The sequence below is a fragment of the Myiozetetes cayanensis genome, unplaced genomic scaffold (assembly GCF_022539395.1).
Source record: "Myiozetetes cayanensis isolate MyiCay16 unplaced genomic scaffold, myiCay2020 scf31, whole genome shotgun sequence".
NCBI lineage: Eukaryota > Metazoa > Chordata > Aves > Passeriformes > Tyrannidae > Myiozetetes > Myiozetetes cayanensis.
In genome coordinates this window covers 3,685,314-3,736,060 of record NW_026087533.1, presented here as the reverse complement: position 1 = coordinate 3,736,060, position 50,747 = coordinate 3,685,314, and the positions used below count along the sequence as shown (strand labels likewise).

The window sequence follows — 50,747 nt, the reverse complement described above, 5'->3', positions numbered from 1 at the left end:
TGGCATCCCACATCTGCAAATGCCTCTGCCTGTGCTCCCAGACATCCCCTGAAATCTCCAGGGCAGGGGGATTAGTCAGAGCCATCAAGTTAAGCGTGCCTGTGTATAGCAGGAGTCAAGATTTATTCCAAGGATCAGCTTTGTTCCAAGGCCTGGCCCTGATCCATAAGCGGGATGTTTCTGTCCTACGGCAAGGCAGGCAACAGAAATGTTTGTCCTGCTGGTGTCTTGAGAAGCTTCTGCCCTTCCCTTCCTCGAGCCTTGGCTGGAGGCTCCTGCTCAAGCAGAACTTGGGAGCCCTGTGTGGGATTTATCCCCCCATTCCTCCTGCCAGCTGGGTGGATGTGATTTCTGTCCACCCTCACTTTCCAATAAATGGGGTGTCACATTTTTACCAGAGGTTTGGCTTTAAATGTCTGATGGGAGGATCTGGGAAGATGTGTGTCTTTTGAGCTGCTTCCCTGCCTTTCAGTCCCAGGCACGTGGGACATCAGTGGGAATTCTGTTGTCTGTTGTTGCTTTTTTAGTGTTTTTTCCCCACTTTGAGCCACCAGGCCATTTGATCAGCCTGGGTTATTGCCCATTTCCCCTGTTCCATTCAAATTCAGAAGCCGTGATTACCATCTTAATTTTCGCCACCAGAGCGTGTGATATTTTATATCAGGAGGAATTTCCTGTAAACTGAAGTTCTGATAGCAGAAAGTTGCATTAGTGGTGGAGATGAAAACTAATCCCTATCGCTGAGGCTGCTGTCGCCCGGCCTACACGGAGATAAGACAAAACCATCCAGAAAACAAATGCATCCTTTTGTAACCCACACTTCATTTTTACGGCGTTATTAAATTCCCTTGGAAGGCTTTCAGCAGAATTGGTTATTGAATTCAAAAGCCTGGCAGCCAGAGTATTTTTCCACATACGTTTTGATCTGATCTATTTATCTGATTGTTTCAGATGTGAAGCACGAGCGCTGGCTCCCGGTGCCAGCAGAGCTCCAGCAGCTCCTCCTGATCACGTTTGGCCCTCTGGCTTCGCTCCCTGTGGAGCCTCCAGCAGGTACCGTGCTGGAGTTGGGAATCCTCTCAATAAAACACCTGCTTTGGGAATGGTTTCGCTCAGGGAGAGCCACAGTGTGCGGACTGTGAGTGACCCACAGGTTGGATTGCTTCCTTCTCAGGAGGAGGAGTTAGGAATGCAAGAAGTGGGAATTGGCCCTTGCCCTTCAGATGAATGGTTTGCTTTGAAATGCCTCAAACTTCATTTCCCTCCACAGCCTTCGCTGGGATGAACTCTCAGATTTCCATGGCTGTGAAGTTTTGTCACCTCTGGTTTTCTTGCCCCCTCCAAAAAGCCCCTTGTGAAACCAGACTGGGACACTCCTTGTTCCTTACAGTTTCCAGAGGATTAATGCTTTTGAGCCTCAGTCTGGTCAGGACTTGCTTCCCCCGTGGGGGGGTTCTGTTTCCAGGTGCTTTTTCCATTCGTGCTCAGGTTTTACAGCCTCATTCCATTGCTCTGTGATGGGTTTGGATTTTGATCCAGGGTTTCAGGCAATGGGAACAGGGCCATGGATTGAAACAAGGACAGGGTTCCTCTGCTCTCCCAGCGTGCTGCCCTGGAATGTGGAGTGACTGCCTGTACTCTGACACATGGAAAACCCATCCATCTCCTGCAAAAAAGGGTTGCTCCAAGTTTTTTCATCCCTGCCACCAATTCCTCACTGTTTTTCTTAATCTTCTCCCTCCTGACAAAGGAAAAATCTGGGATAGTTTTTCCTGTTGGGTGAATTCTCTTGGTGGAAGTCTTCCCTGTTATTCTTCTAGGGTTCCCTTTGAAAGTCTGGATATTTAACATTCTTCCTGAGTGCTGTAATCTCAGGACCCGGCAGTGCAGAGCCAGGAGCTGCTGGGTTTGTTCTCTCTTGAGGAGGATCAGCTCCCCGCAGACACCCTGAATTATTTCACCTTTTGTCTTTTCATCCTTTTTCCTATCAAATAATTCGTCCGTTCGTCATCTTTATGTGGTGGCTGATGACACTGGAAATGGTTCAGCTGTAAAATGAGCCTCTCATTTAAACAGGATCACCTCGGCTCTGCCAACCAACCTTGTCAGGTCTCCTCCACCGAGGAGGCTGCAGGCGTTGTCATCTCATATCACCTCTTGCTCTTGCTCATTTCCCAGACAGCCAAGTCTATTTGTCCTGTTCCAAAGCTATCTGGTCCTGTTACATTTTGTGCTCTAAAGGCAAGTGCTGGGTTATTTGAGGTAAGCAACAGCTCTCCGCACCTTAATGAGCCTGTGAAGTTTTAAAGCACAGCTTAAAGTGCTGGAGAGTTCACCTCATTCACACCTGTCTCTGCTCCCAGACACCATTTCAGTGCTCTGCTAATCCAGTTCCTCCCATCTCCTTCCCCTGGCCCAACCACTGGTTCTGTGATGGATGGGGAGGTGCAGAGTGAAGAACAGTGGTAGAGTTTCATGGAAGTTTTCCTCTATGGTGGAGCCGGCAGAAGGAACCTTCTCCTTTCTCCCTTGGCTGTGCAGGTGAAACCACACTGATCTGAATCACAACCTGACTCAGCTCTCAGTTGATTCTGGTTTTTGGGATCCTCTATCTGGTCCCAAGCTTTCACCTTCACTGCCAGAGAAACATCAAGGGCTGTGTGGGGATCTGTGGCAGAGAGAGGAACAGTCCCAAGTCCCAGTCCTGGCCCCAAACCAACACCCAAGTTTTGCTTGCTGGTGGAAACCACCCACGCCCATCCTGTGCAGCACAGGGTGACCATCCTCATCCTCCCTCCTCCGTGCAGTCACCACTGCTCTCTTAATGGCTTGGTCGTGCTCTCCTCATCTCCATCTGAAATGCTCTTTAAACCTAAAACAAAAATGATTAGGCAGGCTTAGGAAACGGCAAAAGCTTCAAAGGATTAAATGCTAACACTTCCTGCTACCCTTGGAGAGATCAAACACTCTGTGCTGTTCGCCCTGCAGCGGCAGAAAACGGCACTAAATCTTCCCCTGCAATCAGGGGATTTCGGGATGCGTGTACGGAGGAGCAGGAGGCTGAGTTATGAGGAAAGATTAAAATGACAAAATATATATATATCTTGGCCGAGCCACTGCGAAGAGACGGTGTGACGACAACGTGACACCCGTGGGGATGGACCTGAAGGGCACAGAGAACGCGGTCAGGTGGAAAAGTTTGGGGTGAAAATGGTCCAGAATGTGGGGTGATGGTAGAAAGGACCTGAAATGTGGGGGTGATGTTGGGGGCAGAGGGCCTGAGCACCATCACCCCAGGGTGACAAGTCATTCCCATCCACTGCTTCCCATCCCTGCCATCCTGGGGCTTAAAAATAGTGGAATCACTGCAAGTGAAACCACTGCTGTTTTGTTAAAATACACCCATTCTGGTGAACTAAAACCGAGTAGAAGTTCAGGATACGGTTCTTTTTGGGAAGTGCTGAATTAAGGGCGAGAGACCACTCTGGAAATTTGGGGATAAAGGCACACCCCGCTCCCCCACTGGTAATAAAGGAAGCATGAAAGTAACTACGAGTTCAGGATATGGTTATTTTTGGGAAATGCTGAATTAAGGACCAAAGACCACTCTGGAAATTTGGGGATGGAGACACACACACCCCGCTCTCCCACAAAGAGCACTGAAGAGGAGCGGGTCCGTCCCCTCCGAGGGCCCCGCCAGCAGAGCCATTTAAAGCCAAAAAATGAATTCTTTTCCCTGAGCGACCGAGACGGTCGTTTAACACTAAAAAGATGTTTGGGGTTTCTTTTCCCAGACCGAGCAACGCTCTTTCACCACTAAAAAAAAAAAAAAAGTGGTTTTTTTTCCCCTGCCCGAGCTCCGGCCGGCGGGGCCCGGCCCCTCCTCGGCGCCTGACGCCTCCCCCGGCCGGGCGGCCATGGCGGCTCGGCGGCGCTGAGCGGGGCGATGGCCATGGCGGGGCCCGCCGCGGCCCCTCCGCGCCTGGCGCTGGCCCTCGCCGCCCTGGCCGCGCTGGTCGCCGTCAAGTACTACCGGGACGCGGAGGCGGCGCGGCGGCAGGTACCGGGCACGGGGCGGCGCCGGGGCCGGGAGGGGACGCGGAGGGATGGGGGGATGGATGGGCTTGGAGGGGAGGGAGGGGGAAATGGCGGGCGCGATCGCGCCGCCGCCCCGCCGAGCGTGAGGGCAGGCGGCGGCCGCGGGGCTGAGGGGACCGAGCACCGCACTTCGGTGGCCAGCGGGGCTGAGGGGGCCACCAGCGGGCTCGGGGGACCACCAGGAGTTGGTGGCCACCGGCGGGGAGGCGGCCGTGGCCAGGCTGGGGTGACCACCAGCCATCAGTGGGGGCTGAGGGGGCTGCCGCCAGGCTGAGGGGACCACCAGGAGTTGGTGGCCACTGGGGGTTGAGGTGGCCGCCACCAGGCTGAGGGGACCACCAGGCATCAGTGGCCACGGGGGTTAAGGTGGCCACTGCCACTGGGGTGACTCCCACACATGGGTGGCCACCAGGGCTGGGGTGGCCACCGTGGGGCTGAGAGGGGCAGCAGGCACGGTGGCTGCTGGGGTTGAAGAGGCTGTGGCCAGGCTGAGGTGACCACCAGGCATTGGGGTGGCCACAGGGGCTGAGATGCTGCCACTGGGTTGAGGTGACTGCCACACATCAGTGGCTGCTGGGTGAAGCGACCACGGAGCTGAGGAGGCTGCCGGGGTTGTGGCTACTGGGCACTGGTGGCTGCCAGGCTTGAGGTGGCCACTGCCAGGCCGTGGTGACCACGAAACCATGGCAGGCACTGCTCAGTTTCGTGGGGACAAACAGGTATCAGCAGCTGCAGAGCTTTAGGGTGGCCACTGCCAGGCTGAGGTGGCCACCACTTTGCTGTGGTACCAACTTCAGGGTGGCCACTCCCAGGCTTGAGGTGGCCACTGCCAGGTTTCTGCAGAGCTGTGGTGGCCACCAGGCTCCAGCAGTGGCCAGTGAGAGCAGCTGCCCCCTGGGAGGAGGAGGAGGAAGAGCAGGAGCACCAGCACCTCCTCTGCTGAGGGCTCTGAAGGTCACTGCAGAAGCTGCAAAAAAACGGGACGAAAACAGGAATAGGTTTTTTATGGGTTTTTGGGGGGTTGGTTTGGGGTTTTTTTTTATTTGAAATTAGGCTGATTGGCTGGTTTTGATTGTAATCCCCGTAATTCCAACGGCTGTGCCGTACTTTGGAGAACACCTTTGTTGGAGATGGAGCTCCTCTGGCTCTGCGCTTTGTCCGTGGACATCTGAGAATGTTCTGGGAAAAGGGCAGGCTTCCCCTTCTTGATATTTCTGCAGGACAGAGAGAAGTGGTTTTAAAGGATGTTTTTTAAAGGATGCCTCTTTTCTTTGTGTCTCCTTGCATTGCAAGAAGGGAAAAGTGGTTCAAACCGGTTAATTAGAAGAATTTGTCCTTCAAGGACAGAAGGGTGAGGACAGTCCTCACAGCCTGACACAAGGCGGGTCTTCTGGAGGTTTGGTTTTTTCCAGAGGACAGGCAGGCAGCTGTCACTGGGTCCTGCTGGAGAGGAGAACAAAATGTGAACAGCCCAAGGGTTTAATTTTTCCTTCCTCTTGCTTCAAACATATGTCTCGTCTCTTTCTATGGAAATGTTTATTTAGCTAAACAACCCACAAGCAGGTGGGAGAGGAAAACTCTTTGTGAAAAACCACAACTCTTCCTCTATAGAAAGAGTCAGAAAGCTCACTCTGGCTCAAACAGGGGAACTTTGTGTTTCTTGTAATCCCAGATTAGAAAGAAAAAGGAAAAGAACCCACAAGCTGTGAGAGCTTTCTTTAATGTCGGTGTTATCAGAAAGCAGAAGGCCAAGCCCTGACATCTCTCTCCCCTTTTAAACATCATTTTTCTCGTCCCTCATGGCCCAGTGCAGCAGGACTGGTGTGTTCTCCGTGGAAACCTCTGTTCCTCCCTGGTTGGGGTCTTATCTCCAGCCAGGTGGGCACTCCTGGGGTCCTGCTGATGGTTTGTCACCTCTTAACCCGCGTGTCAGCGCAGCTGAGGGAGGTAACCGTGCTTTCAGCTCTGTCTGTACACTGATTTTTGGATGCTCTTATCCAACCCCCGTGTTCCCAGTTCATGTCCTGCTGTCTGATGTTCGTGTGGGGCTCAGCTGGTTCTCCTCCTGCCTCCAGCCCTGCTCAGTAAGGGATGGTGATTTTTCCCCGCGCTCCAGCAGCAGGCAGAGTCCAACCAGATGAAAGCTGGAGCCTGGCACAAGGCTCAGTGGTGTAATCCTGGCACCTGGCTGACAGGGCAGGTGCTCAGGAAAACATTCCCTATTTACAGGGCCAAGGATGCACATCCCCATTCATTCTGGGAACAGAAGCACAGTTTTAGAACCCAGGAGCGTGGGCAGCCCCCAGAGGATTGTTCTGTGTGCAAATAACCCTCTTGTTCCTTCATTTTTTCACCTGTGCAGCCCCTGCACTCTCCCCTCCAGGGCTTTCCTCAGCCATACCCACATCCAGATCTCCAGTTTGTATTCCAGGGTCTTTATTTCTCTCTGTCTCAGGCCTGGAACTGCCCTGGAAGGCTCATAAGTGCTTTTGTTGCTGCAGTTGATGGGAGCAAAGCCTTCCAGGCTGCATTAGTGCTGCTTCAGGCTGGCAGGCAACAGATGGAAAATAAACTCGTTCAGGAGCTCTGGGGATGGTGGTGGTGCTGCAGGCAGTGGAGAACAGCAGAATACAGAGGATTTGTGCTCACAGCTCCAGGTCTTTCCAGGGGGGTGTCAGGGGAAGCTGCCCCAAGGGATGGGGTTCCAGGGGATGTGCCAAGGGCTGGCAGTGAGGGGCTTGTCTCCCCAGCTCCACATCTCTCCCTTCTCTCACACCAACGTGGAGCTCTTCTGTTGTGCCTCCAGGTTCTCCCTTTCCCTGCAGGGCTGAGGCACAAATAACAAAGAGAAGTGTGGAAATAACTGGAAGCATCCAGAGCCTTTCTGGGGCTGCTCCAAGGGAGACATCACCTTTCTGTGGTGCTTCCCACTGGGTCTCCATGTGGGCTTTGCAGAGGGAGAAACTGAGGCACAGGGTGGCTGGAATTCTGTGGAGCTTTCTGGAGGGGACCAGAGCAGGGTGGTTGTGGGCAGCGATGCTGGCTTGGATCTCACGAGTTCCAAGGGCTCAGCTCATTCCCTTTGTGATCCTGTGATGTGGATACTCATGAATTTGACTGCCTTTGTTTCACTGCCCATCAGTTCATTCCAGCAATCACCATCTCCAGGTGCTCTGAATATCCACAGGTTTAGGGCTCACTGGCTGGAAAAAGTGGGAAATGTGTCTGACAAAAGACTTTTAATCTGACTCTGAGCAAATGGTTCAGTTTGAATTACTCGACCAGATGCAGTTTTAATATTCTCGTGCCAACAGTTCCTGGACACTGATCTCAACTGTAAATAGCACAAAATCCTGCCAAGGGGTGTTAATCTTTCCCCTGGATGGTGTTTGTGTGCTGGGAAGAATGCAGATTAACTCTGGGGCTGAGAGGGGCCAGAGCGGATTTCTGCAAGAGGTTGGGATGAAATCTCACTTTCCTCTTCTTCCCAAACTAGGAGCTGGCTCTGAAGTCCTTGGGAAATGAGGGGCTGTTCCTCTTTTCCTCTCTGGACACAAACAATGACCTGTACCTGAGCCCAGAGGAGTTCAAGCCAATAGCTGAGAAGCTGACAGGTAGGTACCTGTGTGCCTTCCAGAGCTCTCCCTGCACAGACCAAGCAAAAACCAAAGATAATGCATCCCACAGGTTTTATTCACATTGTTATTTTCTGGGCGCTGTTTTGGGTCTTATTTACACGAAGAGAGGCTGCGAAGCTTTACATGTTTTTGGAAAGGCTTAAGCACCAGACGTCACTTTCACAAAGTAGAGTTTTTATAAGATGGAGGATCCCGTTGCTGGACTAGCAAAGTACATAAGTTACTTTGTGTGGAGCTTAAAGGGGATTTGGGATGGGTGAATGCAACAAATACAGCTCAGCCCAGGCCAGGCCAGGACTATTGGTGGGTCACGGCGTTCCATTCATTCGCTCCCCCGGCTGGGGCGGCCTCTCTTGGATGGCAGTTGTGGGAGGTCGTGTTTGGAGACCGTATCAGCGCAGAGCAAATGTCTCTGCTGGTGCCAGGCAGGGAGGAGTGTGGGGGTGATGATGTGCAGTGGAGCTCCCAGTGCAGTGGAGCACAGGCAGTGTTTGTTTGTGCTGCCGTGGATTGGCTCGAGCGTGTGTTGGGATCGCTCCGAGGGGTGGGGAACCTTCCTGACTGAGCTGTGGGGTTTGGAGTCATGGAAACATGGATTCCCAGGATGGTTTGGGTTGGAAGGGACCTTAAAGACCATCCAGTTACAACCCCAACACCTTCCACTAGCCCAGGTTGCTCCAAGCCCCGTCCAACCTGGCCTTGGACACTTCCAGGGGTGGGGCAGCCACAGCTTCTCTGGACAACCTGTGCCAGGGCCTCCCCACCCTCACAGGAGAGAATTTCTTCCCAATATCCAATCTAAACCCACTCTCAGTTTAAAGCCACCGAGTTGGCTGCTAAAAGGAGGGCTCCCCTTTAATTCACGCAGCCAGAGCTGGTCTCCAGGGTGGGTCTGAGTTCTGCCTCGTGGGGACAGCTGGGAAACTCCCAGTGCTCCTGGATTTGCTGGGATAAATGTGTAATCACTTCACAATTGCTTAAAAGGGGAGGGAGGGGAAACAGCTGCTTAAATTCCTGTCCTTTTGTCTAGGGGTTGCTCCCATCTCCGAATTTGAAGAGGAGGAGACACCTGATCCAAGCGGGGAGACTCTGTCCCTTGTGGCTAAATTCCAGCCTTTGGTCATGGAAACAATGACGAAGAGCAAGGACGGTTTCCTAGGGGTAGGTGTCATGCAGGATGTGTATGGCCACAAATTGTGGAATAAACACGTCCAGAGGGCTGGTAGCATCACCAGGAATGTGTGCTGGAGCGTTAGGAGGGGGACACAGCCCTGCTGAAGCCTGTGGGATTTGCTGTGATGAGGAAACTCGCTGCTTCCTGCAGCATTTCAGTGTTTTCAGCACACTCAGCATCACTGTGCCCCAGTTAAGACACCCTTCCTGGGAAGCTGGAAGCAGGAATTACACATGGCTCTCCTGGAGCTGAGTCCAGGAGCTGTGGTGTTGGGTGGCACCTTCCCCTCTCCTCTATTACTCACATTCTTGAAAGCTGACAGAACTGTTCGGGTTGGTCAGAAGAATTTAGAATGTGATATATATACTTTTCCCCCTTTTCCAAAGCCTCCTTACATCCATGAGCATGCCTGCATGTTTGAAGGGTCCAGTCTGGGCTCTGACAGTGCCTTTTGTTCACAGATCTCTCACGTTGCTCTCTCTGGGCTGAGGAACTGGACGGCCCCAGCAGCCCCTATGAGTGTGCTGCTTGCCAGGCAGTTCAAAGCCTTCCTTCCTCCAAAGAATAAACTGGATCTCGGGGATCCGTGGTGGATAATTCCTAGTGAATTGAACATCTTCACTGGGTATCTTTCCAACAACAGATTTTACCCTCCGCCTCCCAAGGGCAAAGAGGTGAGATATGAAACTCAGTTTCTGTTTACCCGAGGTGTTGTTGGTGAAATGTTCTGCTTCATAGCCCAGATGAATTTCAGGAATCCCCAGAGGGACAGGGCTGTTGTTATATGTCTCCCTGGGTTTTCTAAGGAAGTAAAAATCCAGGGCACCGTCTCCTAAGCTGGCGGTAAAACCGAGAGCAGGCCAAGATGAGGCTGACTTGAGTGACTTCATCTTGTTAATCGTGTGGGATTTTAGGATGGTTTTTCCCGGAGAGGGTTATCCAGAAAGCAGCTGTGTGAAGTGATCACGATCCTTGTGGAACCGTGGCCAAGCGCTGCCCCAGAGGGGAACACTTTTGTTGACAAGTGAAAAACACTGTGTGTACACAGCAGGCAAAGCCAGGCGTGAGCATCACCCTCCCCTGGGTGCCCAGGCAGGTGTCAGTGATCACTGAGCTGATGCACCTCCACAGCCTGCTCTGATTATCGATTGCACACCCACTCCTTCAAAATCTGAAGCCCTATTGATGGAGGCAGCCTCGTAGATCAGTTTACTGTCCTGACTGGGGTGATGGAAACTTGCAAACAACGGGAATAGCGTAGAAGCCCTGGAAGATGGATTTATTTTTGAAAGCAATCCCTTGCTTTATCTCCTTGGTTTGGGATTAGGTTGGTCTCTGAGCTAGTTTCGAAGTCACAGCCATTCTCTCGCCTTCCTGCTCTGGTGGGGAGTTGCTTTGGAGCTGCAGAGCTGCGTGGAGGAGCTGTCCTCATTCTTGCTCTCCTGCAATTCCTTCTCTAGGTCATAATCCACAAGCTTCTGAGCATGTTCCACCCCCGGCCCTTCGTGAAGACCCGCTTTGCCCCCCAGGGGGCCGTGGCCTGTATCCAAGCCATCAGCAGCTTCTACTACACCATAGCATTCCGGTGGGTCCAGGGGGCTCCAGGGGGGCTTGGGGGCACTCCTGGGTTTGTCCCATATCCCAGGGGAGTGGAGGAGGCTGCTGTGAGCCCGTGGCAGACAGCACACATGCTGCCTGTGCAAGGCCAGGGAAGTGTCAAGGCAGAGGGAGGTTCTCAGCCAGCTCTTGCTCCCAGTGTCACTGTGTCCCTGGTGAGGCAGGGACTGTGCCCACATGAAGGACAGCAGCCGTTCTCCATCACCCTTGGAGCCGTTCTGGCTGAAAGGGGAGAGTCTGATTAGCAAGAAATTTGATTGGTTTTGGTAAATCAGGGGGTGGGGTGTCTTTGCAAGGGGGAGAGTCTGGGGAATTATTCTCTTGTTTTATTGGGAGTGTTACAGCTTTTATTTGCCTGATCAAGCTGGAAGGGAGGCTGAAGGGGTCTTGTGCTGTCCCTGTGTTTCAAGAAATGATGATATAATTTGTCCTCCTGGATGGACACTTAGTGCCCAATTCCAAAAGGCATCAATACTGGAGATGTTCCTGCCCCCCGGGATCTTCTCCAGTCTTTTACTCGCTTAATTGTGCGACATGAAAAGCTTTTTGAACTCCACCTCTCTGCCCCAGTTTAGGTTCATAATTTCTGGTGCCTGGAGACAGCTTTTCCCTGCTGTCATGTGCAGCACATGATGCTTTCCCTCCCCCAAGAACTGCAGCTGATGGCTCCTTTCTCTTTTCAGGATCCACGCCGAGTTCCAGCTGAACGAGCCACCGGACTTCCCCTTCTGGTTTTCCCCAGGCCAGTTCACAGGTCACATCATCCTCTCCAAGGACTCCTCCCATGTCCGAGAGTTTAAGCTCTTTGTCCCTAACAACAGGTACAGCCATTTCTGCCTCCTCCTGGGTGCTGAGCAGACTTGAGGATTGTTACAGACAAGGCCTGGTTGGAATCCAGGGCGCTCTGCGTGCCTGGGGAGGCTGGTGGGCTCTCTTTAGGTGAAGGTACAAGTGCAGTGACAGCCCTGTCCCCTGTGGCACCCTGGGAAGTGCAGGGGGCAGAGCTGCAGCCTGAGCTTTGGCCAGGCTGGTCCTGCTGTTTCCTCGTCTGCTTTCCCCACACGTCCTTCCCTGCCAGCAGCCGGCACGACCGTCGTGTCCTCGATTCTCCAGTTGCTCCCTAAACCGGTTCTGATGCAATTTTTCAGGAATAGCTTTGTTTATCAACAGGTCCAGGGGCCGTCTGGCTTGGGAGAGGCAGGGAAGGACAAGGGCAGAGGAGGGACAGGAGAGAAGCAGGGCAGAGGCTGCTGGGGACGTGGAGCACAGGGTTGGGAGTAGTTGTACTTGCACAGCCTGAATGCAGCTGGCACCTGCTGCAGCTGAGTGTCCAAACCCCAGCTGTCCTGTGCCAAACCACTTTGGAAGGAGGTACCTGCAGGCACGTGGGAAGACACACATTGAAGTTGTCCTGCTGTTGCCCTGGACAGGCAGCAGCCTCCTCATTAGTAGCACTGCTGCAAGCACTGCTCCTGTCCCAGCACTCCCTGGCTGTGGCAGGGACTCCCACAGCTGTCAGGTACCTGTTGGAAGCTGCAGAAGCTCCCTGTGTGTCTGTGATCACAGAATCATGGAATGGTTTGGTTGGGAGGGACCTTAAAATCACCACCTTAAGTTCCACCCCCCTGCCGTGGGCAGGGACACCTTCCACTAGACCAGGCTGCTCCAAAGCCCATCCAGCCTCGGTCCTGAACACTTCCAGGGATGGGGCAACCGCATCTGTCTGTGATGGATGAGCTCATGCTGTTTTGGGCCAAGTTCCTGGAAAAGGAGTGATTTGAGCTCTGCAGTTGCCTGTAAATGCATCTCCACTAATCACTGAGGATCCCTGACACGTTCCAGAGTCTGATTCACTCACCAGTAACTGTCCCTTGGTACTTGGGGGATGAGGAGGGTGTGGAAAGCAGCCCCAGGCACGGTCCCAGTGCCTGGCTTCAAGCACTGAAGTTCAGCAAGGCCTAATGCTCCTGCTACAACATATTTTTTTGCTTGGAGTCTCACAGGTTAAGGTTTTGTGTGCATAGCTTTGCACTAGCTCATTCCTGCTCTCCTGGCAAGGAGCTGGAAGTGTTTCAGGGGAGAAAAGCTTCAAATCTCTTTGCCCATGACGTGTGGAGTGAAAATTCTATTATAACATTACCCTGGCGACTCAACCCCAGTGGCTCTGTCAGCACATTTCTTACTGCAGGCAGACACTCAGGGCTCTGCCAGCAGCTCCTTACAAGAGCCTTTCGCTTCCAAGAAAACACTTTAAAAAGTTCAGCAGGATCAGAATGTGCGAGTCAAGTGCAGGGAAGGAAGAGGGAGCAAAGGCATCTCTCTCTTCCGTAATTTGACAGAGCTCAGAGGTGTGAGGGCGTTTTCCCAGAGTGCTGAGTGGGTGCCTGGGCCCTGATCCAGCAGGGAATCTGGTGTTGCTGGTCTGGTGGAGGGAGCACGGTGAATCTCCAAGGAGCCAGGGCCTCCAGACTCCTTCAGTGCTGACCCTGCAAGAGGAGCAGGGATGTTGGAGTAGGAGTAGGATGTTGCCTTTTTTTGGGGGGGTAGGGGGGGTTTCCCACATGCATCTTTAGCCGTGGGTGACTCTGGCCGTGCTGGGTTCACCTTGCAGGTCCCTGAACGTGGACATGGAGTGGCTGTACGGGGCGAGCGAGAGCAGCAACATGGAAGTGGACATCGGATACCTGCCTCAGGTGTGTGCTCACTCCCAGTCCTCCATCTGCAGGCAGCAGCTCCGCAGGGATCTGTGCTGTGGTGGCCCCAAGCTGTGTCACACCCATCAGCCTTGATCTTTAGAGCCCTCTCTCGAGTACTGCAATATAATTCCCACTGGTCTGTGTATGGCTCCCTATTGCCAGCTCTTGGGATGGTTTCCTTTTTCCCTCCGTGTGGGTTGAATCCTAGGCTCCTGGAGTCATGTGACTTTTTCCTTCTTTAAAAACATCATCTGGCAGGCAGGAGGGGAAGATGAGGAGGTGAAGCCAGGCCCTGAGCCTGTGAACAACAGTGGGTCTGAATTTAGGAACTGCATGAGGTTATTCCTCTTGTTTTGTGGTAATCCTGGCTCTTGGGGCAGGAAACATAAGTCAGGGTTTTGAATGCCTGAGTTTAACAGCCCCATTTTCTCCTAAACTAGGTCCATGTTTATTTTTAATTGCCAAAAGACAGGAAAACAGACTTAAAATCATTTCAGCTGTACCAGAACAGAGCCAGAGGGAAGCTCCTGAGCAGCTTTCCCTGTTGCACCCTCTTGTGGCTTCCCAGGGCTCTGTAGGGGCTGAGCTGGTGATGGAAGCAAGAGCTTCCAGTTAGCCCTGCAGGTCCTGATGATTTTAAGGATCTGGTGTCCCACAGTTTAAAATCTCCACTGGGAAGGTGGGTACATGGAGTCTCACACATTTCCAGTCTGGCAAGCAAAAGGTGAAGGAAGTGAAGTTGCTTTCTTGGTATATCCCCCACATCTGCAACTGGTAAAGTGCAGCTCCAGGAGACAGGAGATCAATTGTACCTTCATTAGAAGCTGCCCAGTCTTATTTTGGATCTTCATCCTGTCCTGGAGTACAGAAAAAGCAGAAGTGGGGTGTGTGCAGTGTCCAGCTCAGCCTGTTCTCCTGCAGATGGAGCTGGAATCGACAGGGCCTTCAATCCCCTCCGTGATCCATGATGAGAATGGAAACATCATCGACGGCAGGGATCCCTCAGGGGAGCCCATCCAGTTTGTGTTTGAGGAGATAACCTGGCAGCAGGAAATCCCTTGGGAAGAGGCAGCCCAGAAGCTGGAGGTGGCCATGTACCCATTTAAGAAGGTGAGGAAGGGGCCGGGCTCTTCCTTGGCACATTTATTTGGGGCAGGTTGTCCTCAATGAGACATCCAGTCACCTGGGGAGCAAGCAGAAAGCAGAGCCCACAGACATGAGCAGCGTTCAGAGCAGTGTGAGACTCTCCCAGCTCAACATGTGCCTCCAGGCACTGCCTGTGTGGCTTGATGGGCTTCAGCTTCCAGATGAAGGAGTGCAGCATCTCGGAAAGGGCACTTGGGGTCGCAGGGCAGCACAGGCAGGAGCAAAGCCTTCATGTCAGGTGTCCCAGGCTTGTCTTGTAAGCAGAGGCTCATCCTTCCTGCCTCTTATCAGCAGCTGCTGCCGTGATGCCGGAGGAGGCTCGTGCTCCTTACAAATGATTTTCCTCTGGCATTGCTTTTGCAGCATTCAGGTACCTTTGGACCAAGCTTTCCTTATCAGCAGAGAACACACAATCTGCCTGTGCCTCTGCATCCCGCAGCGAGACACAGATTTATGGCTCTGGGTGACCCAAACTATTTAACATGCCAGCAGCCTGTGGAGCAGATGGCTACTGCCTGTCACCACTTCCTTGGCTGAAGGGACACGTTTCAGTGGCTGCCTCCTTGTGCCTGAGCTTACAAATGTCCCTTCGTGCTGCCAGGGTGTTAATATCAGTTCCTTTCGTTTGAGTGAGTGGAACAATCTCTGTGCAGGGTCAGTTTTGAGGCTGTTTCAGTGAGGTTTTGTAAATAAATTTATCTCAAGGCCAGATTTCCCGGGCAGCTGAGGTTGGGGTTGCAGATGCTTTGTGCAGTGAGTAAAATCAGGGCTCTGCAGGTGCCAGTGACAGCCCACAGGCTGTGAGGGATCACTGTCTGGTTCCTTCAGACCTGCTCCTCTTTGGGCTGGGCAGTTCTGTGTCTGTTCCTCACGCTGTCTCTCTGCCTCCAGATCTCCTACCTGCCCTTCACAGAAGCTTTCGAGAGAGCAAAAGCAGAGAAGAAGCTGGTGCACTCCATCCTGCTCTGGGGGCCCTGGATGACCAGTCCTGCTGAGGTGAGGACATTCCCAGCCTGGCTGGCAGGGATGATGGGCCTTGTTTGGGCTTTGAGGAGAGCTGGGGGTCAGGGAGCTGGTCACGAGCCAGCAGTAAATGTTCTGTTACTCTTTTTGGCACTGAAGATGCTGAACAGACAAAGGCTGGAAATGGGGAGTTACTGATATGAGCTTAGTTCCCCAGTGGCAGGATCAGATCTGTCTGAGACAAGCCCTAGACCAGTGTGTGAGTCAAGTGCCTTTGTCGAGGTGGAGACATGGATCTTCCCCCTTTCTCTTCCCCTCTCAATCTGCTTGGGAAGAGGCAGCACTGGCAAGGTGAAAGGGACACTGCTCTCTGCTTCATCCCTGGCACCTGCACAGGACAAGCCAGAGCCAGATGTGAGCTTGGCATTGTCCTGATGTGCAGCTTTCCCCCCCACAGCGCCTAAGAACTTCCAATGCCATGTTGGGCAGGAGGGATGGATGGGAGAGGATGGGTATCTTTAGTTCTGTCTGCCCTTAAAAGCTCTCCAGCACTTGGCATGAGGAGCGAGTGGCACTCAGGGGGGATCTGCAGGGATCTGTGGCAGACTTTGACTTGGGGTCTCCTCTGGTGAATCTTTCCTTCCAGCAGCGCCTGCAGGAAACAAAAACCGTGGAAAACTGCCAACAAGGGAGGGAAAAAAGACAATGGGAAGGGCTGGGGGGGGAGCCAGAGTCAGCTGCCACACCATGTGCCATCAAACATGGTGACAGTCACCTCAGGAAACTCATCAAACCCCTGTCCCTCTTCCTGTGCCAGGTTCGGGGCGAACTCTCCGGGAGACCGTCCTGGAAAGTTCGCCCATCCTCGCCCTGCTCAACGAGAGCTTCATCAGCAGCTGGTCCCTGGTGAAGGAGCTGGAGGAGCTGCAGGTGAGGCTCACCCCACACCTGCCACCTTTGCCGGTGCTGGGGAGCACGGATGGGGCTTGGCACAGGGGTGCCAGGGGAGGGGGAGCTCACACCTCTGCCAGGGGGTGGATTTGGGTTTCGAGCCCTCCGTGTCTGAGCCCCTGCAGGGGCCAAGCAGACACCAGATGGAGGCAGCCTAAGAAATGGCACAGTGAACCCCCCTTGATTCTGTCCTGGTGCCAGTTTTGAAAGCTAAACCAGATGCTTCACTGGGAGACAGCCCTGCCCAAGGCCACTGGTGCCATCAACCAGCTGACTTCTCTGCAACCCAGGGAGCAACCAAATAACTGCTCTGAACCCTGAGTCTCCTGATTGCACCATTCCCCGCTTCTGAGCCCATCTCTGGGCCTGTGCTGTCAGCTGGCGTCAGTCACAGAGCTGGAGGCTCTGGAAAAGGCTGGGATCAGGCTGCTGGTGTGCCTGGAAACTGCCAGCAATGGGGTGATTTTATTCTTTAAGGATAAAACCCACAGCTGAAAGGTGAGAGGGAGACTGAGAGGGTGAAGCAGGTTGTGAGAATGGTACCAGTGACCACCACACTGCAGAGCAGCTCTTCAGTCCCTCCCTCACATGCTCGGTGTACTCATGTGCTGTTCTGCCAGTTCTGGAGTGTTCAGACATGTTTCTTTTCTCCCTGCAGAGCAACAGAGAGAATGAGTTCTACAGCAAACTGGCTGACCTGCACCTGGAGAAGTACAACTTCCCTGTGGAGATGATCATCTGCCTGCCCAACGGCACCGTGGTACAGTCAATAAATACCCTTCAGCTGGGCTGGGCTCTTCCCGCTAGAAACTGTTCTGTGCAGGGTCTCCCAGACCCTGGAGCGAGTGTCCACTGCCCCAGCCGTTCCCTGGCCCTTCATGGTGTGGTGCTCCCAGGGGTGCTGTGGCAGACAGGCAGCAGCTCCACCCAGAAATCTGAAACAAATGTGTTTTTATTCAGAGACAGAGCAGCAGCAGGGCTGGAGCAGAACAGTCTGCCTGCGATTCCTCATTGTCCCTGGTTGGAGTCAGCAACCTCTGTGAGGCCACTGTAGCTTGTTTCCTGTGCCCATTGTCCTGTGTGCTCATCCTTTGGAGAAAATCTCCTTATCAGCACCTTCTAGCACGTTTATCTTTCTCTTGATTCCCAGAATTTGTCATGGCAGATGAGCCATTAGCAGGTCCACATGCTCTGGCTCTGCTGTGCTCCCCAGCAGCCCCCCCAGAGCCCCCCCGGCTTGGATTTGATGAGCAGCAGTTCCAGACACTTGGCAGCACGGTGCTGTCTGTGTCAGCTGCTGGGCTGGGCTCTCTGCAGGGGAGGATCCTGCCAGGGCTGGTCCAACTGTGCCCCTCACTGGCCAGACACCAGCTGGCCACACCTGCAGGGTCCCCTCACTGTCTCTTCGTGGCTCCCCTGCAGCGAGGCCAGGGGCTGGTGACAAACCTCAGCTCAGCCTCCTTGTGCTCAGTGGCCACGTGCCCCCTTTCCCAGCTCCCTGGGAAGTGTTTGAAGCTCAGGTGCTGGTTTTGCAGCTGTGTGGGCTGAGGGCTCACACCAGCATGGTCAGGCTCTGTCTCCCCAGCCTTTACTCACAGCCCAGTGATCTGAGCCTCCATGATTTTTCCCAAATCACCTTCATCATCTTCTTAACCTAAGCCAGGGGGTCAGCACTGAGGGGAAGGCAGAGACCGTTGTCTTTCACACATCTTTGTCTGATTTTAAAATGCAAACCTGGATCCTGGTTCCTGAATTAGCATCTGCAAAGCATTAGAGATTCTGTAAGAGTTGTTACAGCCTTGTTACCTCTGTCCTGGCCAGAGGCCAAGGCAGTGGATGGGGAATTGTTCTGGTCCTTAAAGTCCCCTCTCATCTCTTTCCTTTCCCAGATTCACCATATCAATGCCAACTACTTCCTGGACATTACTTCTATGAAGCCTGAAGATGTTGAAAGCAGCATCTTCAGTTTCTCAACCAATTTTGAAGACCCCTCAACTGCAACTTACCTCCAGTTCCTGAAGGAAGGACTGCAAAGAGCAAAACCATACCTGCAGACCTAAAAACAAAGGCACCTGAATGCCCCACAGAGACGGCCAAAGACTTCAGAGATCTATTTTGGTTACAGCAACTCCTCCTCATCTTCATGCCAGACACAGATGTTAGGCTGCAAACAGTCCCAGGGCGGGGCTTTGCTCTGGATGTTGGTTTGAGGCTGAGTTTCAAGTGGTGCCAGTTTACACAACCTGCCCTTTTGAGTTCAGGCCAATTTTACAGGAGTTAAAATACTTGAATACATTCTCAGTGCATATGCCTTGGTCTGCCACCCACCCTCATTTTTATTTTTTTTTTTCCCAACTCCTGTTCAGACTCAGGAGCATCACCCAGCTGTAACAGCATCACTCAGAGACCCTGATCTGCAGGACTGGACTGTTGCAGAATTGCCATTATGACCAAACACTCGTGGTGAGAACAGAATCCAGCGCCGGTGGGAAGCTCCCTCCTCCCTCCTCCGTGCCAGTGCCATGGAGGCAGCTCCTGACAACAGCATTTATTGACAGTGACAACCAGTGTGTGATGGGACTGTAGCTGGGAATGTGCAGACAGGGAGGTTTGAACTGGAGGATGAGCTCTGGAGTGGCCTCCCAGGGCCTTATGTGACCTGGGTGGTCACACACACACTCCCTGCCTTGGTGGCAGAGGAGTCTCACTCATCCAGGCTCTGTGCTCCTGAGGGAGGTGCTGAGCTTGACACAGGAACATTAGGAGTGGAGACCAGGGCACTGGAGGTTTGGTGCAGCTCAGAGGTGTCAGGTGAGAATCAGACTGGGGGGGCTGAGGGCCCAGAGCCCCTGTGAGCCCCACCAGTGCAGTCCATGCACTCCAGGCCATGGGACACAGCAGTGAGCAGTGCCCCCAGTTCATCCCAGGGTTCCCACCCCGCTGGCTTTGGGAGCTTGGTTCTCCCAGTGGCCCCCCAGCAATGCCCTGTGTTTGCTTTGAGCTTCCAGGTCACCCTGGATGATGAACCATGAAGTTCCCTTCGGGAACTGCCCTGAGAACATTACCTGGTTGAGAACTGAGCAGTTCTAAAAGCCAGCAGTACTAAAAATATTTTCAGGAGATTTTTCCAAAGATGTTGTTCAGACATAAAGCCTTTATCCCTTATCTGAAACCACCCTGAGCAGTTGCTCCTACTCTCTGCCAATGCCTGGCTACAGAGTGAGCGCAATTTTGTAATTTGGAGAAGGAAAAGTTAAATGAAACGGGTTTTAGACATATTCCTACAGATATGTGAGGAGACAAAGCATCTTCAGTAGCTGCCTGCAGCCAGCTGGTGATGCTTTTTCTGCTCTCTGAAGCACAATTTTGTCGGACCAAATCAAAAGAGGTGTTTTCGTTCCTGGGCTCCAGGTCCTGGGAAGAGCCTGGGGGTGGTGATATCCTGACCCCACCCTGCCCCAGCCCTCCTGTCTGTGTCCGAGCCTGGAGACTGAGCTGAGCTGGACCTCTGGGCTGAACCAGTGTCACTTCACTAATTGCTCTAGTGAGATTAATTACCCCGGGGAAGTTTCTCAGTATTGGCTTTGTAACTATGCATTAGCTCTGCACTTTGCCCACACTCCGAGGGGCTGCAGCGGGGACAGGCTGTGTTGGGACACCGAGCTCCTGCTGCACCGACAGTCTCATCCCTTCGGGGGACTTCGATCCCTTCAGGGCTCCGAGGAAGCCTTTGGGATCCCACAAAGAACCTTGTTTTTTATTCCCGCGAACCCCTGGGCTCCTGCAGCCACCTCCGGGCGCTCCCGGGAGAGCTCAGGAGAAGGGGGTCGGGTCGGTCTGAACAGCGGCAGAGGGAGCCCAAAACAGCCACCCCCAGCCTGGGGGGTCCAGGGGGTCTTTGGATCCTGTCAGCCTGCCGATCTGCTCTGTCGCTGCCCTTGTCTCCTCTTTGTAAACCTCGCATTTACTTTGTGAATTCTCCGCAGGGTCAGCGATACCTCGTGGGGAGTGGGGGGGTGGGTTGGAGGTGGGAAGCTGGTGCTGCTTCTCCCCTTCCTTCCCTGCGCCTTGTGACGCCCTGGTCTGAAACCCACGGCGGGCCAGGGCCGATGTGGGCCAGGGAGGGCTCGGGGGGGAGCAGCCCCTGCGAGGGGCGGTGCCGGTGGGCGCGGGGGGGCCCTCGGGCCCGGCTGTAGCTGCATCGGTAAAGCCATCCATCCCACCAGCCTCGCCTCCTGCAGTCCGTCCTTCTGTCCGTCCCTCGGGGGGGGTGTGGGGTTGGGGAGCGGGCCGGGGGTCGGGCCGAGCCCGCACCGGGGTGTCCCAGCGCTGCCGCCCCGCACCGGGACCCCCCTCCCGGACACCCCCCCGGTCCCGGCGCCTGCGCTGCGGCCCCGGAAGGGCGAGGGGCGGGTTCTGGTTCCGGGGATGGCGGCGGAGGGCCCGGCAGCGGCGCTGGGAGCGGGGCCGCGCCGCGACCACCGCCAGGTACGGCGGGAGCGGGGCCGGGAGCGGCGGGGACAGCCGGGCTCGGGCAGTCCCGCAGCCCCCGCTGTGTGTGTTGCAGTGAGACGCGGCGGGGGAGCGGGGTACGATGAGCCCCGGCGGCCGCGGGAGACAGCGCTGAGCCCGCCCCGGCCGCGGACATGGACGCGGAGGCCGTAAGTGGAACGAGAGCCGGGACACCGGGAATTGGCCCCGGGAACTGCCCCTCGGGAACTGCCCCTCGGGAACTGCCCCTCGGCAGCCACCGCCGGCATCTGCCGCTGGCGCCTTTCCCTGGCACCGGCCCCCGGCGGCTGTTCTGGCCACTGCCCCGACAGCTGCCCCAGTGCCTGCCCCGGCACCTTCCCCGAGCCCCCGGCAACTGCCCCGGGAAATGCCCCCAGCTCGGGCCACCAGCCCCGGCGTTCGCCCTGGCCACTGCCCCAGCAACTGCCCCAACACCCTCCTCAGCCCCCTGCCAGAGACCCCTGTCACAGGAGCCTGTGACAGCGTGAAATGGGCAGGGGGGGAGAGAACTTCACCTTTTGGGTCCAGTTCAGTGTCCAGAGATCACTAAAACATTTGCTGTCTCTGAAAAACACCCACCAAGGGCCCTTGGTTGGGACAGGTGTGGAATAGACTTGTCGCCTTGCTGTCAGCACAGAAATGGTCAGTCTTATCCCAGAGTCCCAGAATGGGTCAGGTTGGAAGAGACCACTGGAGGTCACCTGGTCCAAGCCCACCTGCTCAGGAAGGGTCTCCTTCAGCAAGTTCATGCAGGATCATGTCGAGGTGAATCTCTCCAGGGAAGGAGACAACCACTCTGGGCAACTTATCACTGCTGCTTGTAGATTATGTGAAGGCAAGAGTATCCCTTTAAAAAAGCCTTTATTTGGTCTCATTTTCCTTCTGGGCCCTTGGTGTGCCACTGTTTTCCTCCTTTTGCCAAGTTTTCATTTGTCACTCAGTGCCTGTCACTGAGTGGTTTTAGTTTGAAAGTGCTACACCCATGTTCAAAATGCTCCTGTATCATATGACTTCATGTATGTGAGGCTGAAACACATTTTTATGGAATGGGGCCCTTAGTTATCAGCAGGTTCCCAGTTAAAGGAATCACTGAGCAGATAAGTCAGAGATCAGACTCTTGATATTTCAGGAGAATTTCCAATTTAATAAATTTCAAGATGGGCAGCAGACTCGAGATGCTAATGCTGTCACGTGGATCCCTGCAGACAATCCCCATCTGGCAGAACAAGCCCCATGGCTCAGCGCGCAGCGTGGTCAGGATGATCGGGTCAAACCTCCCTCTGAAACCCTGTCCCAGAGCCACCTTCGAGGTAAGTGGCTCGTGGGGCTTGGGGGTGGCTGTGGGAGCTGCTGTTCTGGGCCAGGACAAGGCAGTGCCTCAGAATTCCTTTTTATCCTTAATTCTGTTCCTGGAAAGAGATCATTGGCAACTTGAGGAAATCCCTCCTCAGACAGTGCCTGAGGAGCGGGTTTAACAAGCTGGAGGGACTGGAAACTCTGGAGTTGCTGACTCAGTGCTTTGTTGTGTGACCTCCAACAAGCCTCGTGCCCTCTGGGCCTGTTTCCTAAACAGCCAGACGGGGTTTATGGAGGCACTGACGTCACTGCTGGAGCTTGGGGACAGCGCTGGGACTTGTAGTGGCAAAGTGTTGCACGTGGCCTTGGCAGTGTCTGGGGCTGGATCAGGTGTCCCCTCCTGCCTCAGACACACACCAGCACCCCAGGACCACGTGCAGGAGCCAAGCCAGGGAAGCACAGCACTTCCCAAAGCACAGCACTTCCCAAACCCGATGGTGTTGCCGTTGTACATCTGCCAGACGCAGCTGCTGCTCTGTTGCTGAGGGGATGGGCTCTGCCAGCCAGTGCAGCTTCAGGAGTGGTGGCTTCAGGAGGCAGAAACACCATCTCCTTAATGGTATTTTCTTCTTTCTAGGTGCTACCTAGTGTTTCAGATCTGTATTTAAATGATGTGCCCCCAGTCCCCACCTTGGCTGACATTGTGTGGATCGCAGCAGACGATGAGGAAACATATGCCAGAGTCAGGTTGGTTCCTCTCCCTGTCTGCAGATCCCTGTTTTCACCCCCTGGTTTATTTTGCACAGCTCAGGCCAGACATTGATCAAAGGGTCCCAAGTGCCAGTCCTCACAGGCTCTGATGAAAGACATTTTTCCCAAGAGAAGGGGACCACATTTGTTCCAAGGCCTGTCCGAGCTGGCCTTGAGCACTTTCAGGGATGGGGCAGCCACAGCTTCTTCTGTCCCTTGTTAATTCAGTGCGTTAAAAGCTCCTCAGTGGAAGCCCAGCATTGTTGTCACAGAGGGAGGGAGCTGGACCTTGTAAATGCCTAGCAGGTTTGTGTCCCCCAGGAGCGACACCCGCCCGCTGAAGCACAAGTGGAAGCCGAGTCCCTTCACCGTGATCCAGCGAAACGCCTCAGTCCCCAACCTGAGGAAGCAGGAGGAGAAGCTGCTCGCCCTGAAGAAGCCTGGCTTGCCAGCCCTGAGCAGAACCACGGAGCTCCAGGATGAGCTGAGTCACCTCCGGAGCCAGATCGCCAAAATAGTCGCTGCAGACTCAGGTAGGGCCATCATGAGCTTTTATTCCTGGTGAAGGCTGAGTTGCTGAGCTCTGTTGTTTCCTCTGTGCACTCCAGACTCAGCTCAGCCAAGCTGGAAAAAAATTGAAATTAAAAAAAAGAAAGTCTGTGATTTTTTTTTTCGTTCTTGGTGTTGTTTCAGCTCTACAGCTGGTTAGAAAAGTCTGTTTAAATTCAAGGAGAGTAATAACGAGGGAAAATTAGAGATCCAGGCGGGAGAAAAACGATGTAATCATTTAATACCTTTGTCTTCCCCCTGCCCAGTGCTGGTGTGTGAGAACAGCTCAGATCGACTCTCAGTCAATAGCAGGAGCAGTGATTTAGGGCCTTTGCTGCAGCTCCTCATCTGATGCAGGAGATAAGCACTTAGGAGGCTTATTTTGGAAAGATTGATGTCAAAAAAAGAAATACTGTGCACTCTGCTTTATTACCTGCTGTTAGAGACATCCCTTAATTGGGAATTGATGACTGTCTCGAGGCCAAGGGCATCAGTGCTTGGAGGTACAGTTTGTTTCCAGCGCCTGAAGGTTCTTCCAAGGAGTTCTTCCACTGTGCAGATGAGAAGCAGAACAGCTGCAGGCCCAGGGTGAATGGCTGTGACCACCTTGTGTGAAATCCTGGAGCTCCTGGGCAGGCTCTGCCCATTCCCAGTGGGCATCGTGGATGTGGGGAAGGAGCCCGGCAGGAAAAGAAAGGCCAGGGGTTCTCAAAGCAGTGGAGGAAAAGAGAAAAAAAATTAACAGTTAAGACCTGAATCCTGACACAAGCTCAGAGTGACCCTGAGCAGCAGCAAAAATCTCTGTTCCTCCTTTTTACATCTGTAAATAAACCCCAGGACCAGTAAACATCACCTGGCCTGTGCTGGGTTTGGGCAGGAGGGGTGATGGGCACGGCAGGAGATACATCAGGGGCTTGGTGGGATAAAAGGTGCTGGAGAAGGAAGCAGAGTGGACGTGGAGGGCAGCAGAGGACCCTGAGGGGTTTGTTTTCTTGCAGGGGCCGACGGTGCCTCTTGATTTACGTTCTGTCGGTTTGGGGGAAAACTGTCCCGCCTGGTTCGGTGTGAGTTTGTTTACCCACCCTCTGTTGTTTTCTTTTCCAGCTTCTGCTCAGTTAACACCAGATTTATTATCTCCAGGGAGTTCAAATGCATCTTCTCCTTTACATTGTTTTGGACCCTCTTTCCAATCCACCACTTCCTTTGTCATTAGCGATATCACGGAGGAGGAGGCAGAGCTGGAAAGCCCCGAGCTCCCGTCGGTCTCCCTGCTCTGCTCTGCAGCCTCTGAGAGCTGCAAGCCAGACCCAAAGGATCCTGATGAGGAAGACTCCGTGTCCCTTTCCAAGGCCAGCAGTTTTGCAGACATGATGGGAATTCTCAAAGACATTCACAGGATGAAGCAGAGCAAAGACTTGTAAGTGCTGCCTGAACTACTTTTGATTTTGTCTCTTGTTTTGTTTTGCTGTTAAATCATTGTTTCCTGGACACTGGACATTGCACTTGCTGCTGGTGCTGCTCCTTTATTCGTGATTCACAGGGAAATAGCTGTTTAGAGCAGAACTTGATAACACATTCCTGTTTTTTTGTTTCAACTCTGGCTTACCCACCCAGAGGGGAAACAGTGGAGGGGGATTTAAACAGTTTAGCCCAGTGTTTGGCTGTTCCAGCTTGCTCACCTGGCAGAAAGCTGTGTTTGCCCAGATGCCAACCAGGACTGTGTGTGTTGGCAGCTTTCAGAGCGAGGAAGGGTCACACCACCGGTGTTCCAGGTGCTGGTGTCAGCCCAACCTCGCATTCCCAGGCAGCTGGGAAGCTCAGCAGCCTTTCCAGCACAGGAATTAAACACGTGGAGCTTCTCAGCTTCTCTGTTTGTGCATCTGGCCCAGCTCTGAGCGTGGGCAGGGTGAGTTTGCACCTTGTCTCATGACAGGTTGACACATTGATCATGAGAACTCCTGAAGCTGCTCCGTGGCTGGGACGAGATTCTGCCCAGCTGAGAAAGTTCCCTTCTCCAGTGCTGGCTGAAATCACAGTGATGAAGTTCAGTCTCCACGTTTTTCAGCCCAGCCGTTGTGTTGTGTGAGATCCCTGGCCAAAAATAACACCTGTTGTGTGGTGGCTCTTCACAATTCCTGTGCCTGGTTCGGCCTGAAAGAAATTAAATCCTCGGCTCTGAAAAACTCGTGGAGTCACATGAGAGGAGCATGTTCAGCTTCCACCCAGAGCATCATGGGGGGGTTACACCTCCAGCACTCACCCCTTTCCCGAGTGTTAAATATGACTCAAAAGCTTAAACACTTGATTGATTTATTTAAATGCCTGTCATGTGTCTTGGGGGGGAGGATTCAGGGACCACAGGTGGAACTGCTCCTCTTCTTCCTTCCTGGCTGTTGCACAGTTATTGATTTATGAGGCAAATTGAGAGAGGATTAAGAAAAATCTTGTGTTTTGTGTGGCTCAGGCTGTTGCAGGGCAGAATTATTGAATTTTTAGGCAAATGGAGGGAAAATGAAGAAAAATCCTGGGTTTTGTGGCTCTCAGCCACGTTGACTCAACAGGGGATTTGGGTTTGGCTTTTGGGAACTGTAACTGCCCCGTTCTGATGGTCACTCTGGTATTGCAGGTGGTTGATGCTGTGCCATGCAGTGTTTTACCTGTACCAAAAGCTGTGCATTCACCTAAAACAATGCAATTATCACTCTTGCCATCAGTGCAGGCTGCTGTGTCAGCCCCAGGCTCTCAGGGCAGGGAAACTGCTGCTGCCTGTGCCAGGGGAACAGAGAGAAAGGTGCATTATTTAGGGGGAAAGAAAAAAAAAGTCTGTTCAAATCCAGATTATGGCAAGGAAAACCGAGGCATTTCTCATCCACGCCTGGAGGTGCCAACAAAGCTCCTGCAGAGTCCAAGATTCCATCACTGCCCGAGTCACAAGGGGCTGGGGGGGGAAGGCTGTGGCAAAACAGCATGTGGGTGACAGGGAATGCTGCAGCATAATGGGCCACAATTTGAATTTCCTGGATGGAATGTGTGAGGAAAGTCCCGAGGGGTGAAGGTGTTTGGTCCTGCTGTTCCCTGGGAGAGGCAGTGGGGGAGGACGGGATGGTTTGTGCTGGAGGAAAGGCTTTAATTCTGTTTAAAGTCATGGGAGATGGGATGAGAGCAGAGATTTGGTACTGAGAGGAGGGGAGAGGCTGAGCAGAAGGACTTGGGTCACCAGGACCCTTCTCCCTTTATCCTTGACTGATTATCCAGGGAATGCTGACAGAAAGGCTGCTTCCTGCTGGAGCCAAACCGTTTTCCCCTCATCCCTTTCTCTGTCTCAGCCTCTGACTCTCCTGAATCCAGCAGTGACATTTTGGGGTTATTACAGCTCAATTAAAGCTGTCTGAAGAGTGGCAGGGAGTTGAGAAAATTCAGTTTAATCACTGATGTTCACGACTTGATGAGATTTAATTCCTCACACGCCCCCCAGTGCAGTTGTGGAGCAGCTCCCCCCAACTCTGCTGGGCAGCACTGGGAACCCTGAGCAGGGTCAGGTGCTCTTTAAGTGGATGAAAGTACCAGAAGATGCTTAAAGATATAATTACACTGATGCTTCTCTGCTGCTCCTGTGTGTGGGATTTGGTGCTTAAACTCAGCCTTGGTGTTTAAACACAGCCTTGGAAGCTTCAGGAATAAGGGAGAAACTTGCAGAAATGTGCCTGTTTCAGCAAATCTGAATTGCAGCCTGTTCCAGTGTCTGTGGTGGAAATACTCCAGGGGGATTTTTATTTTTTATTTTTTTCATTTAGGGATGTTTAAAGCACATTTTCTGAGCGAGGGAGGGCTTCGGCTATGAAAAAAAATAAAGCTCTGAAGTTGTCGTTACAGGTTGGGAACAAAACTGCAGTGAGCAATTCATGAGACCTGAGGGAAAAGAGCTGGGGTTTGGCTTCCTGTAAAAATAATCTGCTTCTAAAACGAGCTGCTTGTGTGGACTTGTTGAAGGAGGAAAACTGCTCTTAGAATGCTGCAGAAAAACCTCGTGTAGTGGAAGGAAATGTGTAGCAGCCCTGCTTTTGAAGTATCTGTAATCACCCATGTTTAGATAGGAAATAATATATCCACTGTGTGGCAGAATTCATGAAAAAAATATATATACTCCCAGGAGTTCACCTCCAACACCTCACTGCTTGCTGATCTGTGCTGAGGGGATGTAGGCTGTAAATAATTGATGAAGTTTTGGGTTGCTTACTCGTTATTAGCACAGTTGAATAAAAATTTATCCAGAGCTTTGATGGTGGGATTTTTCAGGGTCCCCCCTTGAGCCACAAGGCGGGCTCCAGGTTCTCTAAGCCGACATGAAAGGGCTGAATTTTGTTTCTTGGCTTTTTGTTGCTTTGTGATGTTGTTCTTGCACCCTCCTTCACTTGTGACAACAGCTGATGGTAAAGGCTGCAGGAAAAAAACCCACTTGGAAGACTCTGCCCAGAGCTGTTAATCATTAATTTTGGACCTTGCCTGTACTAATGCACAGTGATTTTTGTCTCCCATGTAGAAACCGACCTTCCATGAAGGAGGAAGACCCGGCTGTTCTCATTGCAGAAGTCCTGAGAAGGAAATTTGCCCTGAAGGATGAAGACCTGGCCCTGAAGGAGAAATGATGTTACTGTCATTCAGCTCTGTAAGCAAAAGTGTTAATGCTCCCAGAATTTTTCTCCACAGTAGCTGCCTTCCTGAGGATTGAGCCTTTTGCCTCTTTTATTAATTAGACCTGGTTTCTGGACACTGGACACTTAGGAAAGACCCTACGGATTTGATGTGTTTTCCATGTATTGTTATATTTAAGGAATAAACAAAACAAAACAAAAACAAACAAAAAACCTTTTTAAGAAGATGGAAATTCTTTTCCACCTGTGTTTTGATGTTGATTATTGATAAGGATCTCCTGGAGTGCTGCTGGATGAGGTTCTTTCTTACCTACACTTCTCCTTAGGTTCCAATTAAGCATTAACCTCCAACAACCTCGTTACGATAGAACTGGTTTCCTCTTCCAGTCCAAACGGGACAAAGCCTCCAGTCCTTTGTTCTGAGTGTGGTACAGAGCTGCTGAGAATAAGCTCATTAATGCTTCCAGGTCTCCAGGCTGTTGGATCAGAGTGGTAAAAGACGTTTTTTCCCAGTGATAGGACCCCTCGGTGGGGTCTGAGTGGATTTAGTGTGCCCTGGGTATTTCACTCACAGATTAGCCCACAGTTGCATGACAGAATGGCCTTAATTTCTTGCCAGTAATTCAGTGTTTCATTACTAGTCCTTGTATTCCAAACCTGTATTTTATTTAGCATTCAGAAGGTCTATTTATTGGTGCACCGATGCAAAGGGCCGAGCACCCCTCCAAGAGCAGGGGAGGAGTTTGGCTTTGGCTGTGGCTGCAGCTCTCACCCACTGAAGAGTTCTCCTTCAGCTCCACCTTTGCTGCAATGTTCCTCATGGCTGTATTTAAAGTATGATTTTTTTTTCCTTTATATAAAATGGAGCCTTAATAAGACAGTGATGGTCCCTGAGGTGATTTAATGCGCTCGTGTTTGGGGGGGGGGTGGAATTTCGGCTGCTGCAGCTGAACATGCTCAGGGGGCAAGGATTTTTTTCTTAATCCACCTTAATTTTTGCAATCAAGGGCCCCTGGGCCTTAAAAAAATCATCATCCCCACCTTAAAAAAGGAGAGGAGGCTTTTATGGCAGAGCATTGAAGGCTTAATCAGTTTTACAGGGAGTTGAGGCAGCTCCTCCCCTCCTGGATGCACCCCAAGAGCCCCTGAACACTGGGATGCTTCTCCCTGTCCCATCAGGCTCCTCTGCCCAAGGATTTGGTGGGGATACACCTGCCTGTGGAGAAGATGGAGCTGCACCCAGGAGTCCCAGTCCCTGGGAACGTGCTCCATGTGCAGGCTGGACAGGAGCACAGGGCAGTAGTGTGGGCTGTAATCCTGAGTGAAACAGTCAAACCCCTTATAAAATAAACTCCAACGTTTTATTTGTGTTAAAGCAAAACAAAGCACAAAGAGGTGCTGCCTGTGGCTGCTGGTTACACCCTGCACACAGACACAGCAGGTTCACTTCCCAAATTCTGACAACTTCCTTACACACCCCCCACCCCCCACACACTTTCCTGCTGCACAAGAGGCCACACAGGACCCTGAGGTCCCTTACCAGTGTTTAATCACCCTGTTCCCTTCAGAATCCTGTGTGAACAGTAACTCGGGGCACAGCTCCAGCTGCTGCCCCGAGGGCTGGCTCGAGGCAGCACAGCTGGAACTGTCCCCGTGGGAAATGCCCCTGTCCCTGCAGCCATGAGCAATGACCCTGTTCCCCTCCGAGTCCTGGGAGAAGAGCTCCCTGCAGGGGCTGTCCCAGCCCACCCCAGCCCCTGCTGTGCTCTGGCCACGCTCTGTCAGGGGCTGAGCTCTCGCTGGGCTCTGTGGAGATGAACAAACCCCCCCAGGAGCCCAGGGCCTGGCTCCTGGCAGAGGGTTTATATTCTCAGTCTCAGCAGAATCAGTTAAAGAATTAACACTACTCCTTTGCTGTGGTTTCTTACTCTGCTTTGCACCGAGCCCTGGTTGGAAATTGAGTCCAGCCTTCAACTCCTGGCCCTTCTGCTTGGTTACCCCCCAGCCTGATGTGACGCTGCTGCTGCTCCCTGGAACGGTTTCTCCAGCAAATAACCGGGATTTGTTCCTGGGAGTGACGATCCGGGGGCCCTCCGAGTCCTGGGTGGAGCTGAAGCACCAGGAGTCCCCTCCTGCCCCACAGGAGGCCTTGCCCTGGCTCTGGGACTCCACCTGTAGCTCTGAGGAGTCTGCCCAGCCCTGGGATGTGACCTGCACCCCCTCCTCGCATCCAAAGGGTTGATCCTGGGCTGCCTCCATCCGTGGCAAGGCCAAGATCTTCACAGGGCTGGAGGCCAGAAGAGAGACACCTGTGTCTTTACTGTCTTTATCTGGGGTGAAAGGAGACGGCCTGGAGTTTTCTTTGTCTTTTCCATCTGAAAGCAACACAAAAATTGGTTAAAGCCAGAGCTGGCAGACACATTGCTCAGGATTAGCCACTACTCACGTTCCTCCACTCAGACCTGTCACTTTGCTCTCCTCCTTTGTGTATCCCTAAGGGTTGTCCCAGTGCTGCCACCACCTCACAACAATCTATTTGTGCTGCAGAGGCTGAGCTGGAGCAGCACCCAAAGCTCTGGGGTGGTTCACATCAGTCAGAGTCCCTCCAGTGAGGGCAAGAGCTGCATCTCCAGCTCCTCCACCTTTCAGCTTTCCAAGCAGGTCACCTCTAACATTCCCTTTAAAAGCAGCAGCAGCAGCTCAAGAGTCACTAAAAAACCCCACAAAACTGCCCAGTGAAATTCTGCCCCCGTGCCATCCAGTCCCACATTTGCCTCTGAAACCACTGAACATAAAACCCAATACAAGTTCTCAATATAAACCAGCTACCCCCTCAGTTCAGGATAAGCTGAAAGAATGAAATCTTCCAGCACCCTAAATCCTCCAGAACTCTGGATGAACATTCAGACATGCCCAGGGAGTAAGTGAATTAAATCAATCGGGGGAATCAAATGGGGAAAAAAGAGGGAAGCACAAACCATGTTCAGGAGGAGTAGGAATGACAACCCCAAAGCAAAAACCATCAATGCCCCTGTCACAACACAGAAGTTCTGTCAAACTGTGCAATTTCTGTAATGCCTCCTCTCGTCTGCTTATTCCTAAACCAGTTTAATGCTGATGAACCAACTCTTACATAACTCACAACACACAAACAGCTCCAGAGCCCTGCTCTGCTGCTTTCTGCATCTGTTCCATTCCTCTCCATAGCTGTTGAACTCGAGATCCCTGGAAAATCCCATTTCTGGTTTTCCAGAGCACAAAAAAAAAAACAGCCTCAAAAGCACAGAGGTTGTGAGCTAGCCTAATTAGCTTAAATACCTGCATTTGGATTAACCCTCACAATAAAACCCTTTCTGGGAGTTCAAACCTTTACTCTCCACACTGGAAAATGCACCTTCCTGCCCAGCAAAGCTGCCAGGAGACACAGGGAGATGGGTTTGCTGTAACACCTGGAACTGCCTCCCCTCCTTACCTGCGTGGGAGCTGAAGAAGGTGGGGATGGTGGTTTGCTTGGTGTGGGTTTGGGGGGCTCTGCTCTGTGTGAACACCACCCAGGTGGGTTTCCTCTCCAAAATTCGGGTGGGTGCTTTTAGCTTGGCTGTGAGAGGCTGGGGGGGGAAAAGAAACAAGGCAAAGTGAATATATGAATATATATAAAAACAATTCCACCTTCTTCCGTAGCTCCCACCTCCGTTAAACAGCAACACAGAATCATTTGGGTTGGAAATCACAGAATTGCTGGGGTTGGAAGGGACCTCTGCCCAAGGCAGGGTCACCTGGGGCAGGTGACAAAGGAACCAGGTGAGTCTGGAATGTCTGCAGAGAGGGAGACTCCACGCCCTCCCTGGGCAGCTATTCCAGTGCTCTGCCACCCACCTGGAAAGAAGTTCTTCCTCATGTTGAGGTGGAACTTGTTGTGTTTTGGTTTATGGCCTGGCACTGGGCACCAGGGAGGAGAGTCTGGCACCATCCTCTACACCCCTTGGAGATATTTGTACGGATTGATGGGTGTTTGTGTGGGTCGGTGAGATATTCGTATGGATTGGTGAGATATTCGCAAGGATTGATGGATCCCCTCCCGACCTTCCCTTCTCCAGACCGACCAGGCCCGGCTCCCGCAGTCTCACCACAGGGATGCCCCAGACCCCCAAACGAATCCCAGATGATGGAGTACCACTATTAAACGAAGTGAAACACTTCAACTCTTCCACTCTGCGGGCTCACCCAACCCCTCACACCTCCCGAGCCATCCCCGGTGCCTTCCATCGGCTCTTACCGGGGCCGGTCTGCGCTTCAGCTCGGCCGTGTCCAGCCACACCCCGCACGCCTCGGCCTGGGCCGCGGGGCCCCCGCGACGGCGCCTCATCCCGGTACCGCTCGCGGTGGTTCCCAAATCCCGGTGGATCCCAAATCCCAATTCCCGCCGGTTCCCAAATCCCGCTGGTTCCCAAATCCCGGTGGATCCCAAATCCCCCTGGATCCCAAATCCCAAATCCCAATTCCCGCCGGTTCCCGGTCCCGGTTCCCGCCCAACGGGCCCCGCGCGCCACCGCCGGCAGCGGACGGACCAATGGGAGCGGAGGGGCGGGGCCACGAGTGCAACCGGTCCCGCCCACCCCTATATAAGGCGGCGGCACCGCCATGGCCCCTCACGGCAGCAGAGCCGGGCCGGGGGAGCGGGTCCCTCACGGGCCGGGATCGACCCGCGGGTATCAGAGCGGGGCTGGCCGGTGCTCCTCGGCACGAAGGGCCTGGAAACTGCGGTGCTGCGCACGCCGGAGCGGAGCAGCACAACACACAGCGCGGGGCTGCGTTTCCCTGCCCCTCCCGCCCCAGCCCGGCTGTTGGTGCACAGCCCCAGCCCTCTCACCGTGTCTTTTCCCCCCTGTGCTTTTCCCCTGTGTGCTGTTCAGGGGGTGTTCCCCTGTTCCCGGGGCCTGATCCAGCCCTTGAGGTTCCCGTCCCGGCCCTGGGGCTCAGTCCCATCACATCCAACCCTCTCCTCCCGCTGCACTTCCAGGGACAGGCTGTGCCCGTCCTGCTCTCGCCACTGAGGGACACGGCCCTGCCACTGCACGGGCAGCTCTGAACGGCTCCCTGAGCTCACAGGAGAGGCCTGAAATGACGCTGAGTTAAGTTTGCCACCCTTCTTTGTGGTTTAAACAGTCTCACCTCGGTCTGTTTCCATGGGTTAGGTTCTAACGGGGGCCAGAGGGCAGCTCCTTACCTCGTGCTGTGAGACCTGGCAGCTTCCAGGAGCCTTCCCCAGCCCACCACTGCCGGGGCACAGGGCTGCAGCACCGAAACACTTTGTCCCAACCCTTTATTCAGAGGTGAATTAAACCCACGCACCATTCTTAAGAGCAAGCTGGAACTATTTCTGAATTTAAAAAAAAAAAAAAAAAAAAGGCAGCATAAAAAAGCAGCTTCTACTTTCCCTTCCTATAGAAAGCACTTGCTGAGTAACAGTTCACGAAGCATCTCATTCCTCTTCTCAAGGTTTGGGGCGGGATTCATCCAGCACGGGCTGAGCTCACCTCAGGGCTTTTACTCTTCCTTGAAGCCCAGCTTGTTCTTCACCTTCCGGGCCATGTAAGCAGCTGTGAGGACAGAGCAGGTCACAGTGAAGAGGCACAGGGCAGAGAAGTTGTGTGCCAGGTCGCCCTGGAGAGCCGAATAAATGTGCCGCCTGGACTCGTAGTCCAGCACCACGGCCTCGATCTGCGCCAGCGTGCAGAGCACCAGGCACACGTGGAAGATCTGATGGCTCTGCCCGAAGAAGTGGCACTTGCCTGGGAACCACTTCTCGGGGTAAGGCTGCGAGAAGAAAAAGGCACCGACGAGGAAAAACAGCACCTGGCACTTGTGGTAGAGCAGGGCCGGGTCCGGGCGCGCCGAGGGCGGCGCGGTGCAGATGCGATGGACCACGGGGCTGATGTCCAGCAGGTAGGCCAGGCCCGAGGGCAGCTCCTGGCACAGCCGGCCCAGCAGCCGGGCGGACTGGTGGTAGCGGTACTTGGCGTAGCAGGAGCCAGCGCAGGACAGCCAGGCCAGGAGCGCGGCCGCCGGCATGTAAAACCCCCGCACCCTCTCGTGCCAGCTCGGCTCGATGGCGTAGTAGTAGTGCCCCAGGGCGCTGCCGTACTGGTAAACCGCAACCCCCACGTAGTCCATGAAGAAGAAGCTGTAGTGCCAGAACTCGGACTTGGCCTGCAGGAGGTGGGCGAGGCTGCTGAACGTCAGGTAGGTGATGGAGGCCGCGAGGATGATGAGGAGGGGCTGGGCGTGCAGGTCCTGCCCGAAGTCCACGCGCTGCGAGAGCCGCTGGAAGCGCAGCAGCAGGATCGGCGCTGCCACCAGGTGGGTCCAGACGTTGATGGCCTCGTTGTGCTGCTGGAAGAGGGTGGAGAAGTAGTAGCGCCAGGTCTGCTGGACGGGCCGGTAGCCGGTGTGGATGTAGGGCTTCCAGAAGACCTTGGGCACCTCGGAGCTGCTGACGGTGGAGGGAGAGAGGGGCCCCAGCAGCTGAGGGACCTGCCTCACGTTAATGAAGAGCCGGCTGAGCTTCTCGCTGACAAACGTTGCCATGGCGTGGCCCGACCGCGGGTTGCAAAATAAGCTTTGGGGTGGAAAGAAAGCCTTGCTGCGGGGTTTGAAAGTGGCTTCGGCGGGGCAGCTCAAATGCTTTGCCAGATTGGTTTGTTTGTTTTGTTTTGTTTTGTTTTTCCGAAGATAGGTGTGGCCGGAGAACAGCCTGAAAATAAGAATCACCAACAGGGTTAAGAAGGAAAGAGGCTGAAGGGAGATTTAGGAAGCCCTGATGTCCCTCTGCTGCACAGGTAACAGAATGCCTGGTGGAGCACAGAGGACACGAGTGTGGGGTTAACTGATGCATCACTTCCTGGCTCACCCCTTCACTGCAGTTTGGGAAGTGCTAAACAAACCAAGCATCCTAAACAAACCTCCCACTCCAGATTTCCCCCCTTGTAAACTGTTTACAGCCCCTGTCCTAACAAATGACACAAACCACCTTCCCACCAGCATCGAGATGACCTGCTCTACCTCCCAAGGGGTGGGGAAGCACCTGAGAACTCCTGCATTTGGAGTTTCCCCTCCTTTTCTGAGCTCCCGATTTGCCAAGTAGCCCTCCACAAAACCAACACGGCTCAAGTGAGTTCATCCTGTTGCATCACCGAGGTCCAGCAGCGAGCAAACGTTTCTATATTTATCATTTTGGAACCTGCTGCCCTCACCCAGATAAAGGCAGCCCTTTCATAAAAGCTTCTCGAACAGAACTCGCCCAAAAGGAGATTCTCCCTCTCACCTCCTCCCCCACCTCACCGTTTTACCTGCTCTTGCTCAGACAAGTCCTGAAGAAAACAGCTCCAGTGCTGATTTATGCCTCAACCCCTGGCAAGTGCCGCTGTTTCAGGGACAGCTCAGACAGGAAAAGCTTTTCAAAGTTTGGGAACAGGAGGAGGTGGGGATGAGACTGTTTGTTTTAAAAATATTCGTAATTTCTTCATCGGGATGGCCTTGTAACCCATGCCTGCCTGAATCCAAGGGGCACAGACGCAGACAAAACCAGGCTGTTTGCTGCTCAGCTTCCCTCCTGAGTGCTCTTTTCCCCACCTTGCCTGGTTAAAGAGGCCCCACATCCCAAACAGCCCCCCTGGCTGGGGCAGCAGCTCACAGAGAGCAGTCCTGACCCCTGCCTGGCCTCCTAAACCCCCCTGCAATGCTGCGGCACACTCTGGCTGCCAGTGAAAAATTAACTTCACAAACCTCCTCTGGACTCGCAGCTCCTGCGCTGAACTGAAGCAGCCTCGGGTCCCAGCACCACAGAGATGAGGGCGAAAGCAGAACTTCCCAAATTAAGTTGTTTCAACCAAAATACAATGGGCAGTTCAGAGGAAAACGCTGCCCAGAGAACTTGCCTCTATGCCAGGGCTGCTGCTGCTGCTGCTCACAGGGATATTCAGGTAGAGGGGAAGGGGCTCAGCTCCTTTCGGCTTCCAGAAGAGAAATTCCTGTGGGAAAGGCACCCCTGGTTTGCTCAGGGAGATGCTGTGGCAAAAGAAGCAGAAGAGCAGCCAAGCACGAGGCAGGAAAGGGAGTGGTGTTTACCCCAGCTCCTCCAAAACTTGTCAGAGCAGGGCTGCATTTGCCAAGCTCTTCCCAGCTATCAACCCTTGAGCAAAGCTCCGTTAGGAACGGAGCGCATCTTGGAAATCTTTCACCTGCCTGGTACTCCAAATAACAGCCTCCACATCCCCACGAGCTGTCAATAACGCTGCCTCAAACGCCTGCTGCTTCCTCCGAAGCATTTCCTTTCTCCAGCAGCATCCACCCATCCTGCCGAATTTTTCTGTGATGATAGAGCCTCGTGCCCGCGGCTGTTTACATCCCTGTTTGCTCCCACCACACAGCGGGATCTACCCTCCTAAGGCATAAATATCTTTCTCCTTTTTTTAATTTGGGATGGTTTTTTTTTTTTCTACCTCGGCTCACCCAGCCCCTGATACATCGGAGCCCCCCCCCGCAACGCAGCTGCCAAAACCCGGGAGCCGAGGGATGGTTCTCCCTCCCCTGGGATTTCCCCCCTCCCCGGAGCGCGGGGATGCTCCAGGGAGCGGACGCGCTTGGACACGAGGATTGGCAGCGCTCTGGGACCCTTCCCCTCCCCGGGACCCCCATCCCCGCCCCGGCACCTGCAGAGCGGACCCCTCCGGGTCGGGCTGAGCCTCCGCCGCCTCCGCCCCGCTCCCCCGGGCCCGCCCCGCTCCGGCCCCGCCGCTTCCTTCGCTTCCTTGGCCCCGCGGCTCCTCCCGCCCGCATCGGAGGGCGAAAAGGGGGGGCGGTCAACCCAGGGGTCCCATCCTTCCTCCCGCAACCCCTACGAGCTGCTCCGAACCTGCTCTCCCCACCCCCCCGGTGCCCTTCGCGCCCCCCCAGCACGGCTCCCCATCGCCCCTCCCTGCGCGGGGTGGAAAGAAGCTGTGCAGCCTTCTTTTTGTCCTTTATTTTCAAAGAACCTGTTTCCATCTCCCCCTGATTCCTGTTTTCCTGCCCGACCATCACCCTGGATAGTTCCCCTCCCTTAACCTGCTCTCACTACTCCCACCCCCCCCCTAAATTCTCCCCGCCAGCAGCACTCGGGGGAAGCAGCCCCAGTTAAGCACAAACAACGGCAGACACGCAAAGCAGAAGGAAGAGGAGGGAACAGAAGGCCCCGCGCCGAGATCTGACAGCCCTGACAAGCCAGCAAACCGCGTTTATCGTCTTTTTGGGCTCTAACGCCATTTGGGGTTTGGCAGCTCTGCCATCCTCCTCCCCCACCGCAGGAGAGAGACAGGAGATAAAGCCCCACACGGTATTTCGGGACACTTGGTCTGTTCTCAGCAGGTAAATAAATACATTAAAATGAAGATCTGGGTTTTGTTTTGGGTTTTTTTTTGATGGTTGGTTGTGCCTCATCCTGTACACGGGGCTCTGATCCAGGGGTCCCTCCAGCCTCCATTACACAATACCAGGGATTCAGCTCCTCTTCCGAGCACACTATCAGGCCTCGTCTCAAAGTTCAGCTCTGTGTTTTCCTGCCCTCATTTCCCCTGGACAAATCCTGACCCCATCCCTGCGCCCTCAGCCTACCCAGTGTTGACATGACCCACTCAAAGCCCCAGACCCGCCCCGTGTCCCCACCCCGCGGCCGGGCAGTCGCTCCCCACCAGGGAGCAGCACAGACTCACTCACCTCTGACTGTGTAGGAGCTTCAAAACATCCTCTGGAATTCCTTCGGGGAGAGCAGCCGCTCCAACCTTCCAGCACGTGGGGCTGGGCTGTACCTCACTGCTCCTCCGTGGGTTCAGTGCAGCTCAGGTGCAGTCGAAGTGCCCGGTGGGAAACAGGAAAGCTCCCTAAACTGAGGGCTTCTTCTTAATCCAGTGACCAGGACTCCTTTAAGCCCCTTAGGAAACCAGTTCCCCCACCAGCTTTTTCCATCCTTGGAAAGCTGGGCCGCTCCAGATGCTCCAGGTGTGGAGTTAAACCTGAAAGCAAAACCTGGGAACCAAAAGGCTCAGGATCAGGGGTACAGAGAAAGCCAGGACTGAGCAAAGACTCAGCCAGGCCAGAGCCACGAGTGTCACAGCGAGGCTGTGAAATCCCCAGCACCCTCTAAGCTGACAGTTCTGGAATGTTGGTGCTGAGAAATTGGGTGCCTGCTCACCCCTCAGCTGCAGCCCTGGCTCTGCTGAGGGCAGCACAAGCACCTGTGGGGTGTCCTTAGGGGTAGGATTTGGGGTACAGTACAGCAATTTTGTACCCAATCCACCTAAAAAAAAACCCAAAATCATCAACAGCTCTGGCTGTGGGCAGGAGTTAACCTTGGTGTTCTATCCCAACACAGATGTGACACCAAAACAAAAACAATTCTTGTCCACAAACGGCACTTTGGAGGAGGTCCAGCTGACTTATCCCAGCACCAACACAGGTTCCTGACTCTCCCCCTCTGACGCTGCAGGATGCAGCACACAAGTCGCCATTCAGCAGCACAGAAACCCTTCCCAAAACCAGGCTCAGGCCAGTCATGTGGTAACAAGGGCCGTTTGTTGGGGCGTCACAGCCCCCGGGAGGTGGCTCTGAACCCTCTGAACAAAAACACCCGACAGCTGACAACTGCTGAGGTGTCAAAACAAAGCTCTGATTGTCCAGCTAGGACAATGCTGTGCTCTGGGGAGCAAGGAAATGTGCTGCTCCAGACCTTCCCACCGGGGTGAGGATTCCCACTGCGGCCCTCGGATGGTTTTTGTCCCTTAGGAAATAACTCTCGGGAGTAACAGCACTGTGCAGCTTTATTGAGTCACTCAGTTACAGCAGTATTTTAGCAGACTGGGACAGAGTCAGATATTTTTTTTTTTCTCTTGAAGTGTAACAGATATTCAGCATGGAACAGTTACTACAGATTCCTTTCACAAAGGTCTTAAGCTGATACAGTACTCGCCATCAACCCAGGAGCGAGAGCACTGGCGTAGAAAAGGATGCAACAAGAAGAAAAGCTACACTGGAAAGACAACACTTTTAGAAAAGTGACACATGGAAGGTTCTCCCCTCTAGCCCCCAAAGCAAGTGTACAGTTTGGATCTAATTTTACAGTTCTACATCAGTTTTCTAGAAACTTAAAAAAAAAAATATATATATAACCGAACCAAGAACCAAAGATAAAACCACTGGCCAGTACAGTCTTTGGATATTTAGAGGAGGGGGAGAGTCAGTTTCCAGAATGAGATCAGTCGGTTTCGGCCTCACCGGGGTCTTTGCCTTCTTTGTTCTTTCGAACCTCTTCCACGTGCTTGTCCTGAAAGACAGCAGCAGGCAGCTGTTAGATCCCAGGAAAGGCATGGATCCCGGGAAAGGCACGGAGCTTCCCACCCCCAGCTCACAGTAGGAACCCTGAGGTGGCTCACCCAGGAGGGTACAGGGTGGAGCTTTAGGGGAGAAAGCAAAACACTGCCCTAACTCACTCCCACCCCTCCCACCCCCAAAAAGAGCTGCGTTTCTACAAACCCTTCTGCAGGTTTAAGAACCCCTGAAGGTCACAGCGCTCCCAAGGACATCCACCTATTTGCAGCACCCCCTTCACATGGCCATTCCTTCGGAGTTTTCAGCCAGTTTTCCAAGCAGGGAGCGGGGATAACTCCCCCCTTTCCAAGGGGTCCCCCCCCACACACACACCCACCTTCTCCCGCAAGCGCTCCAGCTTGGCAGCCATTTGTGCCTCACGGTTCTCCTTGTTGGCTTCCATTTTGTGGGTCAGCTTCTCCTCTGCCATTTTGCTGAAGTTGTTGTTCTCCTCGATGGCTTTCTGCAGCACCTCCTTCTCGTGCTCCCGCTTCTCCGCCAGCTGCTTCAACACTTCTGCTTCGTGGGACTGGCAAAGCAGAGGGTGCAGGTGTTGAGGAACCACACACACACACAGGCAGTCACAGTTGCTCCCAGCTCCTCAGAGGACACGTTTTCTGACCCTTTTTTCACTGCAGAACAGCTGCAGGACAGAGATCCCCGGGGCTCCCCTCCCTACCCACAGAACCTGCACTTCACCATCACAAGCTACCTGGGAGGTTCAGTTTCTGTCACCACCTGCAAGTCTTGCTAAGTGGGATTATTCTGGAAAGAGAACTTGGATTTCTTTTTTTTTTTTTTTTATGGAACTTTCCTTGAAGATTCTCCTTTCACAGAACGGATGAATCACTGAGATTTAGGTCAGGCTCACTCCAGTCAAAGCCTCGGCACCATCAAGGGCTCCAGGCTACACCAACAGCCAGATCTTCCATCAGTCAGACACTGCATTAACAAACTGCTCATTACAGATTCACCACTACATTTTCCAGGGGAAAATTAATGTGTTCTGGTGCTAAAAGACAAGAAAAGCAGCTCCTTCCTGAAAGAGCTGCCCCTCTCAACTAAACCTTTTCCCCCCCTGTTTTAATTCAAGTGACAGCTCAAAAATCACTTTGGAAATAAAGCCAGGGCTTTCCCCACCATGAGAAAGGTTCATAAGAGCCCCAGGGATTCCAACAGAGCTCAGTTAATATTCCATTTATCGTAACACAAACTGCTGATCACTTCTCCCAAACCATTAAAAACCAAAAAAAACCCCCCAAAACTCATAACTTGCCCAGGCTGGCAGAGCAGAGCTCACTTGGGCTGCCCCACATTTACCTTACGTCTCTCTTCTGCTGCTTCCAACTTCTTCTGAATCTCCTCCAGTGACACATCCTTCTTCTTTGGGGGAGAAAGAGGGAATTCTGGAACGGCTTCTTTCGAGCGGGGGCTGAGAATCAGCTCAAAGGCCTGCCCAGAGGCTCGCTTCTCCAGCTCCTTCACTTGGATGTCTAGGAAAGGGGGGGAAAAAAGCCAAAAAAAGAGCATTTTTAAGCCAGTGACTGGCTTAAAAGCCTTTAAAAATTCCCTGCCACAAAGCTCACTGGAGGAGAAGGCATCCAAGGCAACAGCTTTGTCTTAAGCACAGCAAGAGCATTCAAAAATATTGCAATTTTTATTGCGATTCTCTCCTGATACTACATCACCCAGACACCTGGCATTCTGTTTTAGCCTTTAATATCCAGAATTGTGGGGAAAAAATAAACTACCAGTACTTCAAATTAAAAAAAAAAAAATCATCATTTCTCCAACGACAAGTTTCCAGGTGTCTGCCTGAAACCTGGTAAAGCCAAGAAGAAGAGGGAGTTTTCAAGGAAATTTAGAAGCAGGGTTGGGTCTCCAAACCCTCCCAGGGGCACGTCAGCCCTGCCCAGTGTCAGCTGCACCCGTTTGGATCCCCAAGACGTCTTGCTGACAGCCAGCTCTGCCGAGGGAGCAGATGGCTGCAGGGAGCTGGAGCCCATCTGCTGACACTCTCATCTGAGGAGGCTTTTTTGGGGTGTTTTCACAACCACCCAGTTCCAGCAGCTTCACCCAAGCAGCCCAGAGATGCCAGAAAAGCAAGGGGAGAGGGTAAGGACAGTTTATTTTACTAGACTAGATTTTTAAGTGATTTCTCTGGAAATTAAGAAGAAAAAAAAAATATTTAAAAAAATAAAATAAAAAAACCAAGAGCATTTAGCACATAATACTACATACCAGAAGTAGCCATGACCAAGAAAATAAGATTCCAGAAGCCAACCCTTGGGAGAAGGTCAGTCAGGCGGATTCCTGGATAACAAAGAGATGTGCCTTTGAACAGCAAGCACACGGATTATTTTCCTTCTAATAAAATCTGCTAAGCATAGTAAGACCTGCTGAACAAAAGGCAGTCAGGTAGGGTACTGCAGTCAGTGATTCCACACAGTCTGTGGGGATGAGGCTGATGTACATTGCTAGGAACAGCAGAGAGGTTCTGGATTATGGGTGTTGTTCGAGCACCTTCAATCTCTGTTTTACTCCGCCGTAATTAAGACGCTCAAACAAAGGCTCAGTTTTACTGAGTGCTGTGGAACATTTCACTGCTGTCACACACAGGTAGAGCCATCTGAATTAAAACATGGCGCACAACAGGACAGCACAGGCAGAATTCCCGCTGCTCCCGAAGGATGCGAAATGTGCGCAATCAAGCCTCATTTAAAATTCTATTTTAATTGCGCAGCCGAAGTCAAGGCGCGCGAGGCAGCGAGGGCGCACACGCAGCGCACAAACGCCTCGTCAAAACGGCATAAAATACGCCAGTAAAGGGTGTAAAAACCGTCAGAAGAGGGTTTTTTTTTTGGGGGTGGGGTGGGTTTCAAGCCATGAAAACGCGGAGGGGACGGGGCAGCGATCGGGCGGCGCTAGGACCGCGCACACCCCCCTCGGCCCCGCCCACCGAGCGCCGCCGGCCAATCAGCGCCGAGGCGGCGGCGGAGGCCACGCCCCCTCCCGCCCGGCCGCTCCGAATTCAAACGGCCGGGGAGAGCGCGCGCGCGCGCGCGCCCGCGCGAGGGGGCTCGAGGGAGGAGGGGCGGGGCCAGCGGCAACATCCGGGCACCTGCCGCCCCCCGCCTCAGGTGTGGGGCCGCCCCCCGCCCCTTCACCCCCCCACACCGCCTCAGCCCCCTCCGGGGCCAAAGGGACGGAGGGGGGCGAGGCGGGGACACGACACGGCCACAAGGGGCTCGAAGAGGGTCCCCCCCGGCTCGATGGCGTCGCGGCGCGGCCGCCCGGACACCGCCCCTTCCCCACTAACAATGGCGGGGAGGGGAGGGGGCGCCGCCGCTGCCGCCGCGGGTAGGGCGTCGCCCCTCGCTGAGGGACAATAGGCACCCCCTTCCCCCTCAGCGATCGGGGCGCGGGGACACACGTTATAGGCACATCCCCCCCCCATTCCCCCATTGTCTCCCTTCCCTTTGTCACCGCGACGCCCCAAAAGGCGGGTGGTGACGCGATGCCCGCGAGTCGGGGGAGGGAGGGGGACAAAAGCGACCCCCCCACACACACACACCGAGCGCCCGCGGATCCCGCCCTGCAGCTCACCCTGACACCCACCTTCAGAACACCCTCCGCCGCCCGCCCGCCCCAGCGGGGCAGCGGACCCCGTAACGCATCCACACACACACACACACATACAAAAATACACGCGCACTATATAAACACTCTCAAAGGCGCGGAAGGGCGCCGCGGGCGCACCTCGCGGCTCGGGCCGTCCCTAAGCGGTCTCTGCTCTGCCACCCTTCCCCTCGCGACAGAACAGAAAAGAACAGAACAGCCCCGCTCCGCTCCGCACCCACCTGCCCGCAGCGCCGCTCCGGCCACACTCCGCCCGCGCCCGCCCCGCCGCGCTCTAAAGCGCCAAACAAAGGCACGTGACCCGCCCCGCCCCGCCCCGATTGGCCGAGCGCGCCGGCACGTGCCGCCCGCCGCGGGGAATGGGGGCTGAGGGGGCTCGCGCCCACCCCTCAGTCACTCACACACCCCCGCCCCTCACGGGCCCCCCGCGCGGGGCCTGCCGGGAGTTGTAGTTCGACCCCCCACCACACCCCCCCATGATGGGGGCGCGGGCGGGGTCGGTCCCAACGCGCGACACCCCCCGCGGCTCTGAGGGCCTCGCCGGGGTCGTAGCACACGCGTTGGGGTGTGGGTGTTGCTCCCCCCCTCCTTCCACTGTGGGTGGTGGGGCTCCCTTTGTCTGCCGGTGGGGAGGAGAGGGGTGCCCGGGGTGGGTGCTGTGGGTGGAGTGGGGGGGGAATGGATGGGGCTGGGCACGGACTTTGGGGCTGCGGATGCTTCATGGCCATGGGAAGTGGGCTTGTGGCCGTGGTCACCCAGAGCCATGGTCACCTGAGGACCATGGTCATGATGGGGCCATGGTCACCTCAGAGCCATGGTCACCTAATTCCATGGTCACCCAATTCCATGGTCACCTAATTCCATGGTCACCCAATTCCATGGTCACCTAATTCCATGGTCATGTTGGGGCCATAGTCACTTCACAGCCATGGTCACCCAATTCCATGGTCACCTAATTCCATGGTCACTTCAGGGCCACGGTCATGCTGGGGCCATGGTCATGTTGGCACCATGGTCACCTCAAAGCCATAGTCACCCAATTCCATGGTCACCCAATTCCATGGTCACCCAGTTCCATGGCCACCCAATTCCATGGCCACCCAAAGCCATGGTCACCTTGCAGCCATGACCACTTGCCTCAAGACCTTGACCACCTCAGAGTCACAGTCACCTCAGGGCCACAAGCACCTACCTCAGGACTTTTGGTGCCCTCAGGACCATGGCCACTTACTGTGCCTCAAGACTATGGTCACCTCAGAGCCATGGTCAGCTCAGGGCCATGACCTCCTGCACCTCAGGACCATGGCCACACATCTCAAAGCCTCATGGCTCATGGTCACCTCATGGCTCTTGGTCACTTCAGGACCACGGTCACCTCCAGGTCACCATCACCACTTACCTTGGGGCCATGATCCCCTCAGGGCCATCGTCACCTACCTAAGGGCATGGCCACCTCAGGGCCACTCAGTCATCTCAGGGCCACAGTGGCTCTTGGGCATCACTGAGATGACCACTGTGTCTCTTTGCTCACCTCTGGGTCTTGGCCACGCAGTGTTTTTTGGGGGACATGGCCACCCTCTCCTTTGGGGTGACACCAGCAAATCTCCAAGCACGTCCAGGAAAGCCACTGCTCGTGCAGATTCCAGAGGGTGGACAGAGTGGCTCCATAATGATCCATCCTTGTCCTACAGGCTGCCCTGGGAAAACTTCCATCCCAGGATAAAACTATTGCCAACCCCAGAGAAGCTTTTCCCTCCCAAACGCGCTTTAAATGTTCACACGCTCCATTCAGAGGAATTCTGTACAATTCCCGTGGTAGTTTCCTCCCTGCAGTCGCTCCAGTTACACCAAAAGTCGATCCACACAAAAGGCAGATGGACACAGAACATCACAAATCCACAGCCCCAGCTCAGCAGCCTCCACACCCAAAATCCCAAATAAAGGACTTTCTGGGACCCCTCTTGTTGTGCACACCCTCAAACCCAAGGATTTTGCACCGAAAAAGAAAAGAAATCCTACCTTGTGGAAGGTTAATATTGTGACAGAAAGGCAGAAAGCTTTCAAAACAGAGATTATTTTAAACACTTGCCCTGTTTTTTTTTTTGCTGATCTGACGTCTATTTCCATGGAAACCACATCCAGCTCCGAGCTGCTAGAACTGGGAGAGGCTTCTGCCGGAGTGGGCATGGGAAGAGCCATTTTCCAGCAGCATGGAAGAACCTTTTTGCGGGGCTGGAGGGATTTCACGTTCAAAATCTGAAATCTGGTGTGGCTGCTTGGCCCTTTGGGATCACGCCTGGCACATTCCCGGGGTTCCCGGCTCCCATCCTGGGGAATGCACATCGATGTCACCCACGACACACGGGTTTTCCAGCAAAACATCTCGAGTGCTTGGATGAAAAAGGCATCAGATGCTGCTGAGAGGCAGAGCGGCCAAGAGCCCCTGCCATCAGCCTGTGTTTTACTTTATCATTTATTAACTATCATCCCTGTAGCTCAACAGCGTGCTGGGTGCTTTAATATTAATGCTTTTCTAGTAAAATCAATGAGCTTATCCCGGGATGATCTCAGGGTTTCCCAGAGGAAACAAGGCTTCCTGGGCTCAGGGCTTTTGGTTTAGTACCTGTGTGGTGGCCTTTAGTCAGCACTCACCCCCCTGGGAGGGAGGATGATGAAATACCCTTTGCAGCTTTTGAAGAAGGGATGGAGGCTGAGATAAATCTACGAGTCGTGCCTGCTGTTCTCAGTGCTTTCCATCTTATTTCCTGGCCTCTCACAGGGAAAAATAAAGGGGGAAAAAAAAAGAAAAAAAAAAAAAAAAAATGAAAGACCTGACTGTAATTTACTTCCCCTCGAAGATTGGCTTTAAAGCCAAAAATATTTCTTTTGGGTAAGAACTGTCTTATGTAAGAGGCAACATGGTTTATTGACAGGAGGCACCGAGCTGGGAATAGGATTTGGGATCCATTCTGAGCTCTGTTTTTTTTTTTGTTTTTTTCCATGCTGTGCCACTTGGGTTGAGAATCTTCACCACCCCCTTCTGGTGGTGCATCCTGCCCCTTGTCACCCCCCCGACCACACCATGACCTGAGTAATGATCTGAATTTCCCTGATGATGATCTCAGTTTCCCTGGAAACTTTTTGCCTGAAAAACGTTTTTATCATATAGTAAATTACATATAGATGCAAGTTAAATTGTTAAGTGAATAAGTGTTGAGTTAATGCTGTTAAGTGTTTATGAGTGAAGTGCTGCCAGGGCCATATCCCTTTCTGCCCTTATACCTTCTGTCCTTTTGTCTCACCTATCCCCCCACCCCACCACAGCCACAGCCTCCACATACATGGTCTTGTGTTTATTCCAGTCCAGGCTGACACTGATTTTAGATTTTTGTGGGCTCTTTCTCCGTGTATTTGAACTGTTTAGTAAGTAGTAGAGTGAACTCTCTTGTGTAGTTGCCTTTGGATTAAACCAGCTTTCACCAACACCTTTGCTGGTGATTTTTTGAGCGACCCTAAAACACTCGTTTCACAACACCTGCCATGACTTGTTTGAATTTAAACCAAGACCTCTGAGTATTGTTGTGATGCAAAGAGAAACAACACCTCTCAGCAGCTGGAAAGACATGGGGACGATCTCATTCTTGGCCTCATTGCTGGAGTGGTTTTATTTTTGGAGCATTTCATAAAAGCCCCATTTGTTTGTGTGGTGTTTATTTTCGTCTGATCTCAAGGAGAATGGAGTATATGAAAAGCTTTTATTTAATTTGCATTTGATTTGTGTTTATCGACACATTTACTGCAATTCCAAACAGACTCTTCCTTCCTCCAGCCTTGCAGCGTGTGGCTGTGGCAGTTTTTATCTACTGGATTCCTTATCATCAACAAAACCATTTTTTTTTTTTGCTTTAATTCCAGTTTTACTACTAGAAGTGCAGGCAGCAGTGGGAGAAATATCCTCCAACATGTCATATTTAGCCCCAAAACGGGGTTCGAGAAGGAAAATACCATTTCAAGCCCAAATTTAACATCAGAAGGAATTTGTGCCGGATGAATTTAGGCATCCTGAGGAAAATAAAGGATCATAGCAGAAGATGTTCCCAGCACAGAAAGCAAAAAGGCTTTGTAAATTAGGAATATGACCAGTGGCTGTGACCAGTGAAGAATAATGAGCTGGTGATAACAGCACCCACTTAAAATCATTGCCCCTCACGCACCTGGCAACCACTGCAAGTGCTCAAGGGGGGCTCATTCCCACCACAAACTAAACATGAGGCCCCTTGGCTTCATCTCAGCCCACTCTGCTCTTGGTGAAACAGATAAATCCAGGTCTCATCGGAGGGGCTCCTGGTACGTGTGAATTTGGGACGTGACGTGACCAGATTTAGCACGAAGATTAAAGCATCTCCTCTGATGTGCTTATCAAAACATCCCACAAAGAGACTGACATAATTAGGTGACAACTCAGCCCACGGCAGCTCTTTTAACTTGCAAAAATATTTAATCTCCAATAGGGAAATGTGCTTTCTGAGTATTAAATTGCCAGCCTTAAGCACTGGTGGTGGAGGGACTGACAGCTTATTTGTTAATAGGAGGATGTTTGGAAACACCTTGGTAAGTAATACTAGTAAGTGTTGGCTAAGGCTGGTAACAGTCACTGAATTAGCAAAGTTTATTTTAAAACTAGAAATCCAATATATCATTTGACCTGAGTCAATCAGTTGAAGAGATTTAGTAAATAGCCTGATAGAGGAGAGAGTAATAAAAAGAAATGTTCTCTTGGCTACAAGATTTCTTTCTACCCATGAAATTAATTGATCTTAGATTTTTCCATCTCTAACAATTCAATGATTTGGTGTTTTTCGGTCTTTGTATTAACTTTGAGCCATTTTTTCTCCCCCCAACTGCATCTTCTCCACACTCACACTGGATGTACCAATGTGCCCCTACCCAACAAAGGCCTTGCAAGGAAAATTCATGGCCACAAAGGTCTCATTGGCCTTCAGATAAAACTACATTTTAATCCAAATGCAGCCATGCAGTCCACGGGATTGAAGAATAAAACAAGACTTTTAGGGAGTGTCTCCCTCACAATGAAATGCCTTTTCCACAGGCAAGGAACGTTTAAGGTAATTGGCATTTGTTTACTAGAGGTGTTTAGGCTGATACTATATTTATGCTGAAAAACACCATTAAGAAAATGTTCCCTTTGGAATAAATTTGCACTTGCCAATGAGCTGTTGGAAGTAATTTAATTTTTTTTTTGAATCAGACAGGGTGCCTGGCTTCCACTGCCAGGTTGTTTCTTGAGAAATTCGCTCAAATCTGTTAATTCCTCCTTCAAATGAGGCAAGTAAAAGTGCTCAGAGCAGATGGCGACTGCGCCTGCAGCAACGGAGATGAAAATATTAATTAATTGCCTTGATATTGGGGCAATATAACCCTGAAATGTCACGTTCACCCCTTCAAATGCAGCCACATATTGCATGACACCCAAATACTGCGGTGATGGGGGCTGACAAGGCTCTAGAGTAGAAGAAGAACATAAGCTGCTAATGAAATAAAGGCAGAGGCTCCAGGGGAACTCTGTTCCCCTTCCAAAAAATTCTCAAGCACACTGAAACAGCCACAGACCCTAAAATAAGGTCGGGGGAGTGTGGCACCCACCACGAGCACCTTCATCCTCAGGATGCTGAACAAGAACTGGCCTTGCCCCTAAATAGGTCTGCCCGTGAGCCAGCCTGGTCAAAGGAGCAGCAGAATTCCCTTCCCAGCCTTCTGGCCTGTTTTTCATTCTTTGTTTCCTAAGAAAATGAGGGTTTACATGTTCAAACTCCTTCTGTATCTCTACCTGGTCCTCTCCCCCAGCTTTGAGCTGCAGTCCCTGCCACTCCGATAAATATGGATAAGAGCTCGGTGACATGAATTCCACAAGTTTCTTGAAAACAGATGGCTGGGGAGAGGCAAGAGCGAGGAAAAGGCTCCAGCACAAGCCCAACTATTATTAGAGAGCAGAGATTTCACACCAGGCAGAGCTCTCACAGCCACTCCCTCGAGCAGGGGGACGGTTTCAGAGCTGTTTGTTTTCCTTCCTGGCACCAGCAGATCCTGCAGGACATTCCTGTGCAGGTGTGTTCTCCTGGCAAACACAAGGACAGACCCATGTGGATGCTGGCTCCCAGCTCCACTGCATCCACAAACATGTGCTGGAAGCTGTCCTGGAGATCTCCTCACGTTGCTTCCCCCCCTCTCCTGCCTCCCAACCGAGCCAGGAGCCTCGACCCATTTCTCTGCGTCCTCCCTGCTTTTCCCTCTCTGCTCCAAACTGCAGCTCACAAATTTGCATTTCCATATGGAGCACCGAGAGCTTTGCTATTCCAGGAAGCCTGTAAACATCTCACTACCAGGGGTGCAAAAATAACTGTGCTGCTCTGAGCACCCCGTGGTAGTGAGGGGCTGGGGAGAAGCACCAAAAAAAAAGGGATTATGGGGTGGCTTCTTTGGTGTAGGAGCCAACAGAAGATGTACTAATTAGATTTCAAAGGTGTCAGAGGCAGCCATTTGAGCTGGGACACAGCAAAGGAGACGGTGTGATCCTGACAACCACATGGAATAGCAATGCATGGAGAAGCCCTAAAATATTCAACAGCCATAGAACATTCCAGTAAAGGCATTTGCTTTGGATCTTTGAAAATAAGGTGGGGAGGAGGAAGAAAAGCTGGGTATAGCACTAATTATTCCCCAGTTCCTAATTAGTTCCTTGAATTTAAAACATGGATTCAGCTCCACCAGCAGCTCAGCAAGTCCTTTGTGCTATTAATACTTCCCTGGCGTGATATGGTTAAAAATACTCCCACCCTTTCAAGCGAAAATGTGGCTTGGAAGTGTCACGATGGGAGGAGTTCAGGGATGGAAATCCTCTTAAAGGAATATGACTTCCCCAATATCAAAAAACCAATGTGAATGGTCCTCTAAAAGCCCCCCAGACTGAGCCTGTTCTCACAAAAGGGCAAATCTGAAAACAATTCTCAGTGCAGAGCTCTTGGGCCACCTGACATCAGAGCGGCTTCCCTGGCAAAAATCAGCGCCCAGCCGAAATGGGAACAGGTTTTTTGTTTTTCAGGAGACCTGCTGCCTGGGGAGCAGGTGGGTTTGCAGTTCCCAAGTGCCTGGGTCCTTCAGACACGCTGCACGAGGCTGAACTCCCATCCAAAGGCAGGATTTTGAGGTGTCCCCCCCCCTTCCTCCCACCCAGGGAAAGCAGGAGATCCCAACCCACCCAGAGCAACAGCCATTTCCCCTGGAATTCTGTGGGGGTTTATGGGTGAGATCCATCCAGCACAGTGCCTCTTCCCACAGGATTTGTGAGACAAGGCACAAGGCTGGGGGTTGGGGGGGTGTGGGTGTTTATGGCACCTTTTGGCTTCAGTTTGAGGAGTCCAGATTCGTTTTTCCACCTTTTAGATCCCCTCAGGACAATAAGCAGTTCCCCTCCCATCTCCACCGACAATTCTGCATCAAAATGGGTTAATTCCTGCTCAGTTCCCCTGGAATCTCAGCAATACCAGCACAGAAACAATACCTGCACTTAACATTTGCTCTGTGCTGTTTGATCCCTTTTTCCCCTAGTAATTTGTGTCTGTAATAGATCAATATATAAATTAAAAGA

General features: G+C 52.9%; 4 protein-coding genes across 16 annotated transcripts; 2 read left to right on the top strand and 2 right to left on the bottom strand.

Moving 5' to 3' along the window:
- Positions 1-3,916: 3,916 nt before the first annotated feature.
- SELENON (selenoprotein N) lies at positions 3,917-20,283 on the top strand. The gene is given in 13 exon segments (XM_050326504.1): positions 3,917-4,060; positions 7,595-7,712; positions 8,767-8,897; positions 9,372-9,584; positions 10,371-10,495; positions 11,211-11,348; positions 13,139-13,220; positions 14,145-14,333; positions 15,261-15,339; positions 15,342-15,365; positions 16,150-16,262; positions 16,942-17,043; positions 18,173-20,283. Coding segments are annotated over 13 exon segments (1,599 nt in total). The 5' UTR covers positions 3,917-3,946; the 3' UTR covers positions 18,344-20,283.
- Positions 20,284-20,652: 369 nt separating this feature from the next.
- Positions 20,653-28,922, top strand: MTFR1L (mitochondrial fission regulator 1 like). Of its 4 annotated transcripts, XM_050326493.1 has the most exons (7): positions 20,653-20,771; positions 20,851-20,944; positions 22,001-22,105; positions 22,729-22,838; positions 23,163-23,374; positions 24,495-24,807; positions 27,931-28,922. In XM_050326493.1, the coding sequence occupies exons 2-7, from the start codon at positions 20,930-20,932 to the stop codon at positions 28,034-28,036; spliced, it is 861 nt and encodes a 286-aa protein (XP_050182450.1). In that variant the 5' UTR covers positions 20,653-20,771; positions 20,851-20,929; the 3' UTR covers positions 28,037-28,922. The 4 variants fall into 4 exon arrangements, with proteins under 4 accessions (XP_050182450.1, XP_050182448.1, XP_050182451.1 ...); XM_050326491.1 differs by lacking the exon at positions 20,653-20,771 and having other exon boundaries at positions 20,858-20,944; positions 21,925-22,105; XM_050326490.1 differs by lacking the exons at positions 20,653-20,771; positions 20,851-20,944 and adding an exon at positions 21,399-21,560.
- A 459-nt stretch (positions 28,923-29,381) lies between these two features.
- Positions 29,382-38,787, bottom strand: LOC126645739 (membrane progestin receptor alpha-like). 9 transcript variants are annotated; one of them, XR_007630154.1, is made up of 4 exons: positions 35,828-36,626; positions 33,580-34,796; positions 33,270-33,422; positions 31,515-31,650 (listed from the first exon to the last, which is right to left on the bottom strand). XR_007630154.1 is itself a non-coding variant. In XM_050326476.1 (4 exons), exon 3 carries the CDS (start codon positions 34,628-34,630, stop codon positions 33,590-33,592), a length of 1,041 nt encoding a protein of 346 aa, XP_050182433.1. In that variant the 5' UTR covers positions 34,631-34,796; positions 35,828-36,072; positions 37,796-38,787; the 3' UTR covers positions 32,462-33,422; positions 33,580-33,589. The 9 variants fall into 9 exon arrangements, 8 of the variants coding, with proteins under 8 accessions (XP_050182429.1, XP_050182434.1, XP_050182433.1 ...); XM_050326476.1 differs by lacking the exon at positions 31,515-31,650 and adding an exon at positions 37,796-38,787 and having other exon boundaries at positions 32,462-33,422; positions 35,828-36,072; XM_050326475.1 differs by lacking the exon at positions 31,515-31,650 and adding an exon at positions 36,754-36,849 and having other exon boundaries at positions 32,462-33,422; positions 35,828-36,072.
- Positions 38,788-38,877: 90 nt separating this feature from the next.
- STMN1 (stathmin 1) lies at positions 38,878-45,162 on the bottom strand. Of its 2 annotated transcripts, none has more exons than XM_050326498.1 (5): positions 45,101-45,162; positions 41,684-41,755; positions 40,763-40,935; positions 39,780-39,971; positions 38,878-39,398 (listed from the first exon to the last, which is right to left on the bottom strand). In XM_050326498.1, the coding sequence occupies exons 2-5, from the start codon at positions 41,694-41,696 to the stop codon at positions 39,330-39,332; spliced, it is 447 nt and encodes a 148-aa protein (XP_050182455.1). In that variant the 5' UTR covers positions 41,697-41,755; positions 45,101-45,162; the 3' UTR covers positions 38,878-39,329. The 2 variants fall into 2 exon arrangements, with proteins under 2 accessions (XP_050182455.1, XP_050182456.1); XM_050326499.1 differs by lacking the exon at positions 45,101-45,162 and adding an exon at positions 43,303-43,381.
- Positions 45,163-50,747: the final 5,585 nt, after the last annotated feature.

Excerpts from the sequence above, each read along its gene's own strand:
- MTFR1L (XM_050326490.1), top strand. The coding sequence starts at position 21,435 with ATGGTCAGTCTTATCCCAGAGTCCCAGAATGGGTCAGGTTGGAAGAGA. Across the intron at positions 21,561-22,000 it reads TCATGCAGGATCATGTCGAG|ACAATCCCCATCTGGCAGAA; the intron begins GTGAATCTCTCC and ends GGATCCCTGCAG. Across the intron at positions 24,808-27,930 it reads ATGAAGCAGAGCAAAGACTT|AAACCGACCTTCCATGAAGG; the intron begins GTAAGTGCTGCC and ends TCTCCCATGTAG.
- LOC126645739 (XM_050326472.1), bottom strand. The coding sequence starts at position 32,408 with ATGAGGCGCCGTCGCGGGGGCCCCGCGGCCCAGGCCGAGGCGTGCGGG. Across the intron at positions 31,651-32,318 it reads TGAAGCGCAGACCGGCCCCG|CCTCTCACAGCCAAGCTAAA; the intron begins GTAAGAGCCGAT and ends TTCCCCCCCCAG. Across the intron at positions 30,418-31,514 it reads CTTCTTCAGCTCCCACGCAG|ATGGAAAAGACAAAGAAAAC; the intron begins GTAAGGAGGGGA and ends TGTTGCTTTCAG.
- STMN1 (XM_050326498.1), bottom strand. Across the intron at positions 39,972-40,762 it reads CAGCAGAAGAGAGACGTAAG|TCCCACGAAGCAGAAGTGTT; the intron begins GTAAATGTGGGG and ends CTGCTTTGCCAG. Across the intron at positions 39,399-39,779 it reads TGGAGCGCTTGCGGGAGAAG|GACAAGCACGTGGAAGAGGT; the intron begins GTGGGTGTGTGT and ends GCTGTCTTTCAG.